The following is a 61,039-nucleotide window of genomic DNA, read 5'->3' as shown; positions in this document are numbered from 1 at the left end:
AGGATGAGTGGAAATACTTTCTCCTTTCACGGTTCAATATAAGAGCCGGACTGCAAAATCAATTCATCTGGCAGCGGCTCCTGGAGACGGCTGCTAACAAGTGTTCCTTCTATCCCATAAAAACATGAAATATCGCCTCGAAACATTTCAGTTTTTCAGATAATAGAAAACAATGTTCTTTTACTGTTTTCTTATTTGTTATTTTTCTTCACATATTATCAGAATCTTTAAAAATGCTTCACAGACGGCTCTTTTTGGGTCGCTGGGGAGAAGCATAACAGGATTTCAGTTATGCGTCAATAAATATTGACTGCAAAAATTAATTACACAAGCAAATATCTCTTCAGCTTCACCTTTGTATACAATTTGAGAAGCTGCTTCCTTGAAATTGTGTTAATCCTTTAGTAGGAATATTCGAGTTTTCTAAAATGTCATTGCTTCGGAGTCCAAATTGACCTTAAATAATGGTGTCATAAATGTTATCTATATAGAGCTTTTCCTGGTGCTCAAAGCGTTTTACAAGCAAGTAAAGAAGACAAATAACAACAAATGTAAAAAGTTCTAAACTAGGTGGAATAGGGGCGAGGAGTTAGTGGATTAGGAGTTGAACTCAAGAGTGAAAAGGTGAGTTTTGAGGGATTTAATGTTTAACATCCTTTGCATGCTAACGTTTGCTTAAAAGTACATCAACGACAAAGGAACAAGTGTTTTTTTTCAAGCAGCTGACTCACAGTTAGAGTTATTCTTCTTCTCTCTGTGTGTGTGTGTGTGTGTGTGTGTGTGTGTGTGTGTGTGTGTGTGTGTGTGTGTGTGTGTGTGTGTGTGTGTGTGTGTGTGTGTGTGTGTGTGTGTGTGTGTGTGTGTGTGTGTGTGTGTGTGTGTGTGTGTGTGTGTGTGTGTGTGTGTGTGTGTGTGTGTGTGTGTGTGTGTGTGTGTGTGTGTGTGTGTGTAGGAGTTTGTGGATGTCAGCCCTCAGGAGAGGAACTGGAAGGGCATCGCCATCTCTCTGCTGGTGATCGTGGCCGTGTGCTCGCTCATCACCATGTCCGTGGTCGTCCTCACGCCCGGTATGCTCGCTAATCTACTGCTACTCCCTTGTTTGTCATAAAGCTGTAAGAAATAGACCGGATCTGACTTTACGCTGTTTTCTCTTAGCTGAGCTCCCCGGAAACAACAAGTCCAGGCTGACTGCGGCGGATCTGTACAAACCAGAGTTCAGCGTCCACAACCCCGAGGCCACGTGGATCAGCGGTGAGTCCTCGGATATCACGAGAAAAACTAGAAACGGGCACACAGTGAGGGGGAGGTACACACAAAATGTAACATTTAATAATGCCTCATTTACACATTTGGTCGTAAAATTGCAAAAAACGCCCAACATGTATCCAGTATTCAGATTGGTCTCCAAAAGTAAATGTCTAGTTTGCATATTTAAACGTAACATTTAAGATACTACTACTCAAAACTAATCATCCTAATGGTAGTAATCTGCTGGGGAAGTTTATGTTGAGATATATTAGTTGCACAATTCACCAGTAGTGTCTAAATTCATTTCAATGTTCAGCACCTCAACCAGGCTACATTCACATCGAAAGGGACAGTTCCAGCCCCATGGACAGTTCCAGCCCCATGGACAGTTCCAGCCCATCTGGCTATATTTACTCATATATCTGGCGTGTAAGGAAGGCCAACAATTCTTAAAAGAGTTACAGAGTGACTTAAAGTGCAGCTAACATGCTAATTGATAGAATTTGAGAAGCCTGAAAACAATATACAGTATGGCATATGGTGACGCCTGCACTACATTCCCCAGAATCCCTTTCAACAGGCTCCTTAAAACAGCTGTAAACATTTAGCACCCAGCTATAAGATACAAAAATAGCAAAGACAGAGAAGATCCTTTTTTGTGGTTAAGAAAAAGTGAGATTCATGCTTCATTTTCCAATAACTTGCAGTGCATTCTGGGTATTTTTCACTTAGTGTGTTTTCGTTGCTTATGAAATTCCACTCTCACAAGTTGTAGAATGTGTTGATCCCACCCTCCAAAGGGTCATCGTCTTGCTTTGAATGAGGACTTTTATGAGAGCGTTCAATGTGAGAAGAAGTTGTTCATTGAGGCTTCACGGAGGAAAATACGTTTTTCATACCAGGGTGTTTTCCCGTTAAAGTGGCAGTTGAATCATCATGCAGGAAGTGTGCAGAGAGGCAGAGACGGAGGTGATGGAGCTCAGGAGGAGGAGAGGACAGCGCGACATTGTGAGGAGAGTGATGGTGATATAACAGAGGAGAGTGATGGAAACAGTGCCTTTGAGAAGGAAGTAAGAAGGTGACATTTGGGACGCATGATGAGACCGTTTTTGGTATTTATATCTTCTCAAAGTGACATTTTTGAGATATTTTTGCAGGTTTTGTCAGATTTGGATAGAGAGGGTTCTTTAAAGCTGCTAAATATTTAAATGAATACAGTTTGGAAACTTTTTCTCGGAACAGAATTAACTCCAATGGTCTGTCGTTTCAGAGCGAAGCAGCACTGACAATAATATGACTTTAATAAAAAGCTTATATTGTCCAGATACATTTCAAGATGGACATATTCTTCCTACCAGGGAAGCAAACACAAGATGTTTGGGGTAAAAGGTTCAGAGCATTGTGGGAGGTGCACGAGAAGAACATGAGAATCTCTCCACCTGAGCTTTCATTACATGATATTAAAACCATCCATTCACCAAGAATACAGTCTATGAAGAGAGCAGCTCGAAGTCTGCACGAGTGGAGGAATGATCTTATAGGAGATACAGCTTTGGGGAATCCATGATGCATTCAGGGTCACATGCACGTTTCATATGAATATTGGATGATTGCGTTTGTAATGCGTGAAAGTACACTTTGTTAATGGTTAAATTGAATAAACATGAAATAGACATTCAAATACAATAATAATGAAAAACTGAAATGCAAATAATTTAAACTGCACCCACATTTAAATATATGTACATTGCTATGCTATAAAGATTATATTTAAAGTAAACCTAAAATATATTAAAAAAAACATTTACAATAACTTAAATATAAATAATAAAAATAAGTTTGAAACATTTTACAAATCTGAACATATATATGTATATATGTTCATGTTCATGTTTATATGTTCAGATTTTTCTTTATTATTATTAGATTTATAGTTAAAATACAATTAATATTGGAAACTTGTATATAAATACAAATATGTAGTGAGGAGCTATTTGATCTCTTTGGATGACCTCAATCTTTGTTTTTTATATATTTCTCTTTTATTCTTCACTACACTTTTTATGTTACCCTTGAAAAATAGGCTTTCACCTGGTTAAATAAAGGCCACACACACACACACACACACACACACACACACACACACACACACACACACACACACACACACACACACACACACACACACACACACACACACACACACACACACACACACACACACACACACACACACACACACACACACACACACACACACACACACACACACACACACACACACACACACACACACACACACACACACACACACACACACACACACACACACACACACACACACACACACACACACACACCTAGTATTTTAGATAATAAGCAGAGTTGTGCAGCTCTGTTTATTGACCTTTCCAAAGCGTTTGACACCGTCGATCATCGCATTTTAAAGCAGAGGCTACTCAGTATTGGCATGTCCAGCCTTGCAGTGGGTGGTTTGTGAACTACCTCTCTGAAAGGTCCCAATGTGTTCATTTTGATGGGCTGTCTTCTGAATGGTTAAACATTTCTAATGGTGTGTTTTAGGACCACTTGTATTCTCCATATATATCAACAGTTTATGTGATAATGTGGATGAAGCTACTTTACATTTGTATGCGGATGATACTGTGATGTATTGTGCAGGTCCCTCCATTAAAGAGTTTGTTGTTAAATTACAGGCTGTTTTTAACACTATTCAGACTCAGCTCTCTGAATTAAAGCTTCTTTTAAATGTGGATAAAACCAAGGTAATGCTCTTTTCAAAAGCAAAAAAGATACCAGAGCCTGTTTTAGATATTGTAACTACGCAAGGAACACAACTTGAAGTTGTTGCCTGTTACAAATACCTTGGTATCTGGCTTGATGATTGTCTCACTTTTAAACTTCATGTCAATAACCTGCTAAAAAAGCTGAGGGTTAGACTAGGTTTCTTCTACAGAAACAAGTCCTGTTTCTCGCTTGAGGCCAGGAAAAGGCTAGTCACTGTGACCTTTTGACCTGTGCTGGACTATGGGGATCTGATCTATATGAATGCACCTGCCCATTGCCTGGTCAAGTTAGATGCTGCGTATCACAGTGCTCTGAGATTTGTTACTAACTGTAAAGCACTTACTCATCACTGTACCCTGTATGCAAGGGCTGGTTTGCTTTCACTAACTGTACGGAGGCTCAGTCACTGGTACATGTTCATCTATAAAGCCATGTTGGGTAAACTACCTTTTTATATCTGCTCTCTGATCTCTCGACGAATTGAAAGTACGTATTGCCTGAGATCTCATGATGTTGTTTTATTAAATGTGCCAAGTGCTAGGACTGTCTTAGGGAAGAAAGCTTTTAGATGTGCAGCTCCACTAAATTGGAACAGTCTGCAAACCTGTTTAAAACTGAGCTCTTTGGTTCCCCTGCATCATTTTAAAACTCGGCTGGGTGACATGCTGGTTGATACTCATGGTACCTGTCACTGTAAATAGAGTTGTGTAAACTATACCCTGTACATTATGTCGTATGTCATCCTTATTGTTGTTCCGTTGTTTTTATGTTACCCTTGAAAAATAGATCTTTTGATCTCAAGGGGCTTTCATCTGGTTAAATAAAGGCCACACACACACACACACACACACACACACACACACACACACACACACACACACACACACACACACACACACACACACACACACACACACACACACACACACACACACACACACACACACACACACACACACACACACACACACACACACACACACACACACACACACACACACACACACACACACACACACACACACACACACACACACACACACAGTCCTGCTGATCTGCAGTCTCAACACAGATGGCCTCGCAGTGTCTTGTTGAATCAGGAGCAGCTTGTAGTGACTCGGGGTCAAACACCCTCCCACAGTGGGACAGACCATAGTACAGAACATAATAATAATAAACCAATGTTCTCAATCAGTGCTGATTTATAATGCTGTGCAATGGTCACTTAGAAAAACCCCAAGCTTTAACCTCGATGCTCCTTTTGCACCGCTATACAGTCCCGTCCACTAAGATTCAATAAATAATTGAAATATCTGAAGCAAACCAGTACAGATACATTTATAAAAGAGCGCTGAATGAGCTGAACAAAGATATAAATGCAACACTTTTGTTTTTGCTCCCATTTTTCATGAGATGAACTCAAAGATCTAAAACATTTTCTATATACACAAAATAATCATTTCTCTCAAATATTGTTCACAAATCTGAAAAACTCTGTGATAGTGAGCACTTCTCCTTTGCCGAGATAATCCATCCCACAGGTGGTGCTGATTAGACAGCATGATTATTGCACATGTAAGGGAAACTTCTGCAGCAATGGAGAGTCAGGACTCGGAGAGACACGAGGAGAGTTGGAGCTTTGATGTCAAACACTGGTAGTTTATTACAAGTCAAACGGCCGGAGAATTCATATCACAAGTCACAACAGCAAAAGGTTCTGACTGCACGGGTGGGTTGTCATATCAACTCTGATCAGCCTATCTCTCGATAGACCTTTTAACTAGTTTACAGAGAGTTAATCAGCATATTGGGGGAGGCGTAAACATCTGTGGAGCTACAGGAGATTATCCCCCAACTAGAAATACTCAATCACTTGTCAGTTGTGTTTAGAAGCCAGCGTTCCCACAGCCGTAAACCATTTTGTGACCGAGAGTTGAACTGGTTTATCAAGATAGCTGGAGCCTCCCATTCCTTAAGAGAGATAACAGAGCCAGGGTTTGGTCGTAAAACGTAAATATCTTAGGAGTAAGGAAGAATTATTATTTGACACTTAGGAAGAAAGAAGAAATATTCTCTAACAGCGCAGGTGTGCCTTAGGCTGGCCACAATAAAAGGCCACTCTAAAATGTTCAGTTTTATCACACAGCACAATGCCACAGATGTCGCAAGTTTTGAGGGAGCGTGCAATTGGCATGCTGACAGCAGGAATGTCCACCAGAGCTGTTGCCCGTTAATTGAATATTCATTTCTCTACCATAAGCCGTCTCCAAAGACGTTTCAGAGAATTTGGCAGTACATCCAACCGGCCTCACAACCGCAGACCACGTGTAACCACACCAGCCCAGGACCTCCACATCCAGCATGTTCACCTCCAAGATGGTCTAAGACCAGCCACTCGGACAGCTGCTGCAACAATCGGTTTGCATAACCAAAGAATGTCTGCACAAACTGTCAGAAACCGTCTCAGGGAAGCTCATCTGCATGCTCGTCGTCCTCATCGGGGTCTTGACCTGACTCCGGTTCGTCGTCGAAACCGACTTGAGTGGGCAAATGCTGATTCGATGGCGTCTGGCACGTTGGAGAGGTGTTCTCTTCACGGATGAATCCCGGTTTTCACTGTTCAGGGCAGATGGCAGACAGCGTGTGTGGCGTCGTGTGGGTGAGCGGTTTTCTGATGTCAATGTTGTGAATCGAGTGGCCCATGGTGGTGGTGGGGTTATGGTATGGGCAGGCGTATGTTATGGACGACGAACACAGGTGCATTTTATTGATGGCATTGTGAATGCACAGAGATACCGTGACGAGATCCTGAGGCCCATTGTTGTGCCATTCATCCACGACCATCACCTCATGTTGCAGCATGATAATGCACGGCCCCATGTTGCAAGGATCTGTACACAATTCCTGGAGGCTGAAAACATCCCAGTTCTTGCATGGCCAGCATACTCACCGGACATGTCACCCATTGAGCATGTTTGGGATGCTCTGGATCGGCGTATACGACAGCGTGTTCCAGTTCCTGCCAATATCCAGCAACTTGGCACAGCCATTGAAGAGGAGTGGACCAACATTCCACAGGCCACAATCAACAACCTGATCAACTCTATGCGAAGGAGATGTGTTGCACTGCGTGAGGCAAATGGTGGTCACACCAGATACTGACTGGTTTTCGGACCCCCCCAATAAAGCAAAACTGCACGTTTCAGAGTGGCCTTTTATTGTGGCCAGCCTAAGGCACACCTGTGCAATAATCATGCTGTCTAATCAGCATCTTGATATGCCACACCTGTGAGGTGGGATGGATTATCTCGGCAAAGGAGAAGTGCTCACTATCACACATTTTTTCAGATTTGTGAACAATATTTGAGAGAAATGGTTATTTTGTGTATATAGAAAATGTTTTAGATCTTTGAGTTCATCTCATGAAAAATGTGCATTCATATTTTTGTTCAGTGTATTACAATTAAAATTGTACCTGTATCAAAAATAAATAGTCCTTTCATACTGTACTACGAATTCAAATCTTGTATCCAGGCCCGGTTCCAGAACAAAATGACTCAGGGTGCATCTGAGATTAGAGAGGGTGCAGGGGTAAAGTGCTATTTTTATAAGTGGGGAGTGGACCTAACACCCTCTAGGGGGGTCCTCACCTCCTCTAGGGGGGTCCGGGGGCTAGCTCGCCCAGGAAGATTTTTTTTTTTAAATATTGAAGTTAAAAGCATCAATCTGGTGCATTTTGAGAGCAAAATGAAGAGATCTATGGATACATCTCTCAACACCCAGATAAAACAGAACTGTAAACAGATTTACTTTTTCTTTATGGATATTTTACAAATCACTCCCCTTTTAAACTGTATTCTTGTTTTACTGTCATATAGTATTTCATAACTGTTTTTCATTTATTCTCATAAATGGTAACCAAAACGTTTGAGACCCACTGAGATAACTAGACTAAAGTTAACTATCTAAACAGAGTCCCTTACCTCACTGACCTGTAGTTATCTCTCTCAGTCTGACAGGACAGAGCTCTCTCTCTCATTGTTTGAGAAACAGCTTCTAATATCCGTTAGCGCAGCTAGCTAACCAGATGCTAACAACAACAATGCAAATAGTGAGTTTGGTAGAAATAAGTTATTTAAGATGATGCCATATTTATTGAAGATTTACATTATAAATATTCCCCAAAATTATTCAAAAGCATATTCTTCCAAACTCCAAAAGTAAAAAAGTATTTAATTTTTAGTGAGTGAGTTACTCCGATGAGTACCAGGAGACAGCGGTTGGTACTCTGGTACAGTTGTGGTGAAGGCATCTGACTTACTTGAACCAAAATGTCTACATGCATAGCAGAAGATGGCATCGTTTTTACATGAATATTCCAGCCAATCTCTGTTTTTAAACCATGAGCTGCAAAATGAGCGCCTTGCCCCACTGTACAGGCGAGTTGGGTACTTTTTTAAATATATCTGGGCAGGCTCTGTTTTGCAGAGGTCCTCTGGCACTTGCGGGCCGCCGAGGAGTGGTGTTTGGGGCAATGAAGACGGCTGCGGCTGCTCCGCCTCCGTGGGCGAGACGGGCAAAGCCGGCGAGTCGGGCGGGAGGACGTTAGTGTCCACGACAGTGGCCGCGGGTAACGTAATGTCCCCATGATCTGAACTGTTATTACCTGCAGTAGATGCAGTGTTACTGCTGGTGATAAGAGCTGGTTGTTTTAACCATTTTCTGATCCTAAGATATATCGGGCCGAGGTTATAGTTGTTGAAGCAGTTTATACAGAAACAGGTTACTTTAATCCGCATTTTGATCTCACCTCAAGAGATCAACATACACAAAGCATTCGAAACATAACCACTGTCATTCTTTTCTACTGTGTCCGTCCCCCAATATTATATAAATCCATCAGAAGCTGGGATTTAGAGCACTTTAAACCTTCGGGAACAGCCCACCATAACAACTTCTTATGACAGTGGAGAGAGACCAAAATATGTTAAAAAACTGCGTCCTTGTCTGCTGAGTCATCATATCCGTCCTCTCCTTCCGAGGCATACGCCAACAAGGGCATCTGAAAGGAAGGGGTAGGAGCAGCTTTTCCTTCAATGGTGGAACTGATCAATCTGATCAGAGAGAAGTAGACTCCTCTGCTTCCTCGTGATGTCCCGTGTCTTTGTCCCCCAGCCCGCTGACGGCGGCTTCTGGGCTGGCGATAGGAGTGATGTCCTCTGGTTTCTTCTCCTCTGGTCCGCTGATGGCGGCTTCCGGGTCATCTGCTGAACGAGGGCCAAGTCCGTCCTGATGTCGTCTAGGATCCTTCCAGGTGGTTTCCCCACCACACACTGGCTCCAGTGGTACCAGTTGTCCCCCTTTCCTTCTAGGCGGACGGCATGGGATGTCCTCTGGGTCACTCGGTAAGGGCCGGAGAACCTAGGGTTGAGCCACTTAGGCCTGATGACTTTCAGCCAGACGAACTCTGCTGTGTTGGCCTCGTGCTTCTCGGGTCCCCCTTTGGCATCAGCAACCTGTGTGGAGAAGTCTGATACCCACCCCTTAAATTGCTGGAAATATGGCTTTGAACTCATGACCTCTCCCTCCTTTACTACACTCAGGGCCCCTGGGCCTGGGAACTGGTGGCCATGGGTCAGCTCAAATGGGGAGAAACCTGTCCCTCGGTTGATAGAGCTCCTGATTGACATAAGGGCTAGGGGTAGAGCATCCAACCAGTTCATGCCCGTCTCCTCACATGCTTTGCTGAGTTTTTGTTTGATGTTCTGGTTAATTCTTTTTACCTTTCCCTGAGATGGGGGGTGATAGACGGCTCCGAAACTGTGTCTTAGTCCTAGGGACTGTTCTACTGTGCGTAGGTCATAGTTTTTAAAATGAAATTACTAAATTGAACAATAAACCCATTATACCCCTCCTGGAAATATTGTCCTCCAAACTATAGAGACCATGTTTCCCAAATAATATACTTTAGAGTATTCATCTTCACATACAAAGTTATTTCAAAGTCCTATGACTCATCATCAGGAAAACTTTCACCTGTCAAAAAGAATCACCAATGTTAAAAATCAAGCTACATAGTCATCAAGTCATGCAGGGATCATGCAGAGTCAGACAAAGTTCATGCGTCATGTCTCACAATAGTTCAACTAATATGGCATAGTCAGAAATCCACTGCCAAAAGCATTGTGTGCATCCCAAAATAAAATTACATTGTCGGTGGGTCAGTGTTACTGTAACAGTCAGAAATTGACAAATCAATTCACATTCATTCAGTCTTTGCAAAGTCTAAGTCAGTCTCGAGATCTCATGTCCTATAGTGCACTTTGATATTCTACCAGCTGGAGTTTTTACTAGTGACATCATTGTGTTGATGTCAAACAATGCAACAAAGTTTTTCCTGTGTTCGCAGCACAATTTTCTTCAGATATTAAACAAACAAATTATCAATACACATTATTAATGTACTGCCCCTAGGAAACACAAAGCCTTACAAATGTTCATGCAAGCATTCCTAAGTGAACCTGCGGATAACGGCCTTTTTAATTAATATTCCAAATTAAATCAACAATAATAACAATAATCAATTTGATCAATTTGTTTACGACATGCAAATCACTAACACATTTTTCCAATTTCAGCATCAGCCGTCTTTACTCTAAAATTACTTTTTTTAAATAGGAATATTTAGAAATGGAACAAATATTCAATCTTCAGAAATGTTCTTAACAAATGGAGAGTAATGCCATCTCTCCATCTAGTGAATAGCCAACATATTTAAAAAATATCAGATATACAAAAATAAGCCTAAATACTCCTTTACTATCAAAGTCTAAAGCTAGGCCTAAGGTGAACAGTTTTGGTAATGGCCAATTTAATCTAAAAACAAAACAAAACTGGACTCGTGCCTTTATTATTTGTTATATATAACTAACCCTCTCTAGGATATGAAATCCGTTAATCTTTAACCAGATACTATTTCCCTTTTTATTTTTTTTAGTTCATGATAACAATGGTATAACAACCACACATTTTACCCATAGCTAGTTTCTATGTCAAGATTATTCCATGTGACATAATAATCAGATGTCTTGTTTGCTAAACAAGGATATTAAACTTTAATCTTTTCAGTATTCCAAACCATCGTTTAAATCAGCCTCCTTGCCTAAACACTAAGCATATTGTTCTACACCACCCTCTGGAAAATCCTCTGGGATCAAGGAAACTGGGATGTCCTGAGGGGGAAGGAACCTCTGGATCAATGTGGTACAATCAGCAGACACACGTTGTCCTCTGCACAGTAGGAATCCCCAAAAACTGCAGTTCCTCTTCACACCACTGTTGCCTTGACAACGAGGCACAAGCAAAATGTCAAAACCTCCTCAGAGATGTGTTCTTTGCACAGTTCTTCTGTTTCTGTAGTGAGCAACAGTTCACCAACACACTGATTCAGAGTACAACCCAAAGGTGGCGCACAACTATCCAGTGCCGCTGTAATCACGGCCGTATCCACCATTGAGGTCACCGAGGTCCGGACCTCGGTAATCTTTTCCGAGCTGTGTATAACAAAACTTGTAAAATAATTGCACTAAACGGGATTCTTTGTAGTACTTCCATTTACTGACGATGGGGGCGCTGCATAACTACGTAGCCTCGATTAAAGCAAACAGAAGAAGACGACATGTATCAGAGGGTATCAACCGGTATCAACAAACCACCGCAGCCCGTACTTGAACCGGAGCAGCGAAGGAATGATGAGGTATCTAGAGATCTGAGTCCAGCGGGCTGCTTGTGTTTCTGTTCCTCAGGACATCATATGAGCAGCAGATCCTGTGTGAACGCTCTACGTTAGTCAGTGGATGTCCGACAACATGCACACTAACTTATATTGCAGCTATAGGCTATACTTTGGTTTATATTGCGTGAATAAATTAGCTAGAGATAAAGTTAATTACGTTCATCCAATGTCAGAAGGATTACCTTTTTAACAAACGTTGTAATGCTTTTCTTTCATTTCAATTTGAGTAAAACATTGAAGATATAACATTGTATTGTTTTCTTTTTACACTGACTCAGATATAATGAAAAGACTACGTCAGTCGAAGCTCAGCTTTGGTAAGAGAGAGAGAGAGAGAGAGAGAGAGAGAGAGAGAGAGAGAGAGAGAGAGAGAGAGAGAGAGAGAGAGAGAGAGAGAGAGAGAGAGAGAGAGAGAGAGAGAGAGAGAGAGAGAGAGAGAGAGAGAGAGAGAGAGAGAGAGAGAGAGACAGAGACAGAGACAGAGACAGAGACAGAGAGAGAGAGAGAGAGGTCAGGGAGGAACTGCAGGTACAGTCACACAAAAGAATGTAGGCTTCATAACCCCATCTATCTATCCATCCATATATCTATAACAATAGTCTTCATTTACAATATAGACAATAGGCATAATTGTAAAACAACATACATCTATTGCAGTTATGATGTCATAATAACATACAATTGTATAAAACACAATTTGCTTACATCTTTGTTCTCTTTTGAGAATCAAACAAAACAGATTTAAATAAAACAAAAAGTGCAAACAAACAAGTGAAATTAACTAAATGGCTGAATTGCTTTTGATTCACTGGCAGGAGCGACAAGTGAGGAGGAGCAAAAAGTGAATAACGAGGGAGAGATTGAAGAAAGAGAAAGAGTAGAGGACAGAGAGAGTAATGAACAGGAAGAAGACAGAGAGACTAAAGGAGATGGAAGAGAGGCTGCAGGTTATGGAAAGGAGAGAGACATGGAAAATGAGTTGTGATCATTTTAGCCTCTTCTGCATGTCCAGATCATTAATAGTAATCAACTGATTCTTATGCATTACGCTTTCAAAAATAATTGATGCTGACATTGTCAGCCCACTGACATAGTTTGAAATCAATATATTATCCAATGTGTGACCCCCCACAGGACTTAAAAAGCACCTAAGTAGATCATGAAAATCCCCCAAATCTCGGGGGGTATCCCCCGAAACCCCTTAGTATGTTTGGACCTCGGTATTTAGGAAATCCTGGATACGGCCCTGGCTGTAATCACAGCAAATCAGCTACTGGAGAAAAACTCAATTTAAATCTCTCCCCCAAAGGGTTACAAATAAAATGGCTGAGTGTCTATATGGTCAGGAATGCTGAAACATGTGAATGTTAAAACAAACCAATGGCAGTAGTCTACCCAGATTCTTTACTTCATTAAAAGCAGTAAAACTACATTGTAAAATCTCTTTTATCTAGTTGACGTCCTGCTTCTAAAATTCTAGTCAGGAAAATAAAATAAACTTCATCTTTAAAATCTTCTTCTTTACTTCAGTTCTAAGTCAAATGAGCAACACAAGGAAAACCCTCCTTAACCACTATAGATTCATCTTTTATCTACTTGCTTATTCTATTCTTTTTCAAATTGTTTATCTAAGTTGTTTTACAAGCATGGTTAGATTTGTAACAGAATACAAAACTAACTGTATTTAGCGCTATATTTTAAAAACAAGTAATCTGATTACAGTTAATGAATATATTTTTGAACACTTAAAGGAATTATTGCTGGAAAAGTTTCCTCACGAAATGTAATCTTCATTACTAAAGCTAAAACCTAAAGAAATCATTACGGAACAGTTTTCTGTCCTTACCACTTAATTGTTTCAATAAAAACAAAAAAGACATTGTGAAAACTCCCACTCTTGAGAACATCTCAACACTTTATTCCATCTGAGCACGAATGTGTATGACGGACACGCCCTATTAATCCAAAACGGTCTTTAATGGTATCAATTGTGAACTTTCTTAATATTGATTGTAAATGCAAAGTATGTTCTCTTTAGAACAAAGATAGGATAGTTGTTGCTGAAACTGGTTAATAGCAATTTTCTGTTAACATAGATAAGCATGTTACATTACATTACATTGCATTTAGCTGACGCTTGTATCCAAAGCGACTTACAATAAGTACATTCGACCAGGAAGACACAACCTTGAAGAAAACAGAATCATAAAGTACATCAGGTTTCATAGAGCCAAGTATTTCAAGTGCTACTCAACTGGCTATAGATAAGCCAGTCCTTTATTACTATATAAGTGCTCTGTTAGCAGTTCTTTGTTAGTAATTCTATCGCTCGAGGTGGAGTCGAAAGAGATGAGTTTAGTCTGCGCCGGAAGGTGTGTAAGCTTTCTGCTGTCCTGATGTCAATGGGGAGCTCATTCCACCATTTTGGAGCCAGGATAGCAAACCCACGTGTTTCTGCTGATGGGAACTTGGGTCCCCCTCGCAGTGCGGGTGCAGCGAGTCGTCTGGCTGATGCAGAGCGGAGTGCACGTGCTGGAGTGTACGGTTTAACCATGTCCTGGATGTAGGAAAGGCCAGATCCATTCGCAGCATGGTATGCTAGTACCAGTGTCTTGAAGTGGATTCTAGCAGTTACCGGAAGCCAGTGAAGGGAGCGGAGGAGCGGCGTGGTGTGGGAGAATTTAGGAAGGTTGAAGACCAGACGAGCCGCTGCATTCTGGATGAGCTGCAGAGGTCGGATGGCAGGTGCAGGTAGACCAGCCAGGAGGGAGTTGCAGTTGTCTAGGCGTGAGATGACGAGAGCCTGGACCAGAACCTGCGTCGCTTTCTGGGTCAGCTGGGGACGTATCTTCCTGATGTTGTAAAGCGTGTATGTTGTTCTTATATCTAGTAAATATATTCTTATTTCATGTTACTCATAAAACAATGACATTTTCCAGAATAGTAGTTAACTTTATATAACATTTACTCTCTCTAGACTCTTCAAACCATCTTACTTCTCCTGTCTCTCTCTATCCTCACTGCCCTGCAGCTGCCTGCTCCTGTCCACAAGCTTCTCTATTCAATCACACTTGACCTCTTTGTGTTATCCAACAGTGTGAGATGGCTTGAGCAAACATCGTGCAGCACCTCTGTCATGCTTAAACATTAACAGTTTCCTTCTGACTGACAAACTTATATAAACCTCTTTTTACTTTCCCTTAACGTTACTGTATGTAATATCATTTTTTCTCTTGAAATATAATTAAGTACAATTCTTAGTTAATGACAAATACCATGAAATTCACAATGCAATGCAATCGTAACAATCAGTTCTCAAAACTTCTCATAAAAACCACAATGTGACGTAACTGTATCCTACAAAAACTATGCTAAAAACAACAAATTATAGTTTCTTATTTATTTCAATATATCTACTACATCAAATCACACATTGATCTATTAATTTCCAATGTATTCACTCCAACTTCAGATCACTCGTTGATCTTCTACTCCTTATTTTTAAACTCAACGCTCAGCAGCCTTCTTCCAGGCATTAGACCAGGGGTGGGGAACCTTTTTCCTCTCAAGGGCCATTTCAATTTTTTCAACATCCTCCGAGGGCCGTACAAATTATTGACCTCGGCTTAAAAATACTAAAATCACAACCCATTTATTTCTTCTTTCTTTCATTCATGCTGTGCAAAGAAAAAGCAACCTCTTAATCCAGATATCTTACCATGACTCGCGCATGCATGCACGTGCACGGTGTGGCATGACCACCAAAACAGAAAGATATGGACACAAGATGTGTGCAAATGTATTTAGTTTCCTATCCATGTGAACATGATTTAAGTGGGGGGGGGACCTAACCTCCTCTAGGGGGGTCCGGGGGCATGCTACCCCGGGAAGATTTTTTCTTAAATATTGAAGTTAAAAGCATCAATCTGGTGCACTTTGAGAGCAACATCAAGAGATCTATGGAAACATCTCTCAACACCCAGATGAAACAGAACTGTAAACAGATTTACTTTTTATTTATGGATATTTTACAAATCACTCCCCTTTCAAAGTGTTTTCTTGTTTATTACAACTTTTTTTTACTGTCATATAGTATTTTATACCCGCTTATTTTGTTATAACTATAATGATCATATAAAGATGTGCCTTTACCTCACTGGTTGTAGAAAAGGCTTCTTATATTCGTTAGCATAGCTAGCTAACCAGATGCTAATAACAACAAAGGTATTGACTGCATGATCAGTGTGACAGATGAACAGATCGCCACTGGGTTTACAACTAAAGACACAGCCACGCAGAAACTGCAGCATCTGTACGGCTCCTTATCTGAAGTGCCGAGCCACGTTCCGGTGCTCTCCGTCAGAACTGCACCCCTGTCAGACGAGACATATACCACGTGATGACACGTTAGGCTCGTGTTGTGTTCAAGTACCCTGACCTTGGCCAGGAAAAACAGGCACTCACTTGTTTAATTATTTTGTTTATATATTTTTTTTTTTGCGTGTGTTTATAAATTACCTCGAGGGCCGTACCAAATGGTCTCGCGGGCCGTATACGGCCCGGGGGCCGGAGGTTCCCCACCCCTGCATTAGACGAAAGAACAAGCAGACGCACTCCGGGCTGCTGCTCGACAATTAGAGCAGAATGGGGAGAAGGGGGGAGATACTTTCACAGACAAAGACAGACACACCCCGGCTGGAGCTCTCAGTCTTTTTAGGAGAAGGGGGGCTTCTTTGAACAATTAACAACAAACTATGGTATACAAAACATGTAGCGCTTTATCACAGGCTCTACATCACGGCCTGACAAAATATGGACAACTCCACTTTTGTATTTAGTGAATTCACAGAGTCGCCAGGCAAGTTTTATCTTTTTAACTCCCTGAACTCAGATCGGGTTTATTAATCTCTTAATTACCGAACGGACCAGAACAGGCATGGCCTTCACCCTGTTTTATTCCACTGAGAATCAATCTCTCAGTCTGTCCCCATTGTTCTCGTAAGCTCCCTGGTACTGGAACGCCTAGTTCACGTTCAAATTCTCCTTCCATTATGACTTCGTATTTCTTTATCTGTTGATTTATGTTCACTAATTATATTTATTCACAGCTAGTTATATTCCCCGTACAGTCTTTCAGTTGTAGGGCGCCCTGGTTTTAGTTGTCAGAGATTATTCGAGGTGTCTTCCCTGGACCGTTCGTCCGCTGGCTGTCGGTGTTCCTTCTATGAGCCCACTCATCACGTCAGGGTCACCAAACTGTTGGAGCACCACCCGATGGCAGTGGTGGAAGGTTCACCTCTGCTCCGCGCCGTCCGTTGATGAGTAGGCTCCTACAAGGAAAGGACTCGAACACCGAGGAATGAGATAAGCAATAAGCTGAGTTTCAATTTGCAACTGCAACAGTACAAAATACAGAGTATTCCGGGCTGAATTCTACTACCGTGTGAGATACGTCTCACGACAGTCAGTCAGAAGACAGCCCCGACTGTAACCCCCTAAACGCACCAGGAGCGCCTGCGCTGCGTTACGGCCGCGCCGTGGCGTTCGCAAAGATCGCGGCCACTCTAGTCAATGGGTGCTATTCCACCAGACACGCCGCGCTGCGCCGTGGCTCGAAGCGTCCCAGAAGCTCCTCGCCGCAAGGAATTTCTAAAATATAGGATGAATCCTATTTTTTACGCAGCGCAGCGCGGCGCAGGCAGGAAGTGATGAAAATCACCTTGTTGTCTGCTTTGCTGGTTGAGGGGGTGCACCCAAAACCGGCTCCTTCTCCTCCCCCCCACCACCGTGTTTCAAGTAGGAGAATACATGCCAGCGTTCTCCTCCGGTTTACAGGCACTGTAAATTATAGATATATACAATAATTATGATGATGAATGCATATTTTTTTACCACTAAAATACAGCAACACATCTTTGATTCATGTCGTTTATAACTGGAATATTACAATTATTATTAACTGTGTATGTAGTCTACAACACAACAACATAGGAAATAACAACAATAAACCCGATTTAAACACACACAAACATAAACCATTTAACTACGTAGCCTACTTACTTGTAGAAGTACAAATGTCCAGGAAATATTCCAAAATCAACAACAACTGCGAGGCTGCACACACGACGCTCCACTTCCGCAACGTTTTGAAACGCGCCTGGTGTGTTAGGTCGCAGGAGGAGGTCGCAGCGTGGCGCAGCCACAGCGCAGCGCGGCGCAGGCGCTCCTGGTGCGTTTAGGGGGTAAGAATGTTACAGTATTTAAACACATAAGCGGGGAGGAGTTGTTGCGGTTGCTCCTCCCTAGCTATTTGTTATTGGCGATTTCACTTCTGGGCAAGCCCTAGGCAGCGAATCAGAGTGAGTCAGCCATTGCTGCCCGGGAATAGAGTCTTCCACTCCTGAACAGAGCGTGAGAAATTCGGAGACTGGCGCTGATAAGTCCAAGGCCGTTTTCATGGGCCGTTTTCATGGAGTCAACATTGGGTGAACATAACAATCTTTATTTTGCACCTGGCGCTACTCCCTCTTTTCCCCAAGCATACATTTTACACAGACTCCCTCCTTTTCCCAAGACTATTGGCTCCTAAGATATATCGGGCCGAGGTTATAGTTGTTGAAGCAGTTTATACAGAAACAGGTTATACAGGTTACTTTAAAACCCAGTTATTTTGCTACTTACTTATAAACATAAGTAAATTAATGTAAGACATGTTTGCTAGAAAGTAAGTTTATATGTAATTATTCTGCAGAAGTATTTATGCTGTTTTTAAATGATCAAATTCCACCTTAGTTTGCATTTAATTCAACAATTAAAATCACTTTTTATTGTCAAATCAAATGTTTGCCCTGAGTGATTCTACTTTAATATTCTGCCTGTAGCAACAAATGCAAGATAAACGTTTACATTTGTATCCACTTAAGGTGAGGGAAAGATTTGTATTTAATTCTTAAAAATTGAAAGGATGTGTTATTTATTATTATTATTATTTAAGCAAATCCACAATCTTTTCCTTGACCTTTTCACCAAAGTGCTTTTTTACATGTGGAACATAATTGGAAAATATATCAGAATTGTATAATCATGACTCTTAGGGAGACTGGGTTGCTTTTCAAACTCTTTTTTCTATTGACTTACAAGACAAAGCTGGTTATTTAAAATAAACCAGCAATAATTATAGTTATTTATGCACTCCCACAAGTGCACTGCGTTCCTTGGAGATGCAGGAAAGAAATGGCGGACTTGTGTCTGCGCAGTATATTCAAAGCTCTTTAAACATGTTCATCAACACAGCAGGAGAAACGTTACTTCCTCTCGAGTTCTTTGACCCCCCCCCCCCCCAACGATCTCCCTGCAGGCCAACACCTCCTCATTACAGTTTCCTCACATGTTACATAAGAAGGAGGTGTTACAGCACGAGTCTCGATATGTGACCGAGCACTTTACTGTGTCGACACGCAGAGAGCAATCACTCCTCCACATGTTCCTGCTCACTTACAGGTCCATCTCCATGTGTGTTAACTGGCGTCGTGACAGCGTGGCAGATTGTGTTTACATTGAAGAAGAGAGAAAGGATGAAAGAGAGAGAGAGAGAGAGAGAATAGCAGCTGTGGCTGGAGGAGATCAACAGAGAGATGATTTGTTGTCAACGTGACAGGCACAGAGTATATGTACTCATGTATTATACAATGTTGAATAACGGAGTATTTTCATTTGATTCTCCTTTATGCTTCTACTTCACCACATCTTGGAAGCCAGCCTTTACCAGTATCTGAAAGCTTTAGTTACTCCATGTTATTATCTTATACGACAAATGAATTAACATTGACAAAAAAATTATAGGTAAAGATGTCCAGTCGCAGTATGTGAAATTATTTAAATGAGCTCCACCTTTACCAGGAGAACACTGCATCAATAATAATAATTTCTTGAATGTGATTCTGAAATGTGTTGATTTAGGTATATTTGTATGCTTATACTTTGTACTTTTACCATAGTAAGATATACTTGCGCTCCAACACATTGTACTGGATAGGCTAAGGGGCGGGACATCTCTAAGCGGTTGACCAATCGCAAAAGAGCCAGCCAGCTAACCAATCAGAGCAGCTCTGGTTTCAGACAGAGGGTGAAAAGAGGTGCACAGGCAGTATGAGAAAAATAAAAGATACATGTGACGGTAGAGAGGCTCAAATATAAAACCAGAAATGGGCATAATAGGGCCGCTTTAACGATACATTCGCAGTACGTTTTCCTCCACTAAACTGTTGCTTCGGTCAATTCAGGGAAGTGGAGGATTCACTAGAACACCTTTCTAAAGACTTGAACAGAAACCCCCTGCATGCTGCGTCCTTCAGCTCCACAGAGAGATGATACTAATGACTCGGCCTGTGGCTTCTCATTATGGCTCTGCTCAGGTTAGGACGTTCTCTTTCACACACTCACACACAGCTGTATGTTTCAGTGTGCTCGTGGGGACCTTATTTAACTCCCTAAAGACTGGGACACACATTTGATCTCGACGGGCTTTCAGATCACGAGTTTCACCCAGTTCTGCTGTTCCCCACAGTGTTACGCCTCATTAGCGCCTTTCAGCTCAAAGGGCCTCGTTCACTGGATTGGTCCTTGGAAAAGTCAGATTCATGACTTTTTCCTAAACTGCAGGATTGTTGGCACCTTATCATAATAAATCACAGCGTCCTTGCAAATTAAAAAGGTGTTTCATGTATGCAGGGAAACGCAACGCCAATCCAAACAAGAGCATGAGAGTGCAGGGACACAGAAATGAAAAGAAACGAGAATTAAGTCAAGAATATCAAAAGGAAAAAGGGTTGAACGTCACACATTAAAAAACTTCAATAGCTCTGCAGGAAGAGAACGCCAAACAAGTTCACCAATGTGTGAAATAACACTAAATGCTAAATAATACATGTTCAGCTCGCGGCCTGCAGGCGTTTTCAGCAGATACAGCTCAGTGTGCAAATCAGATGTTCTGAAACACCATCACTCAGATCATGAATCATGAAGTGAGGGGCTGCATCCGTTAGCCGTTAGCTGAAGGCTGCATTACATCACCTGGGAGGGCCAGAATGACTTGTTTTGTGTGGCAATAATGATTGTGTTAACCCAACGGGGTCAGCTGTCCCATTACTTTCTGTATTTTACGAGGTTGATGAGAACGTTGGAAAATTACCTGCCGACATGTTGTGTGGTGTAAATCTGGGCTGTGACAACAAGTATGATTTAAAATGTACTGCCGGGCCTCCTGGAGGTGTTGTGGTTATATTTTAAACACATCTGATGGAAATTGCTCCTCCCCCCTACCTCTCCTCTCCTCTAACCTCACAGTCTCACGCCTTATTTAACAGCACAAGAGACACTTGCAGAGGAAAGGCTCGTCCTGGCACTTCAAAACTAAATAATATAAGAGATCATTAAGACATGAGATTGCAGCTCCTTGAGTTTAAAACCAGCGCTGAATCTTATGATGATTTTCCCAAACCTGTCAGGTAAGCAGAACAAAACAATCACAACACATCGGCACCGTAATCTGTTTCCTGAGTAACACCGCCAGTTCTGCAGAGGGACATTTAGAATAAACACAGAAGATCACATCCTGAGTATTGGTATTATTGCTAGAGGGTGAAGAACAACATGTTTGAACACTTTGTTTTAGTTTTTAGATTGGATGAGAAGATGACACCATGTTTGATTCAGTTTAGCTACAACCTGCAGCCAGTTAGCTTAGCTTAGCACAAAGACTGGTATCAGATGGAAACGGCTAGCCTGTCCAAAAGATAACAAAATCCACGACAAGCACCACTTAATCTCATTTCAGTCAGACAACTCACGTGTTTCTTTAACATGCTTATTAGAAGCAGCATATAGTTGAGTTTGGCGACTAGGCTCGGGCCTCATCACTCCACAGATATACATAGCACGATGAGTGATGATTAAATAACTAACCCCCCGAGCCTACAGGTGGAAGCTGGGGTGGAAGCTGGGGTGGTGGTGGGGCAGCGAGCAGCAGCGACGTGGAAGTAGCTGCAGCAATAGCAGCAGCAAGCAAAGCATGGAGAGAGATCTGGCAGGTTAAATAGAGCGGCTTATTAAGGAGACTCTGTTTGGTTGGTTGTAGAGTGGCAAGGGGGTGTTATGTATGAATGCAGCATAAGTGCTCGAGTTGACTGCCTGAACTAGCTCGCAGGCTTCGCCCCATTTATGAAGTTATTTCAAGTCAAAACCCCACTCTAGTCGGTAACTTCACGCTAAGAAATCGAAATCCAGTCTGAAAAAATAGTGTTTCTCATTGGTGTGATGTGGAGCGCTTTACATATTTAGATCAGAACATTAGTGAATTTAATTTTACATTCCTTTTTTAGTCAATATTAAACTGCATTGTCAATTATCTTAAGTGGAAACCGTTTGTTCTAGTTCAAAAACACGTGATAAAAGTGAATTGAAACTATTAAAAAACACAACAAAACTAAGCATGATTGTTACGTCATATAAGTTACAGATGTACATTTTAAAAATCTATTTTTCACTTTTGGTTAAACGCCGGACACAAAGTACACTTTTTCTTGGTTAAAGTCAGTTTTACCCATCCATCCTTCCGGTTCAGAAACATGTATTATTGGTATTCTGGCACTGAATTGACAATGGATTTTTACACGTCTTACACTTAAGATCAAAACAACGTTTCTATTTTTGTTGAATTATGGCAATCAAAATATACATGCTTTTAATGTACTACCATGAAGGCAAACGTCAACAGAATATATCTCAGTGTGTATAGTCTGCAGTGGTGCAGAAACGCAGTACTTTATATACAGTGGGGCAAAAAAGTATTTAGTCAGCCACCAATTGTGCAAGTTCTCCCACTTAAAAAGATGAGAGAGGCCTGTAATTTTCATCCTAGGTACACTTCAACTATGAGAGACAGAATGAGAACAAAAATAATCCAGAAAATCACATTGTCTGATTTTTAAAGAATTTATTTGCAAATTATGGTGGAAAATAAGTATTTGGTCAATAACAAAAGTTCATCTCAATACTTTGTTATATACCTTTTGTTGGCAATGACAGAGGTCAAACGTTTTCTGTAAGTCTTCACCAGGTTTTCACACACTGTTGCTGGTACTTTGGCCCATTCCTCCATGCAGATCTCCTCTAGAGCAGTGATGTTTTGGGGCTGTCGCTGGGCAACACGGACTTTCAACTCCCTCCAAAGATTTTCTATGGGGTTGAGATCTGGAGACTGGCTAGGCCACTCCAGGACCTTAAAATGCTTCTTACGAAGCCACTCCTTCGTTGCCCGGGTGGTGTGTTTGGGATCATTGTCATGCTGAAAGACCCAGCCACGTTTCATCTTCAATGCCCTTGCTGATGGAAGGAGGTTGTCACTCAAAATCTCACGATACATGGCCCCATTCATTCTTTCCTTTACACGGATCAGTCGTCCTGGTCCCTTTGCAGAAAAACAGCCCCAAAGCATGATGTTTCCACCCCCATGTTTCACAGTAGGTGTTCTTTGGATGCAACTCAGCATTCTTTCTCCTCCAAACACGTCTAGTTGAGTTTTTACCAAAAAGTTCTATTTTGGTTTCATCTGACCACATGACATTCTCCCAATCCTCTTCTGGATCATCTAAATGCTCTCTAGCAGACTTCAGACGGGCCTGGACATGTACTGGCTTAAGCAGGGGGACACGTCTGGCACTGCAGGATTTGAGTCCCTGGCGGCGTAGTGTGTTACTGATGGTAGCCTTTGTTACTTTGGTCCCAGCTCTCTGCAGGTCATTGACTCGGTCCCCCCGTGTGGTTCTGGGATCTTTGCTCACCGGTCTTGTGATCATTTTGACCCCATGGGGTGAGATCTTGCGTGGAGCCCCAGATCGAGGGAGATTATCAGTGGTCTTGTATGTCTTCCATTTTCTAATAATTGCTCCCACAGTTGATTTCTTCACAACGAGCTGCTTACCTATTGCAGATGCAGTCTTCCCAGCCTGGTGCAGGTCTACCATTGTGTTTCTGGTGTCCTTTGACAGCTCTTTGGTCTTGGCCAGAGTGGAGTTTGGAGTGTGACTGTTTGAGGTTGTGGACAGGTGTCTTTTATACTGATAACGAGTTCAAACAGGTGCCATGAATACAGTTAACAAGTGGAGGACAGAGGAGGCTCTTAAAGAAGAAGTTACAGGTCTGTGAGAGCCAGACATCTTGTTTGTAGGAGACCAAATACTTATTTTACCGAGGAATTCATTAAAAATCCTACAATGTGATTTCCTGGATTCTTTCCCCCCATTCTGTCTCATAGTTGAAGTGTACCTAGGATGACAATTACAGGCCTCTCATCTTTTTAAGTGGGAGAACTTGCACAATTGGTGGCTGACTAAATACCTTTTTTGCCCCACTGTACATACAGTACAGCTCTGTGTGCTTAATGCTGATTTTCTTGCTATTTTTACATGCTGTGTATTCATCGGGTCAATGTGGCTGTGTATTATTCCTGGGGCCATTGTGTTGTTTTCTTAACGTATCTGTAATGTAAAGCCCAGTTTGTTTACATCACATTAAGCCATGGATGACGGGAACATCCAGGTACTTACATAAGAGATGAAGAGTGTGTGTGTGTGTGTGTGTGTGTGTGTGTGTGTGTGTGTGTGTGTGTGTGTGTGTGTGTGTGTGTGTGTGTGTGTGTGTGTGTGTGTGTGTGTGTGTGTGTGTGTGTGTGTGTGTGTGTGTGTGTGTGTGTGTGTGTGTGTGTGTGTGTGTGTGTGTGTGTGTGTGTGTGTGTGGTGGTATGTACAACTTGTGGAGATAAGAAGGAAAACAGGAAGAGAAAAAGGGCCTTCTTCATTATACTATTACTGATTGCAAGGGGAAAACAATTAAGCCAAATAAATGTACACAACACAACTCTTTCTAAAACACATTTTCATTATATGTAATTGGGCGTTGGTCGGGTGGTCTTCACAAGAAAGACGTGATATCTTTTGGTATCTTTTCATCTAAAAACACCTTAATGGAAAATTAGCATAATGCCTTGTTTTTCAAGATAAGGTTTTACCAGAAACGCTTTACACCTCTTGTTTCCAGGAAGTAGGTATACATTCTGCTTTTAATATCTTGTAGTCTTCTCTCAAAAAGAGACATGTTATTCATTGGTATCTTTATGAAGTCCTTACTAGAAAGCCATACAACTTTATATTCATAATGTAATTCCTTTTATCCGACAAGCTATACTGACTGGCACTTATTTCCAGGAACTAGGTTGAAAAATCTGCTTTTAATTTTAGTGCACTCGAACATAGCACCTCCTTAAAAATCCCCCACTTGTTCCTTCCGGGCATTTTAAAAATGGATTTGAAAGCGTATTATGCTCATATTTCACTTCCCTTTCTGCAGAAGAAGAAAGAGAATCACAGACTACAAGGGGGATCAGAGTCTGGTGGAAGCCTGCCTATCATCCACTGGGAATGTCACACACACACACACGAATCGGTCCATCTTCTTTATCCCATCTCTTTCTGCAATTCATGACTTTATATGAGTGAATCCAGACTCTTTCAGATACTGAACATGCTCTTCAAACTGATCCTGAAGCAGCTGTGCCCCTCCCCCTCCCCTCTTTGAACTCATTGTGAGTGAATTTGCAGCTGATTGCAGGGGAGGAAGTCACTCAGTGACGCATGAGAACAGCCAGCTCTCATGCTTGAATTTTCATGAGGTGTAAAAAGCTACATGTGTATCACATTGGCAAAAGAAACATGATTGGTTCATGTGCACAATGCTTCCATTTCACAGCTGTAGCCAGAAACGCTAAGCACATGTCCAAACAATTCATAACATGCTTCCTACCTGTCCTTCATTTGAGGGCCTTCCCTTCTCATCTTCTTTCAGGGGATTTATTGGTGGTAAATTGGTAGAAGAAAACCCCCAAAATGTAACCAGTTGCTTTTAAGAGTTTCTTTAAAAGACTGTATTCTTTCGGAGTGAAATGACCCGGAAGTCCCTCAGTGGCAGCCATGATAGGAAAGGAGCTTTGAAACTTCCTTTATAACCTCCTTTAGCTTAGGAAACACTGGACCTTCCTTTACTAAAGGAAAGGAGAAAATGCTGCCCCACAATGCCTTGCGGCCGCCCCGTTTACCGTGACACACCATTCACAGAAACAACCGATGTTGACCGAGAAATTAGTATCATGAAAGTTATGGTGCTTATTAAGCATTTTACAACTTATGTGGTAACTTGCCAACGTGCTTTGTTTAGAACGTAACACTATAATAATCTAAATGAGAAATATGAGCATTACTTTTTACTGAAATGATCAAATAAAGTCAACATTTCACAGTGTTTATTGAGCTGTGTGGGGGTTCTTAAACGTTACACATGTTTGAATGGTGATATACACAGTGATAGGTTAAGGACTAACACGTTTATAATAAATACATGTGTATGTATTTTAAGATCTTGGCATACAATCATACGTATTGGGATCATGTGGATTAATACGTGTGGTCCGGAGGGAGACAAGCTTCATTTTCACTTTACTTTTTAATTTAAGTTCCAACCTAATGAGGAATATATGTTTGACTGTTGTCCACGTTCATAAAGTATAAAAAAACACCATCAAAGCACGGTGCAAAGTATCTCGATGCGCTTACAGTAGTCCACCGTTATTATTAAAAATCCATGTAGCCTTCTCAAAGCACCGCAGTCTCTTTTCCTAAGTCCTTTTGAATTCTCCTAAGCACTATTCCTTAACCCTGTGACGTATCACACAGAGGTCAAGGAATAGTGGATAGGAAAAGACGATAGGAGCTGATTATTTGGACAATTCGACTGCAACCTGTGTGTGTAGTCCAAAGTGGTGTTTGTATGTGAGTGGCCTCCCTGCAGGGCTTTATATAATCTCTGTGGACCAGTCCATAGTCAATTGCAGGGGAGAAACAACATCCCCCTCCCTAAAAGATGTGGTTTAGATTAAGTTTCTCCCAAGGACACCCCTCTGGCTTTTAGAAGATGGTTCCTTCCAATTAGCCAGATGTGTTTCTCCAGCCAGGAGCTGCCATTTTGTTTTTTTAATATTTATCTTCAAGCCATGGATACATCTGATATAATAAAAACATTGTATGTAGTGTGGTACACCCCCGCAATGTACAATTATTTGTGTGTCTACTTTTATTTATTTAGCTCAACAGTCAAATTATTGTTTGGAAGAGCTCAACAGATGATTGTATTTCTTAATATATAGATTACATATCTAAGAAATGGGTCTTTGATAAATGCTTTATAAACTCAACAGTTAGGTTACAGATGTCATTTTGAACTGTTAACAAAGTTATTTTTGTTAAAGGTGTTTATGTTGATAGAAAGTGTGACTTTATAGCTATATGTGTTTATATTGAATATGTTTGAGTAACAGCTATATACACATTGAGTGTAAATTATATATATGTGCAGATTTGACATTTGCTTATGACACTATAGTACTCAGTGTTTACCTTGTGCAGGGGACGAGTGTTTAAAGGAGACATCTGTAAATAGGAGGAGATAAAAGTAGTTTTTTGAAGATGATATTGCACTTTAGTACCATAGATGCACTGAGGTATGAACTGCCACTCAAACAAAGAAATGTGATGTTTGTAAGAATGTGTGTATTTAGAATTTGAATAAGAAGGAATCCACCTGAATCCTGTCTCCGTTATTGCTGTGCTTTCTTCTACAGATATCTCTACTGTTGCTGTGGTACCCAAGCTTTTAAGACCCATAACATTAGCATTTGGTCAGCAACTGATTTTTACAGGAACCTCCCAGTGACATGTGTAATCATTCTAAGTGTGTGTGTTTTCTCTCTCAGATTCAGAGGTGGTGTACAGGAACCGCGACGGCCACGTTATCAAGTTTAACTTCGCCTCCAACGAGACGGACTTCATCCTGGCCAACAGCACGTTTGTTAGTGCTTTTCTTTAACCCTTCTCCTTATTTTGTTCTTTTGAAATATGAATTAAGATGGGACGTTTTAGCAGTTTTAGCTGATTCATGCCTATGGGTTGTATTACATAGAAGATCATTTACTCACTGCCATCTCAACTATAGGTCAACATGAAATAGAGCAGATGCATAAATCATTATAAAACAATTATAAACCTTGACTGAAGCCTAGATACGTACAAGAAGCCACAGATTAACCCATTTATGTATGTAAAAACTGGGATATTCTGCACCTTTTTTGTGCTGGATTATCGGTATATTAGGCATATGCATCAAAAATGATGAAAATAAAGTACTTTCAAAAACCGTTTTTTTTTTCAAATCCTCCCAAAAAAAAATCATGTGGCCCTAACCCTCTTCCGTATTTTAGAAACAGCTCTGACTAAAATCTCCATCAGAGACTCAACAGAGACAATCTGTGTAGGAATAAAGTACATTTGGGACTATAGGCCTCCGGTACATTGCTGCTCGCTCGCTAGTCTTTGAGGCAGAAGGAAACATGTCAGAGCAGACTCTCGATATGACAGTATCCTGCAGGGAGTGTGTGTAGCATGTCGGCAAATCTGCTCCCCTCACCTCATCTCACCTCTACCATCATCAGGAAGAGAGAGATAATATTCTAGATTAGTGTTTATGCTATCAAATTACTGAATAGATAGTCTGATTATCTTCCTGCAAACCAAAATCCTGCTTTAAATGTGTAATGAATGTAAAGGAATGTTTATTAAATGCAGAATACATTTAACTGTTTGCTAATTGCATCGTTATAATCGGTGTTTTAGTGTTCTCCTTTTGGCCTCTAGGTACGTTTTTTCTTTTTTAACTGAATTGTTGAACCTTGTGCATATAATGGTTGCATAAGGGGATTTAATAAGGATTTTGGGCGCTGTTGTTAGCTAGCAAATGCAATCAAAGAGCAAAGGTGGCCTCGATGTTTTAAGAGTTGACTCCTTAAACGGAAAACTGTCTGAAAATAGCAGAATTTTCAGGTATATATCAGTATGTAGTGTCTCTACTTTAAAGAGTCCTCTCCTGCTGATGTTCCGGTGTATATCAGTATGTAGTGTCTCTACTTTAAAGAGTCCTCTCCTGCTGATGTTCCGGTGTATATCAGTATGTAGTGTCTCTACTTTAAAGAGTCCTCTCCTGCTGATGTTCCGGTGTATATCAGTATGTAGTGTCTCTACTTTAAAGAGTCCTCTCCTGCTGATGTTCCGGTGTATATCAGTATGTAGTGTCTCTACTTTAAAGAGTCCTCTCCTGCTGATGTTCCGGTGTATATCAGTATGTAGTGTCTCTACTTTAAAGAGTCCTCTCCTGCTGATGTTCCGGTGTATATCAGTATGTAGTGTCTCTACTTTAAAGAGTCCTCTCCTGCTGATGTTCCGGTGTATATCAGTATGTAGTGTCTCTACTTTAAAGAGTCCTCTCCTGCTGATGTTCAGGTGTATATCAGTATGTAGCGTCTCTACTTTAAAGAGTCCTCTCCTGCTGATGTTCAGGTGTATATCAGTATGTAGCGTCTCTACTTTAAAGAGTCCTCTCCTGCTGATGTTCAGGTGTATATCAGTATGTAGTGTCTCTACTTTAAAGAGTCCTCTCCTGCTGATGTTCCGGTGTATATCAGTATGTAGTGTCTCTACTTTAAAGAGTCCTCTCCTGCTGATGTTCAGGTGTATATCAATATGTAGCGTCTCTACTTTAAAGACTCCTCTCCTGCTGATGTTCAGGTGTATATCAGTATGTAGTGTCTCTACTTTAAAGAGTCCTCTCCTGCTGATGTTCAGGTGGATATCAGTATGTAGTGTCTCTACTTTAAAGAGTCATGTCTTCATGCTTTAATGTTCAAAAAGCTCTTTATTGTTCTCATACTGCCTGTGCACCTCTTTTCACCCTCTGTCTGCTCTGATTGGTTAGCTGGCCTCAGAGATGTCCCGCCCCCTTAGCCTATCACGTGCAATATGTTGGAGCGCTAGCCAATAGAAGCGTGAGTGTTACAGAGTGATGTAGGAAATGCCTAAAAGCATAAAAAGGCCACTTTAAGGACTTTAAACACAACAAACTCCAAAACACACACTCAGTATCTGACTCCAAGATACCAAATAACCATTTTTAAATTAGTTGTGGCTTCTAGGGTCAAACTGCAAAACATATTTTAAATGCCGTCCATAAAAAGTCTCCCATCGTCTCAGAAATGTCGGAACCTGCTGCGGCTCCCTTGTGGTTGTATGGCCTTTTACTTGCTACATTAGTTTGTGCATGCGGTTTATTTGGTCATAGGTATGCGGATGAGTGCTGGAAATAACAAGGATGTTGTTAGCTTACACACAAAAAGAAATCTAGCCTGTCCAAATTAAATCATGTTCCGTAGAGAGATGCTTTTATAATTCCTTACGGTTGGCAAGTATGGCTTTTAAATATTGCTTTCCACTTGCTTTTGTGTAACTATGTCAACATATATCCTTGAGGGTTAAGAACGTGTGAAAAGAAAGTGTGTTTAGACTTTGAATTGTTCAGCTCACTATTTCTCTTTTCACTCAGACGGCCTTCAAGGCGGTGAAGTACTCGCTCTCCGCAGATCTGATGTACGCGCTCTTCGCTTACGATGTCAAACAGGTGGGATACAAAAGAAAAAGCACTGTTTTTAAATTAAAATCTTTAAATGAAGCATCACAAAAGCCTTGTTTTGTTTGTCCTCACGAGCTGTCAACATCACCAGCCTGCCAGGCTGTTATTTACATGTTTTATGTGCAAATGCTCTCCGTTATTTGCATGCAGAAACAAACCCACACCTGTTCCGTCTTTGTGTCTTCAAGTGTGTGATGTGCTGGTTCATAATTATGCTCATTTGTTCATTGAAGAGCACTTTGATGTTCTGCTTTCTTAAAAAGGAAAATGGAATTGCCTTGAATTGAAAAGATTGGCTTTTTTGGATAGTTGAAAGTTGGAGGCCACATCCACTGCTGGTGAATTATTCACACATACACAAAACAAGTTCTGCACGATACAGGTGTGGATCTATTTGTTGTTTGGTTCTTTTATCCTTTGTGTGCTTTTGTTCATGTCCCCTTTTTTAACAGCTCTTCATGGTCAGAGCCTCTCATCCAGACAGCAGCATCGTGTTAAACTAGCGCACATCTGTCCTGCAGTGTATTACATCACATGGATGCATTTTATATATACAACAACACCTCTTCTGTACATTATTACCAACATTTATTCTACATTTTGGCCCCAATAGTTCATTTAATATCAGTGCAGATCACATATGTCTGAATATGTGAGATATGTATATTATAGGTGGGGTATGTAATTTTGGAGAAACCAGCTCGAGTGAGCTAAATTTGAAAGTACGCAGCCGAAAAAAATGTGCCTCTTCCTTCAGACTTCCTCACAGAGCCCCTCCTCCAACACGCACGCGCACATGACCAATGAGGGCAGAGATAAGTTAGTGCACAGATGGAAGGCTGACAGGCAGGTAGGCCATCCAGTTACTTTAGCCGGCTCAGATGATTGGTCGTGCTTTTTACAGCGCACGGCTTCCACAGGTGACATTTTTGTATGGATTTATTGTCAAAGCCTTTAATGTATCCATTGCTATCGGGATGTTCAGAGCATTCCATGGAACATAACAAGTGTTTCTGAAGTGAATGAGCTACCTTACCATTAAGACATGTTTCTATTTGATGTATAGGACTCAAACATGCTGTCTGGGAAGAGCTGGAGAAAGCTGATGCATAATATATATGAAACGTACTGTCAGAAAAAAGTGGCTCTATAGTCAATATATCAAGACCTCTTTTTCTTAACTTCATGGAAGTGTAACTCGCATTTCTGAAGCACACATGGCTTTATTTGAGAAACCTGAAACGGCTTGAAAAAGGATGCACGAGTTATACCTTTTGACTCTAAAAATGACTGACAACGTTTTGTAGTGTCGCTCCATAAATGATGTTTTTGACGAGTTCTTTTCTAGTTATTTCCCTGCTGTTGTCAGTTTGGAGCGGCTCCAGCTACCTTGTTTCCTAAAGTGGATGTTGAGGAGGAAAGTCTTACGAGAAACTGATAAATGATTGATGGACAGAGTTTGTCTTTTGTTATATTTATATAATAATATCCCCTTTTACACTTCCCTTTGCCCTCCTGAAATGTAAATCCTTAACACATGTCTCTGTTAAACACACACAAGAGTAAAATACAATTTAACAGAGCAAAAGGAAATCAGACTATGTGTTTGAAATGATTATATGATCATTTGGCACGACAGATGTCTATGTTGTGTTGACTTAACACATGACTGGAGTTGAACTCTCGTTTCCAGACATACAGATATTCCTACACGGCGTCTTACATCGTGTACAACATCTACACCAGGTGAGCAAATGCTTCTCTTTACCTCCATGCATGCACACGGTGGCACTCATAACGTCTCCTATGGGTTTGTAACCCTGTTTTTAATGGTGTGTCTCGCAGGGAGGTGTGGGAGCTGAATCCTCCGGAGGTGCCCAACGCGGTGCTCCAACACGCAGCCTGGGGGAAACAAGGGCGGCAGCTGGTAAGCTTTCAGCCATCAATTCTTTCTATTGCTTTCCACGTTGTCCTCCTCGCCGTGTTCTTTCATCTGAAACCATCCTGACTCGAGGGACTTCGTCTCTGTTTACCTCACAGTCTGCTCTCCTCTGCGTAGTTCCAGCTGTGACCGTTTTTACATAACTCTCACACGCGAGTGGCGGAGACTTATTAGCCACGTAGAGACAGATGTTCTTGCATATTAACTCAGGTGTTCCTGGGATAACACAATCCATTTATTACATTATTGTTTATTAATAGCATTACTCACTTTGACAAGCAGTTAGTGTGCAGCAGGTCAAATACAACACACATGTTGGCATTAGATTGGTTGTTAACACTTATAATAAATTAATACAAATAAGAATTGTTGCATTCAATTCATCTTTCAAATCGAGCTTTGGAGTTTCTCTGCTTAACATCCAGTGGTCTCGAACGTTCATTGACTCTTTTCTTTTCTATTCATTCTTGCTTGAGTTGCCGTTCCTATCATTTGCTTGTTTATTTACGGTCATCGAGCATTTGATACATTTGATTTTAGCTGCGCTTAAATTATCGTTCCCAATGTTCTGATAATGACAACCAGACTTCACTCTGACCATAGTGCTATGGTTGTGCTGGTAGTGACGTGTTGTGTGCTTGATGGAACATGGAGAGTGCCTTCAATACATTGATATTGTTACATACAGAAGAAGAATAATGAACATTAAAAGTAACTTTGAGTTCCACTCCAGGTAAAGTTTCCCAACTCCACATGGTTGCCGTGGGACTGGTGGGTGTTCAGAACAGAGCTGTGGGAAGCAAATAGCTTCACACAGCTAGGAGAGGTGGACTCAGGGGATCCTGGGGGTGTGCCGGGCTGATCCTGTTTGTTTTGCAAATATGAAAACACCGATGGGAGAGAACGAGCAAACATGCACGTGGAGAAAAAGCAAGAGAAGCAAATCTCATCAGAGAGGGGACAGAGACAACAGAAAGTACTAGAACAAGCTTCATCATGCGTGACTGCTCAACAAAGACCTTCTTTATCCGTGCAGATCTTCATCTTTGAGAACAACATCTACTACCAGTCCGATGTGAGGAGTACCTCTCTGAGGGTCACCTCCTCTGGGCAGGAGGGGGTGGTCTACAACGGGCTGGCCGACTGGCTCTACGAAGGTGTGTGTGTGTGTGTGTGTGTGTGTGTGTGTGTGTGTGTGTGTGTGTGTGTGTGTGTGTGTGTGTGTGTGTGTGTGTGTGTGTGTGTGTGTGTGTGTGTGTGTGTGTGTGTGTGTGTGTGTGTGTGTGTGTGTGTGTGTGTGTGTGTGTGTGTGTGTGTGTGTGTGTGTGTGTGTGTGTGTGTGTGTGTGTGTGTGTGTGTGTGTGTGTGTTTTTGCTTTGAGGAAGACTCGATATGTAAAGAATGTAACAATGGAAGGCATAATGTGGCATGTTGGATGTTCCACCAGTTCTATTCCTAAATAAATAAGTGTTTGATTTTCTGCTAATGTTTAAGCAACATTCAGTTTAACTGTGAGATACTGGCTGGCTGTTCTTGTCACAGCAAACGTCTCAGTTATCGATAACAATGTAGCTGTCAGTGATTCAAATGAATTCATCTCAAAAACTTGTACTCAAAATGTACTGATTTACTTCATGTCCGCTCCTTTGTTCGTAGCATAGACGGTGTATAAAGGTTCGTACTTCCCCACATGTTATTCTGCTCGGTAACATGTCAATACATTTGTTTGACGATTAGAATTATTTTTTACATACAAAACAATTATAGTATAGTATATGTTAAACCTTATAACATTTGAATATACTTACACTACTAGTAACATATCCTGTAGTATGCGAGGTATTTAAAACTGGCTCCACGATGAGGAACCATGACATTTAAACATTCTTGCCGTATTTCTTTGTGATAAAAAAAACGAGATTACAATATTATTCTATAAAAGATAGCAATATAAGAAGCCATTCTGCAAGCTTTACCTTTTGCTTTACCTGTGCTTCTTTGTGACGACCTTTACCACTTGTACATGTATGTTTTATGATATCTACTTCTGGTGTCTTCTGGCTCCAGCTTGGATGTTTGTTTTGTGACTTAGCGGTAGAGGATGAGTTTTCTTTGCCTCCTCACTTCAGCTGTTTGAAATGTTTCAAAGATTTGTTCTTGCTTTAAAATGAATCCATCAGAGCAGACTAGACACACTCTGCAGAATGGCAATCAACAACAAGCCTCGACGATCCTTTAAGCCGCAGTGCACACACATGCAGTAGTGAGGGGAGGGTCTGGATACACACACAGAGGGGGGGCATTATAGTTTCTGTTTGGAGCTGATCTGAGAGCTGTGTTTCCTCTTTTTTAATTACTTTAGAGTGTAAACACAGCTGACGATTGGACAGTGAAGGAAAGAGTCATATTTATCCCCCCCCATATTATTGTTGTTACAATGTGCCCATTTTTACATTAATACATTTTGTATTGCACTGCTTTCTTGTGTTTATATACATATTATTATTTTATTTTTTATTGCAATGTTGACCTTATTTTTACCACTTATTTTTAGATAATATATATAATATTTTTTATTTTATTATTATTGCTCACTTTAACATATGTTTATATATTCATTAGATTTTAATCCAAAATGGACCGACTGTCATATAAAGTCAAGTAGTTATTAGTATTAGTTCTTCTGAAACAGAACTACAGGTGCAGAAAAACAGCACCATTTAAATCATTTTTAAAATTATATTTTGTCTTTAGCACCTCTGGCAATATTGAGTCAGAAAGGGAAGTAAAAAGGACACATTTTGAGAATAAAGGTTGTTAAGTGTGTGTGTGTCTCCTCAGAGGAGATCCTGCACTCTCACCTGGCCCACTGGTGGTCTCCTGATGGGGAGAGACTCGCTTTCCTCTCCATCAACGACACGCTGGTTCCCAACATGGTTCTGCCCCAGTTTACCGGCAGCACCTACCCTAAAGGTCTACAATATCCATATCCTATGGTGAGCATGCATTGTGGGTAATAAAGTCAGTTCAACATATCATTAAATCACTTTGTTTACAACATATCTCTGTTTAACACCTGCAGGCGGGCCAGAAGAACCCAGAGGTCAAACTGTTGGTGGTCAACTTGTACGGAGCGACACACACTCAAGAACTGCAGCCTCCTGATCAGCTCAAACTCAGGTACCTCACACACACACACACACACACACACACACACACACACACACACACCAACACGTTCTCACTCCCATCCCGTCATATATTGACGGACGGTCAGGGCCCCTCCCCGTCGCTATATTACGTACAGGGTACCCCTTGACCGTCAGGCTTCTACGGGCAGGGCGTCCCATAGACCTTCATAGACCACGTGATCAACAACGATGGCCGACCTTCGTGTTATTCTCGGTGGAAAATGCCTATTTTAAGGTTCATTTGGCCATTAAAATGCGTTTTGATCTCATTTTATGCGAGTAATGAGTTTTTATTTCTGATTATTTGTGCAGTACATGTACATGATGTTTAGTTTGCTAGTTATGACGAAGATTACTTCATGAATGTGTACACATTCATGGTTGCTAAGGTGGTTGCTATGGACGCTGCAACAGCTCCCAGACCACGTGATCAACAACAATGGCTGACCTTCGTGTTATTCTCGGTGGAAAATGCCTATTTTAAGGTTCATTTGGCCATTAAAATGCGTTTTGATGTCCTTTCTGATTATTTGTGCAGTACATGTACATGATGTTTAGTTTGCTAGTTATGACGAAGATTACTTCATGAATGCTAACGTTTTTTTGGTGGAAATGTGTTTTTTCACAGCAAAGTCACCCTCTGTACTTGGACTTATTGGGAGAATCTAAAGGCAAGAACATCCCAAATATTCATTTAGGTCTTTATTGTAGACCTTTAGTGTTGCCGTCTGTGAGGAAAATACACGGGGCTCAGAGCCTCGTATTTTTTAAATCTTTTTTTCCTTCTAATTTGTTATTCTTTTCAAAATAACACACTGTTATTTACTCACCAATAACACACAATTATCCTTGCTTTTATTTATTGGTTTAATTCCATAATCTCGGTCTTTTTTGGCGTTCGTCAGGAACTGAATTTCAAAATAAAAATAACCGGAAACAGACGTAGGCCTATAAGGGACAGTTCGAGCATCATTGCGATTGTCAACATTTCTGAGTTTAGGATGGCCGAAGACACTACACTACCCATAATCCCCAGCTATCGTTTAGGACTACAGTCCCCGTAAGGTTACCAGAGCGTCAAACAGCTGTGTGAAATGGAACGAAACCACGCCAGACTATCCAAAACTGGAATCGAACACCCCTCCAGAACTACACATGCTGGCTATTGAGTTTCGCAAAATGTTCTATGGGACGTCTCTACTGAACGTTTTCGTTTTTCCCACAATTAGAAGTTGCCAGTATTAAACACATTGGTAAAACATATAATTAATAAATGGGTGAACATCGCTTGTGTCCATAATGCGCAGCATTAATATATACCCACATGACAGCTCATTGCTACTTTGTAATTCTACTCCACTACAATTCAGAGGTTAACCTGGTATTTTTACTCCACTGCATTTATTTGAGTTACTTTGCAGATTCTGATTAATGATGTGAAATATAAACAACCCTTAAATCAGACTTTAGTTACACCTGAGTAAAATTCAGATAAGGTGATTGTCAAGTGCCAACAATCAGGAGAGATATTTGATAGTTGGTGCTTGAGAAGACTAAACATGTATCTGCAATTGACATGAATGAAAACGAGTAATAAAGTATATTCATTACTCGTTATTCTCTACTAATAGTTAATTAAAGACTGTATATTATGGCTATTTTGCACATCCCTTTCAAGATTTTCAAAGGTTTATTGACATATCATACACAACTACGGTGTAGTTATGCTAATGAATGAAAAACTTGGGTCACAGGTTCCTCAACAGTGCATTACAAGACATCTATCAATATGTGTGTACCTCCACCATTAAACTGTCATATTCTGCACATTTCTTATTCTATCTACATACATAAGAGTATAATTAATATGTATAATATCAGTTAAAATAAGTGCTTCAACATAGTTAACATTGCAGGAAAGCAATATATTAGACGTTAAGTACTTTGTCAGACTTAATATTTATCTGTAGATAGATACCCCCAAAGTTGTTTTCTTATTTAAAAGAAGATATTAATATGTTATTTAATGTTTAAATAAAGATTAATTCGTTTTTCTGTTTTGCACCTCCTCCTATTAATATCTGTGTACATCCTGCACTAAACTGTTTTATTGAAGAGATCACTTATAGTATCTTCTTGATTTTTTATATTCTATATTTCTATCACAGACCTTCTACTTTCCCCCTATGAAAGTATATGTACTCTTAATATTTTTTTAATCAAATATAACACATAAAAACAATAATTCAATAACGTGCTTTAACCACTAGGCACACAAGGTACACACAGACACTTGTATGTACAACATCTGAAGATGTGTAGTTTTATTCATGCTTTCACATAATTTTACATCATATTGCTATACTATTTCAGACTCAGTATTTACATTCTTACATTCAAAATTCAATCCAATTCAAATCAGTAATATCTTTAAAAACTACAAGTCCTTTTCTATCAGCTGTGCACCGTTATGGTGTAAATATAACCTATCTATGAATTAGATCAAATGTAAAAGTCAGCCGAATTAGTGTCGATACTGCAAGGAGACGTATTGTGTGAAGAGAAATTGAAGATGTTTTTTAATTGTTGATATATTTATGATCCACGTCAAGTATTCAGTTTCGGCGGCATTTCTTCAGTTTTTCCAAAGGTCTTCTCATCAGGGCTCTCTAAATAAAGAACCGTACCGTGTATTACAATGCCGTTATGTGATGACTTTCAAAGAGAAAAGCAAGAGCACTCGGAATTAAGTATTATTTTACTCTTTTAAAATGTTTTCCGGATTTCATATAATATAAACATCAAATCCCAGCATGCATTGCGGCTAAAACATCCAATCAGCGTAGCTGAGGATCTTGGGTAATCGCTCGAAATGCCTACGTCTGTTTCCGGTTATTTTTATTTTGAAATTCAGTTCCTGACGAACGCCAAAAAAGACCGAGATTATGGAATTAAACCAATAAATAAAAGCAAGGATAATTGTGTGTTATTGGTGAGTAAATAAAAGTGTGTTATTTTGAAAAGAATAACAAATTAGAAGGAAAAAAAGATTTAAAAAATACGAGGCTCTGAGCCCCATGTATTTTCCTCACAGACGGCAACACTAAAGGTCTACAATAAAGACCTAAATTAATATTTGGGATGTTCTTGCCTTTAGATTCTCCCAATAAGTCCAAGTACAGAGGGTGACTTTGCTGTGAAAAAACACATTTCCACCAAAAAAACGTTAGCATTCATGAAGTAATCTTCCTCATAACTAGCAAACTAAACATCATGTACATGTACTGCACAAATAATTAGAAATAAAAACTCATTACTCGCATAAAATGACATCAAACGCATTTTAATGGCCAAATAAACCTTAAAATAGGCATTTTCCACCGAGAATAACACGAAGGTCGGCCATCGTTGTTGATCACGTGGTCTATGAAGGTCTATGGGACGCCCTTCCCGTAGAAGCCTGACGGTCAAGGGGTCCGCTGTCCGCAATGAAGGTCTATGGGACGCCCTGCCCGTAGAAGCCTGACGGGCAAGGGGTACCCTGTACGTAATATAGCGACGGGGAGGGGCCCTGACCGTCCGTCAATATGTGACGGGATGGGAGTGAGAACGTGTTGCGCGCGCACGCGCACACACACACACACACACACACACACACAAAGTCTGACTCCTCTCTTGGCCCCTCTGCAGTGATTTCTACGTCACCATGGTGAAGTGGATCAGTAATACTTACCTGGCAGTTCGGTGGGTCAACCGCTCCCAGAATGTATCACTGCTCACGGTATGCGACGCCACCATCGGAGTCTGCGTCCAGGTGGGTGATGTATTTCAGAGCATGGGGTCAAAGATGATGACAGATGACCTGTAATAATAAAAAATAAAGTACTTTTACCAGATTTCAATTCTGAAGTACTTGTAGTTTAGCATTAGGCTACTTTACATTTACAAGATAAACATTGTATTTTAACCAACTATAGTTACTCCTTAACTAATGAGAATTGTAAAACTATAATGATATGTATTGTCATATCAGTCCTTGTCAGTGGCGGCGCCAGAGATTTTCTCTAGGGGGTGCTGTGGGGTAGCTTGACGTTTCATAGAGGGTGCTCAAACATTAAGGGTTTCCCATTAATGCACCAGCGCTACAGTTAAATGTTCTACTGCAACACTCCCCACATGCACACACAGTGTACCCGCGACTGTTACAATGAAGGCTCGGTAATCAGCTCACGGCATATAGGTGTAAGCAGGGGTAAAGTGCTATTTTTACAAGTGGGGAGTGGACCTCACGTCCTCTAGTGGTGAAGATTTCTTTTTAAATATTGAAGTTAAAAGCATCAATCTGGTGCACTTTGAGAGCCAAAATGAAGAGATCTATGGATATACAGTATCTCTCAACATACATATGAAACAGAACTGTAAACAGATTTTCTATTTCTTTATAGATATTTTACAAATCACTCCCCTTTTAAAACAAAGCGTTTGAGATCCACTGAGATAACTAGACTAAAGTTAACTATCTAAACACAGAGTCCTTTACTTCACCTGAGCTGAGGTCAGGGTTCTTGCACCTTTTCCAAAGTCAAATTCAAGCACTTTTCAAGCATTTTCAAGGTGCATTTTCCAGCTTTTCAAGCATCTTACAGCTGTTGTAAATTACATATTTATATACACATACTCAAATGATTATTTCCCTACCTCACATTAAATCAGATGTTCTTTATGCTATAAACAACCAAATGTGTGTTTCGTGATAGCATTCTACACGAGGATGAAAAATTAAAGAAAAGAAAACTAAGTTTAATATTTCAAAATTAGTGACCTGTACGTAGACTGGGCCTCCCATATAACCTGGCTGAGCCGATATACAACAATCAGCCAAATAACTTTTCAATACATTATTGATTAATTGTTGAGGTACTTTTAGGTTGGTAGTGACGCAAGTCAGAGGTACATGGTGTACTTCTACTCCACTGCAGTTCAGAGGTACATGGTGTACTTCTACTTCTCTACAGTTCAGAGGTACATGGTGTACTTCTACTCCTCTACAGTTCAGAGGTACATGGTGTACTTCTACTGCACAACAGTTCAGAGGTACATGATGTACTTCTACTCCACTACAGTTCAGAGGTACATGGTGTACTTCTACTGCACTACATGTATTTAACACATTTAGTTACTTCACAGATGTGGATGAATGATGTGAAATATAACCAAGTGTTAAATCAGACTTGAGTTCCACCTGGAGTAAATCCACCAGCTACCCTGCAGTCTACAAAGCCATTCAGACTAGCTGCACCTTCACCAGCTTTGAGAACACTTTAATGATCAATCATTAGAAAACATATCATATATATTATTCTGAAATGGACCAATCTGCACAACGACTACTTTTACTGTCTTTCACTATATTTTGATGAGAATACTTTTCTATTTTCACTTGAGGAACATTTTGAATGCAGGACTTTTACTGTAACAGAGTATTCCTACACTCTGGTACTTCTACTTTTACTAAGTACAAGATCTGAGTACTTCTACTTTTACTAAGTACAAGATCTGAGTACTTCTACTTTTACTCAAGTACAAGATCTGAGTACTTCTACTTTTACTCAAGTACAAGATCTGAGTACTTCTACTTTTACTCAAGAACAAGATCTGAGTACTTCTACAGAAGTACAAGACCTGAGTACTTCTACTTTTACTCAAGTACACGATCTGAGTACTTCTACTTTTACTCAAGTACAAGATCTGAGTACTTCTACTTTTACTCAAGAACAAGATCTGAGTACTTCTACTTTTACACAAGTACAAGACCTGAGTACTTCTACTTTTACTCAAGTACACGATCTGAGTACTTCTACTTTTACTCAAGTACAAGATCTGAGTACTTCTACTTTTACTAAGTACAAGATCTGAGTACTTATAATTTCACTACAAGATCTGAGTACTTCTACTTTTACTCAAGTACAAGATCTGAGTACTTCTACTTTTACTCAAACAATATCTGAGTACTTGTACTTTTACTCAAGTACAACATCTGAGTACTTATTCCACCTCTGGTAGCGTATTAGCCTGAATTGTAGCCACAAAATCACGCAGAGCTGCATAAAAATAGACTCACAATGGTAACAAGTGGAAAATAATATTTACAAATGTGTACAATGATTTGTAGGTAATTCTGACTACTCAAGACACCTGACTTATACATCTTCAAAGGAAGACTGTGTTCATTCTACAATTACATGGGATTAAAACAAAATGTAGTTTTACTTGTATAATACTTCAATTTTATATAAAAGACAGTTTATTTTCATCTGTTTTCAAATAAACAAAGTATTGGCTTTCAGAATATTAAACTTGTTTCGGCAAATTCAGATGATAAATACAACTTTGAAGCTTCGGCATAATTACAAGCGGAGAACGGACTAATTTAACGTCACAGCAAGCATAACAACAGCCGGTGTTTCTTGTGAGTGTTTCCCCGGTACACAAACGCAAAAATACACAAACACACTCGCGAGCTTCCCCCAGACCAGTAATACAAACGAAAATGTGTCTTCGGGTCAATGTGACTGACTTCGATAGAGCAAGTCACATTTGGTTTAGGCACGAAACATACTACCAGTAGAAATACATTGCTTTCAAAATCGCTCTGTGTCGAATCAATAGATTATATTTCATGACTATAACACAAAATGCCGTGAGTGCTTCATCCTCTGAACACCACAGGGTGGCGACTGTAACGCTCCTCTGAAATGATTGTCCCCTGCAATTATTATTATCCCTCAATCGAGTTTGCTATTCAGCTAGCTAACGTTAGCTTAAACAAATGTAACATGCAACGTTAGCCTAATCTAAAATGCTCTTCTACGGCGTACCTTTCATGTGGCTCGTCAGCGCAGACTCTCGCATCGTTATTTGTTGCAAACTTTGCAGGAGGCTACTCGTGGGCTTGACCCTACTCTTAGCCATGGCTTGTATTGGTCTTCTGCTAGCCAACCTCCTGGCACACAGTCACCTATCTCTCATCAGAATGCCCAGGTCACACGTAACACAAACACCTGCAGGTCGCGCGCACAGCGCGGGAAGGCCGCAGCGGAGCTGTTTTATGTAGAAGCGAAGCAATTCTTTTCTTTTAATCTAAAAAGCGAACTATTCAGTCAGACAGCAATTTATTGTAAAAGTAAAGCATTTACATTTTCAAGCACTTTATCTCAATTTCAAGCACCATTCCCAAAATTCAAGCACTTTCCCAACCTTGAAAACAGCACGTCAAATTTCAAGCATTTTCAAGGATTTCAAGCACCCGTACGAACCCTGTGAGGTTATCTGAGACTCTCAGTCTGACAGGAGAGAGTTCTCCCTCCACCTTGTTGTTGAAAAAGCTCCTTATATCCGTTAGCTTGGCTAGCTAGCACCAGATGCTAACCACAACGATATCCGGTAGATATCCACCGGTGCGCTCTCTCTCTCTCTCGCTCGCTTGCACACGCACACAAAATGGCTCGTGCCACACACACAGAGCAGAGCTTGAATGAAACAGACCCAGAAGTAAGCTACTTGTACTCACGAGGCCTATTATGTGCAGAATCCCTCTCGCTTTCAGGTGGTTTTGATTGAGTGTCCACACGTGGACGTTTAAGGACTAAAAAACGATCCATTTGTCACTTTGCTGTTAGCAAATCATTTGGGGCTCCAGCTAACAGGAAGTCACTCAAGTGTCACAAAGTAATTTAGCCTATGGGTAGGTCAACAATCAAATGGGTGCTGGCCATTGGCCTAATCATATCACCTGTGTTGGCTTTATGTTTTTGGTCAAACATTTATTTGTTTCACATTTGCATTGATGTAATCAATAATTTTTCTGATTTAATTTAATTAAAAAAAAGAATAATTTTCGGGGAAAAAAAACATATTTCTTGGGGGTGCTTAGGGGGTGCTTTGGCAATCCTGGGGGGTGCTTCAGCACCCCCTAGCTCCCCCCTGGCGCCGCCCCTGGTCCTTGTTATAGTGTAAATTAAATCACTCAATAAAATGGCTAGAACACTGTATATGAATGCATTAGTACTAGTAATTATCCATGCGACAATATATAACAACAATATATCTCTTACTGAGCAAGAAAGGGTAAGATATTTTACAGAAAAGTGTTGCTACTTTTAAAGTAAAGCTGAATGTTACTCAAACATTGAGCTATTGCATAAGAGACCATATTTCCCTCTGATAATGATTGTCTTTTATAAATCAGATTAATTGCATTCCTTCAAGAATAAAGAATTGAGTTTGAATCGTTTTACAGCGCTCAAGATCACGTCCTTATTTCATATAATCCTTTTTGAAGCTGTCTTTCCTTCGTCTTCTGTTTAATTCAGAGACACGAGGACTCTTCAGGGACATGGCTGTCCTTTCAGGTAAGCCTCAATACTGACATGACTCATAACAACAATAATGTACCGACTTGATATCCTCTCTGCAATATAAAGGTCCATTATTAAGGGGGGGGGGGCTGTTTAAAGTGTGTCACCTCTGTGTGCAGGGACAGCAGCCGCTGTTCTCCAAGGACAGGAGCCGCTTCGTCCTCTCTCTGCCTGTGAAGCAAGGAGGGCAGGGAGACTTCAACCACATCACCATGTTCACTAAGAAGGTGACGACTAAACGGACTTCCATCCCCCGGAAGATGCTCCTTTCTCCTGTTTCCTAACCCTTTCACCCATTTCTGATTCCAGCTACGAAGTGACAAGGACGAAGTTCGGCACCTAACGTCGGGAGCCTGGGAGGTGACCGACATCGTAGCTTACGACGAAAACAACCAGATAATGTAAGACTGGCTCCGAGCATTTAGTTTAAAAAACATTTGCGTCAAATGTGTGTGTATGTTGCTCTATAGGCTGCAAATGAGTTATATTCTAATATCATTATTTAAACAAAGGCTTTTTCAACAGTTACCCGGTAAGACATGTACCAGCTGAGTCTGTTATGCGGCATCTGCGCGCTTTCCCCAAATACACTACGCCTTTTTGTTGATTAACACGTGAATTGCATAACAAGCTTTTTGCATAACTGTATCTGCCGTACGCACAGCGACTACTGATCTCTAGCCTTGTCCTGCTTTCGCTCTGCAGATACTTCCTGAGCACGGAGCCCTCTGCACAGCAAAGACATTTGTACAGGTATCAAACCCTCAATACATCCACCATACTGTGTGTTCTTAAGACCCTCCAATGCACCTTATTGTGTCTTAAAGCGTGTCCGCCCTCGGCCTGTTCCCTCGCCGCTGCGTCACCTGTGGACTGAAGGACGAGTGTTCCTTCTTTGACGCTGAGGTCAGCCCCGATGCACAGCACGCCATCCTGCGCTGCAAAGGTCAGAAAGAAAATCTGATTCCTTAACTTTTTATAACCTCTGCACCAGAAAACTATAAAATGGTGACTTCTTTATTGTAAAAGCCCTCGGCATACTTAAGGGGGAAGGGGGGGTGTCCGGTGCCTTGCTCAAGGGCACCACGGCAGGGCAGGAGGTGAACTGGGACCTCTCCAAGTAGCAGTCCACACTCCATATGTTAGATCTGCTCAGCGACTATTTATCTGTAGATGCAGTTTTTTGTTCCATTCCAAAATGAAATGAAATGAAATGAGATATTTAGATGAACATAAGAAGTAGGACTACGCATTACAAATATCAAATAATATATATAAACATATAATTTCTATTTAAAAAAGTCCAATAAAAGATACATTTACAATATGAAATTGAACTCCATTCCAAGTTAATGTGATTGATGTTTCCTTTTATAGACACATAATACTTCCTGAAGATGAATGTTACTTTGATATTTTAATAAAGGAAATCCCTCAGTATAAAGTGTGCCCTTTTTGCTGCATTTCGTCTTGCTACTTTACATAATGGCATAATTATGGGCGATGTGAGGAAAGCCCCACATACGTCTTCTTTCTTTCTATCAGTCTTTATTTCGAACAGATTAAAAAATAACAAATAACAAATGTGAAAAACAGAATACCGTATTGTTATAATACAGTATTTATCCACATTCATGGGAATAATTTGTATATTCAACAAAAAAAATGTCTTCATATTAATAATAATAATAAATCATATGTGTCCGAAAGGGAGGAAGCAAATGCTTATTAATTCCCACCCCTTACTTGATCAATGATTGTCCTTTAAATCATTATGCAAGTTATTCCTACATACATTTACATTTATACAAACATATACAATCATTTCTCATCTTCAATCACCTTTCTTCATTCTCATAGTTTTCCAAAAAAGTGTTTCTGTACATCCTTTTAAACTGAAGTATGCTTGTGCTTTGTTTGAACTCCTGCTCCAAAGCATTCCATAAAATCACCCCACAGATTGTTAAACTCGTACTTCTCAGAGTTCTTCTGACCTTGAGTTGTTTCAAATGTAGATTTCCTCTCAAAGTATACCCACCCTCTCTGTCTACGAACAATGTTTTTAATTTCCTAGGAAGTCTGAAATGTGCCTCGAAGTGCATGAAAGTAGCCTGAAGAAGGCACCGACGTGTCAGCGTGTCATGCACATCCAAAGCTAATGTTTTACTCCACCCTCTGCAGGACCCGGAGTTCCAGCTGTGCTGCTCCTGAGCTTCATCGATGTGAACTGTGAGTCGTCTTCACTCCCCTCACACGAAACCATTTTGTGTTGATGTGATGGAAATGCTAAATAGTCCGCAGCGATGAAACATCAGCAGCTGCTGGATCCAAACGGCGCCACTTTATTCACCACCAGTCATGTCTTGCATACTCTTTGATTTCAAACGGTGAATTAGGAGATACCACTCACCGTTTAACTGAGACTTAAACCCTGAATTGACTGAGATTATAAATTCATTTGCACAAGACTTCATGATTTGGGAAGCAATTATTAAGTACATTTGTAAATGTAGGAGTTTAACACTACTTGCCTTAAGCCTGAAAAGCTGATAAATAAATGTTTTAGAAAGAACTGATATTCTGATAAAGGGCGTAGTGAATACATTAAATAATAGCAATTACTGACCGATATTAGGTTTTTTATGCAAGTATATTCGGTTGAAAAAAGAATATCTGTTGCCAGACGTAAAGAACAGAGCTGATCCATACCCTAGATAAATGCTTGACTGCAAGGTGAAGCAGCCGCCTCTTATATATATGATAACTGTTCTGTTGTTACATGTAGAATAGAAAACATGTTGTGAAATCAAAATGGAGCCTTGCCCTTTGCGGCAGCCTCTGGATGAAGTGCTGCATATTTCATGTGAACTTCTGACTTCATGCATAGGCTTGTTTGATATTAAGAAATACACACGGTTTCTTGTTTGTAATTCACAGCCTATTTCATCTTGGAGAACAACCTCCCTCTGCGCTCCGCTCTGCAGAGCAAGAAGAAGATCCGGAATGAAACACACACCATAACTAATGACAACTTTGGTACAAATGGTGACTAGTTCATTATATGAAGGTTTTCCCTTCCCGTCGTCCTCTGCTTCACCTCTCCTCGAGTTAATGTGTGTGTCGTCCTCAGCGCTGCCTCTGAAGCTCATCTATCCTCCCGACTTCTCCGAATCCTTCCTCTACGGCCTTCTGCTCATTGTGTAAGCCCATTCCACTTTATCACATTTACATCTTTACACCATCCACTTCACCGGGGCTTCAGAGGACGGCTGAAAGGGAAGCTCTTCCCTCCACCTGCATACTTAAAGTACATTATCAAATCAACAGCAGCTATAACTGAAAACTAAATGCGTTCCAGATGAGAACATTCCTCCTATAATCCTTTTTTCATTCTTTAATAAAAATCAATCTCGTAATACAACAAGGTAAATACTCTACAATCAATACCGTACTTTAGTACCCAAGTATTATTGACTAAATGCACTTATCTTAGTGTTGGGGAAGGTAACATGTTAAAGGTGTTATAGTTAATGTAACTATTTAAATAATTAATGCAACATAACATTTTCTAGTTTTAAACTGAGCAGTTGGCGTGCAGCTGAATGTTCCGTCAGGTTTGTTGCCAGCACTCCGTTCCCACGTAGCATTATGGAAATAATAATACTGACAATCAAATGAAAGTATGGACAAAAAACGACCAATTGATGCATGAAAAATACGGCCAATGGCGCATTTTATTTTCAATTGTTTGTACATGTTTAATATACACTTTAAATGTCATACAAGTAACAATGATTGTTCATACTTCCATCGTTATAATTAAATAAATATTTTAATACATTTTCTGTATTTGTGAACCAACTGCTAAAGGGCAGAGGATTTTCTTGGATGAAGCGGGGGATAATTTCATTATTATTTATTACTTGTTTCTTTATGTTATATACTTGTCACACACTAGGTCAACCATCTGCAGTAGTCTTTGTAACCCCAAAGGCTCTCAGTAAAGGAAAAGTGTGTAATAGTACATCTCATCACAACATGCCGTCTGTGGGAATCCTCACGTTCAAAGTAAATAAGTGACGGTTGTCTCCGTGTGTCTCCGTGTGTCTCCTCTCAGCGGCAGCTCTCCGGGGGGGCAGGGGGTGACGGATGAGTTCAGGCTGGACTGGTACCTGGGGCTGGTGGGGTCAGAGCAGGTCATTGTAGCACGACTGGACGGCAGGGGGTCAGGGTTCAGAGGTCAAAGGTAACTACATGTCCAACATGGTTCTGGGAGTGAGTCGTTTCTCTGTCTTCACCTTTATCTCCGTCTCTTCCCAGGGTTTTGCAGCAGGTCCACCAGAGGCTCGGCACGGTGGACAAAGACGACCAGATAGCCGCTCTGCAGTATGTATTTTGTATAAAAATAATCATTTTAATTGTAGTGAGAGTTTTTCTTTGAGCCTGAATGCTCCTCAGCATTTCAAAGACACCTTTGCCAGCGGTCTGTGAGCAAGTAATCCTGAATAGGAGACTTGAAAACGTAGAAAGAAAGGCATCATTGTTGGATAATTGAACGTTTGCCAGTTTCCCTTTAAAGTATTGCTAAGTATCTTATTTTTCCCAGAGCGAACAAAAGGCATATTTGATGCTTTGCACAATGTCTTTAATTTGACAAGAAATTGCATCAATTTTGATATTTGTTCACTCACAGCAAAATGGCTTCTTAAAAGTGACTTTGCTTTCATGTCTTCAATGACAGAAAACGGTCTGTTCTTTCGCCAGACGAAACAACTTTTGAATACGAAAACAAGGTGTCTCGTTATGATACCGTACTTTCTGAAGAGGAGACGCGTTTAAGTTCGAAATGCACGTAAAATATGGTGTTTTTAAGTTATAAAAACACAAGTTGGGGCTTTTTTCCTCATTTCTTTTCCTCCCTCTCACATGTGGATCTGACCTTTGACCTCCTTGCTGTTAATAATAATAATAATGCATTTGTTTTATATAGGCGTCTTTCAAGGCTCTCAAGGTCGCCGTACAAACACATAAAAACAAGATACTCTGTTGCCCACTTGATGTTCTGTGAATCGAAGCGGTCGTCTGAGTGTTGTTGCAAACGCTTCCTCTGTGTGCCTCAGGTACCTGGTGAAGCTGCCGTTCATTGATCCCACTCGAGTGGGGGTCTTCGGAGAGGTTTGTCCGTGTTATCAATCCAAACATTCACCCTCAAGGATAAATAAAGAAAGCGCGACGGATCAGGGCCTTTGTAGGGCAAAGAAAATAAGGATGGAGCTGAGGGTAACACACTAAGGGGAAACTGAGATTAAAGTACATTTACGAGAAGAAAGTCACAAATGTACCAAAACAACATTAGGAATATTCTGAGATAATAAAGTCATACATTTGCGCATGCACCAAGTCTTTTATGACGTCATTGTCTTTCTTTGTTCTACTTAGTAAGCCCCCCACTGTATTTCTTTTTTTACTTAAAGTCATAAAGTTAAATATATATTGTTAGGAAGGACTGATTTTCTCTCATCTCTCAGGGCAACTCTTTTTGCTTAATATAGAGAAATATGTTAAACATATACTTGAACAATGTACTGATTTGCAGAGGCCTGAATGGTGAAGTAAAGCCGAGAGAAAATTCTTGAAAAGTGTAAAAAAATCTGAGCATACTTGTTTATATATTCAAGCATCTAATAGAGAATATCCCTATGTATCTTCTTGACCACCAGGATTACGGGGGCTACCTGGCGCTGATGGTGCTGAAGTCCACAGAGAACCTGATCCAGTGTGCAGCAGTGCAGGCGCCCATCACTGACTGGTCTTTGTACGGTGAGCAGAAGAACAAACCTCAAAAGAAATGCTGTATCTTCTCTTCTTTAATTCACACAGCAGGGACAAGGAAGTATGTATTACTTCTGCTGCTGCGGCGCCGCTGCCGAGGTCTTTATCCCGCCGTCTGTAATGTGGCTTTAATTATCCGTACGCGGCGCTTTCGGGAATTCAGGCTTATTGAATTTTTAAGGATGAAAAGCTTTCCTCGTGTCTGGTAGAGGCGAGTGAGTATAAAGCCGTTTTCATTTTGAAAACACACATTTGAAACTCATGTAACGTGTACAAAAAGTCCTTTAAAGGCAGGCTCAGAGAGAAGAATCATTGTTATGAGTTGTGAAGCTCTGAGGAGATAAACTCCAGCTTTGTTTTTATTGAATAATTCTCCACATCTTTATTAAAACAACCTCCTTTCTTTTCCAGCTTCGACGGTTTCCGAGAGATACCTCGGCTCACCTTGGACTGAGGAGAACAAATACCAAGTGAGTATCAGCGTTAGCGTTAAAACATAAATATGTTATACACGTAAATAACAATTTCAAAACATGACAATATATTGGAAAAGAATGCTGTTTTTCAACGCTTTTAGTCACTTTTACTGGGAAATGTAATCTATTTATCACATTATGCAATGTCTCAGCTAATGATAGGTCGATTCATTTTGCCGACACCACGCAATGTCAAGCATCCTGTTTTTCATTACAAATAAGCACCGAGTCATTATTAGTGTAAGAATAGGATGTCTTCATATTACTTAATCATCGAGAGACCACTAAGGTTTATCTTGCAACTTTTATAGGGTCCCCGACGTTGGAGCACATTAGAAAAAACCTGCTTTGTTGTTGTTTTGCAACGTATTTATTCGAACATCAATTGTTCACCCAGCCGTCGCTGAAAGGCTGCTGGTGTGCAGCGTCGACATTAGAATAGACAAGCACTTAAATATCCTTCAGAAGCAAAATGACTTCTCTTCCACAACATGTCCTTTCTTCATGGCAAGGTGCAGGTCACACTGCTTTGTGGGTTTCAAAAGAAAGAGGGAAATGTGGCCACCAGCACTTCAGGCAGCTCTCCAAAGATGTGGGGAAAACACACAAACATGGGAAACAGGAACGAGCCAGAGGTGTAGGCTAAATAGAAAACAGTTGTCCTCTGTGTGAAGGTTGTAGTCAAAGTGTTTCTCCTCCAAAGTGGGTTGCCTTTAACTGGGCCGGCTATTTCTGTGACTCGCAGCGGGGGGGGGGGGGGGGGGGGGGTTGGGTCTGCTTTTAAAATGACATCCAAAGAACAAGAAATGTGGCGCGAGGTGATCACACAATGATCAGCGGGACACCATCGCCTGTCCTCAGAGACAGACGGGTTATTAAATGTCTGGTTTTTGATGCGAGTCTGGAACATTTCCCCCGTTTGAATCCCAGCTGGGGAGGGCAAGATGAGGTCGTGATGTATTTTAATATAACAGGCACCAGCCCAATACTAAAGCTTCCATGGTGGCTCGACTCCCGGGGAGACTTGGCTGACGCACTTTACTGTGTTTAAAGATACGGTGGTGTGGTAATGATGAATCGGTAGGTTATGTGGAATAGTTCATTCCATTCATTGACCAGGTTTTGTGCATCGTCAAAGTGAAGTCCATACGATTTTCCATTCCATAACAAATATTATTTGCGGTAAAAAACGATGTGATTGACATGTCTGCCTCCACGAGACCATCAGCTGAGACTCTCTGAACTCGGGCCCAGGAGTTCAACACTTTTAATCCCCATCTGATCAGATTTATCTTTTGGGGAGTTGAAAACCAAACAACAGGATTAGGATCACTTTGATATCCGATCAGATCAGGAAATCCAATCCAAGCTTTAATCTGGATCAAATCTTCAAAACGGGTTCAAACCGACCACACAGGATTGGGATCAGTTTGATCCCAATCAACTGGATTATCCTGATCCCACCAGAGGGGCGGGTTTCCAGTGGATCACCAGAGCAAAATGTACTGTACCATTTATTTTAAAATATGTTTCAATTTAAATAAGATGTCAAAGTTTGTTAACTGAAATAATACACCATTTTTAGCCTTCATGGGAAATACATTATATTTTTTCCATTTTTGCTCACGTTTGTGGCGGCCTATTTTGTTTTCCACCAAATGTTGATGACATAAATGTTTATGCTCATAATCACAACAAAGATTGTCAATCACAAATGTAATTTAGATTAAAGTAAAAATATCTAAAAAAAAGTCCATCATCTGTCATCACCTTTCAAATAAAAAAATATAATTACTAGACATTATAGAAGTCTCTGCAATGTGGTCTCTTGTCTTCCTTGTATTATTTTGCATGTCCACTAGATGGCGCTCGGTAGGATTAAAGCACTGATATTCAGGATCTCGTCATCTTGAAAAGTCGTAATCTGGATCAGGGTGATCCTATCCTGCATTGCTTTGAACTCCAGGGACAACATTTGGCCGACTTGTCTGATCTGGATCACACAAAATGGGATTTCAAAATCTGATGGGATCTGATTGGTTTGACTAAAGGTTTTGAACTCCTGGGCCCAGGTGCCCCTCTGACCTTACTCTTATCCAACTGTTGGTTTGCATGAGTGGTCTTCAGCGTCTTTTCTCCTTTGGCTCAAGTTCTTGAGGATCTTTTTTACCTTGAGCGACCAGGTATCTGCAACGTTGAGTCTCCTCCAGTCTGAGAAATACAGGATTAGTTGGTCAGTAGGATCAGTCGAGTCCTTGGTAGTCACAGCATTCCTCTTCCCTGAAACTGAAGGAAACCCTGCTTCATGCTCCAAAGTTTCCATTCATGGACCATCCCAGCACAGTCCTGGCGGCATACGGGCCATTCCCGCAGCTCTCGAGGACCTCCCATGCTTCCATTGGCTTGGGAGCATGTGTTCCTGTTAACAGGTCCACATTTGCCTCAATGGGTGGATTGTTCCTTTGAAAAGTGTGGCCATTTAGCCAAGCCTTCCTGGGTCACTACGTCATCCATGGTCACTGGCATTTTCTATTGTGTGAGAGAGGTAGGTTCGTAGTTGTTACTGTGGTGACAACGATACGTTCCTTTGCTCTTTCCCTGGGTTGTGTTATGAATGTAGTGAGAGTCCTTTGTCCTCTCTTTCCACTCCTTGCTCCAAGGCCTTATCAAACGCTCTGTATTTAAAGCATCTCCTTCAAATGTAGCAATCTCTCTTGGCGGCAGAGATGAGAAATGTTGTTGCTGGACCAGAGCATCTAATGTTGCCTGTTCATGAGCGTCAACAATGTCTCCAGGTGGATTGTGACCATAGTCTGTTGCAATCGTCCATCATTTGACTGAGCGGACGAAGCACTCGTGCCTTCAAACAGTGATGATTGCAGATAGGTTGTTTTGGCCGTACATCCAGATGTTGTAGATTGTGCCGTGGTAATGATGATTGTTCCAAGTGGTTTTGTTGTTGAGGTAGCATGCTTGTACTCTCTTGCCATTGGGTTTAAAGGAATGACAGGTTCCACTTGAGGTGGCAGCAGAAACATTGCTCCACTCAGAGGAGTAGCAACATTTGACACACTGTCATTTGGATGTATGTCATCCTCAGCTTCAACATTTGTTGCTTCACATTTTTTTAAGGAAACCCACATTTTTGTTTCAGTGACACACTCAACATCACGCAACATTTTTGCTTTGAACCATATTTCATGTTTTTCTTTTTCTTCACATGGTAATAAACCCACCAACGATTCATGTAAACATGTCGCTTCATCACACAGCATCAATTTACCAACAGCATGTTGTACCTCTGATTATGTATCACCCTTAAGTAACAAACCTTGCACTGACTTTCGTATGACGCTTGCATTATTTAGCTTATTTCTTTATTTAATTTTGCAACCTATCTATTTTATCTAGTTGCGCTTTTGTAGTCAGCTTAACAACCCGTTTCTGAGTTTCTTTTTCAACACCACTGGTCACTAGTGGGTTTATTGGCAGCGTGCAAACCTGCCCCATGTGACGCTATTTGCGACAGACGCAGCGTCACACACATCCATGATAATAGTCTGTTCCATCAGTCAATATAAAGTCACTTGTATGTGCACTTCTGCTACACATGCACTTGTTTTTGTGTGCACACTCGTTATATGTCCATTAAACATTGTAGCGCTGCACATACCTGTCGTCTATATGACGCGTCCGGCACTGTGCGGCGGTCCGCGGCGATGCTCCAATTCCGGTGTTTTTAGCATTAGCACATTAGCTCCTGCGTCGGGTCCAATAGATGACTGCAGACGAACTCCTGATGGTCACACAGCAGGTGGCTCTCCTCATCCCCCTGCGGTCTGCAGACGCCCTCCAACGTAGCCATACAATGATCCATTCCATAACAAACGTTCTTTTCGGCACTCGCGGAATGCGGTCAAAAACCATTTGCCCTTCCGGGGTCAGACACACCTGATCAGGTGACAAAACAAACCTTATAGTCCGGCAGTCAAAGGGCTATTTTTACCCTAACCCCAAATTCTCTGATAAAGTTTTTTTCTCTGATGATTATTCATATATAGGGTCTATATACAGATATCTAGGGTGGTGTGGAGTTCTCATCCTTGGGCAATTTGAATTATTCACGATTTTGTGCAGGTACCCTTATTCGCGATATTTGTGAATCTCTGAATTAGGGGGTAGGGCTACTCTTTGACGTCTAGTGTAATGTAACATTCACATATTACAGCATATGATATACCATAGTAAAAAGGAATTACATACCTTTCCAACGGTGTATTATACATGTCTTTGTGATGAATAATAACGTCACATGACACTGGAATGTATGTCTTGCAAGGATGATCTACGGACATTTTTATAATAGTTTCCTAAAAATAAGGGGAAATATCGATTATCGATTATTATATGTGCGGCATGCATCTCTTGATGAGCTACGTAGGATGCATTGGGTCCCTTATGGCGGACAGTGGTATAGTGGAGGTACTGAGTTCATCATTCGGTGGTGTGCTGAAGATGCTGATAGGAAAGAAGTTCCCTGAGAACGTAAGAGCATTGAGAATGTTGGTGGAGGAACTCCTCAAACCAGTCTTTGAGAAACATGAGTTGGAGAGGATGGATGACCTAATGAAGATCTTGGAGGATGCAGCTTCAAAAAACAGAACGACTAAGCTGTGGGTCGATTGTTTGATCAAGCCGGTCTAAACAATTATGCAATATATTCGGGCGGAAAGGGAAGCAGACTGGCCACTTCATCTGGCTACAGTCAAGGAGATGATGCCTATGCAGCTGCTCACTTCAATTATGCCCGATATGGTTTATATTATCTCCGAGCAATGGAAGAAATGCCCGAGGAAGAACGCGAACACTTCATGAAAGGTCAGCATACGATGCATCACAGATCAGGTTTGTTCAACGGGATATGGAGCGACATGGCCATTGAAACAACGTCCATGAGATATGGACATGGTCAGAATGGCATCATTGGGATCACACTACGGCCAGAAACTCTGAAAACATGGGCCTACAGCATGCATGCGTGTAACAAAGTTGTCGGGAATCTGGATTCGATGAGGGACCATGAGCAACAGAAATGTCCATCACAGACCCATCACAAAGAAGAGATGAAAGCGAGAATGAAATCAGACGGAGAGGACAGAAAACATCTTCGAGAGAAGTTAGAACTTTGCATTGATCCACTCAACAATGATCAACACCCAGAGGGACTAGTAAACATTGTAACAGGAAAGGTAGTTGACCATCCCTCTGTGAATGTTGACAAAGCCGTGGAGCTGGGAACAAAGCAAATGGAAACATTCGAAGCAGGTTGGCCAGCGAGCTTCCATGCGCCAATTCAGAAATGTGTCACGACGATGGCAGCGTTTCGCAAGCATATCAAAGTTGGTGATATGAAACTATTTGACACAGAGATGATCTATGCCAGAGCTATGGCTTTGCAGTCCAGCCATCGAAAATTCGATACGAACAATCTGATGTCACACGAACTGTCCCCAAAACCAACATCAATATTTGATGACAGCGGGCACATGAAGGAGGCCAAAACTAAGTCAACCCTGAAAAACGCTCTGAAAGTTGAAGTGTCATCGAGGCATGCTGATGTTACTGCTTCATTCCTGGATGGATGTGCAGTTACGTGGGTAGTAAGCTGGCCTACCGGTGGTGGTACTGTGCAAGACTTCCTCGACAACTTTCGTCGACACATCCAGGTTCATCTACAGACGAGTGACGTGTACCTAATCTTCGATAGGTTTGTATATACTATATAACTTTGTAAAACTACACGTAGTCTAACACTAATTAGTAACATATGCCAGGTTTGTATATTCTATATAACATAAAACAAAACTAGAACTAATCACGCTGTGTCTGTATATACTATATAACATTATGGGATGTGGAATATAACATTTTGTTCATAGGTACAACGAGGGTAGCATTAAGGAGTCTACTAGAAGTGACCGGGACAAGGGAGCCAGTAGAGTGTACATACTTCGCCCAACAGCCCGACTGCCACCGCAGAAGGTGTTGCTTACTGTTAGCAGCAACAAGAAACAACTGATTGATTTGATAGTGGATGACCTTGTAGCCCATAAAGATGTGTTGACAGCATCATTGGTTGTCATTGGGAATGATCCAGTTCCAGTTCAAATCAGTCGAGGTGTGGTCACCAGAAGAGAGGACATGTCCATAACACATGAAGAGGCTGACACAATGATAATTCGACAGATTGCATATGTCGGAGCTTCAGAAGTCCTTGTTGTTGCCGACGACAGACGTCTTTGTTCTGCTATGCCACTTTGTGTTCGAGGGTGACATCACTGGCCATGTCATGATGGTTTCTCCGGTGAAAGGAAGGTATTTCATTGACATTAACGCAAGCGTTGAAAAGAACCGTGATGTGATGGGCAACTTATTAGCTGCTCACGGCGTGACCGGCTGTGATACCGTCGCAACGTATTATGGCATCGGGAAGGGAGTGGCACTGAAGGTCCTGAGGTCCAATGTCCACTCACTGTCCAATGTTGGCGACATCAACTGTTCTGTTAAAGATGCCGTTCAACAATCGACATGATTTCTACTTTCCTGCTATGGTCACCCCGAATGCGAGTCAATGACGGAAGCCAGACAAAAGATATGGTCAACGAAAGTGTCCCGCAGCATTGGTGGTGCTCCAAAACTCCAAACTCTTCCTCCAACAAACGAGACATTCAGAGAAAATGTGGCACCTCCAAGTAGCGATATGGAGACAAGCCATTCAGCCTAACCCTCCACTTATGGACCCTCTGAATTATGGCTGGTCCAAGGATGAAGGTAGCTCTTCTCTGTATCCAACAATTGCAGCAGAAAATGTTGGCTTCGCCCCAGAAGAGCTGCTGAAAGTGATCAAATGCTCGTGTGACAGTGCCGTACCTTGTAAAACTAAGCGATGTGGCTGTTACCTTGCCGGAATGGCATGTACATCATTCTGTAAATGTTAAGGTGGACATGGTTGTTTTAATCAAAAGACCAGGGAATGTCTCCAAGCAGAGACGGAGGATGAAAACATGTGAAACGAACACTGACAATAGCAGACTATATATGCACATACGTACAGTATATAACATCTATGTGCTAGTTAAGCTAAAATGACTGTTGTAATTTTCTTTATTTTGCCTTCAGCAATAAAATTGTCTTTGTTATCAATACTGGTCATAACATTAGTAAAGTAGAGTGCAATAATATGTGTGCATGTGCTTGCTTGCTTGTGAGAACAACAACAATAACCCTCATATATCTTAATACCAGATTAAGCAAAACTAATTGGTAAATTGTTTGTATGAGGAGAAAACTTTAATTTGCAGAGTTGCCCTGAATGCCTTACACGTGATTTACAAGCGATAATACAAATATGCTGACTCGGCAACATTGAAATAAAATACAGAAACGACCATTGTAACGCATCATTTTAATAATGAGGCATTCAGTTATTATAATACACATCAATACACCATAATAACAGACCTCCAGTGATGCCGCACATATAATAATCGATATTTCCCCTTATTTTTAGGAAACTATTATAAAAATGTCCGTAGATCGTCCTTGCAAGACATACATTCCAGTGTCATGTGACGTTATTATTCATCACAAAGACATGTATAATACACCGTTGGAAAGGTATGTTATTCCTTTTTACTATGGTATATCATATGCTGTAATATGTGAATGTTACATTACACTAGACGTCAAAGAGTAGCCCTACCCCCTAATTCAGCGATTCACGAATATCGCGAATAAGGGTACCTGCACAAAATCGTGAAAAATTCAAATTGCCCAAGGGTGAGAACTCCACACCACCCTAGATATCTTTATATAGACCCTATATATGAATAATCAGCAGAGAAAAAAACTTTATCAGAGAATTTGGGGTCAAGCTCCTCACTGCCGGACTATTACATACCCGTGCCGTAGGGAATGGACAGCGAGACCCTATGGCACGCACAGGGAATAACACCCAATTGTGACAACCTGAAACCAAACATGACACTCCATCAAAATGTCCAGACTCCAAATGTGAACACCAAACATACATTTTCATTTCTAGTGCCTTCAAAACTGACCTTTACTAGGCCCATTCTGCACTAAGTGTGTGAAATGTTAGTGGTTTCACGACAGGAAGTACTTTGTTAAAGTGCAAAATGTTGTACTCTACTTCAATATTTCTATCTGAAGCTACTTTGTACTTCTACTCCTTTTTGTATTGTAGGTAAAAGAAGACAAAGTACAGTCAGTGGAAGGGGGTACAATTTCGAGATTAAAGTTGTACATTTACAAAAATAAACTACTTCATTATTTACATATGATGCCACTTTATTATTGCACTCTTTTATATTGCAGGTAAAAAGAATAACAAGGATATATCTGAGTCCCCTGTGCATATTACTGCTTTGCAATCAAATATGGTTCCATGTTTAATTACCCGAACTACTTGCTTGCGTTTCACTTCATGTAAAAACATGAGTTTGTGTTTTGAGCATCTGTGACGGAAATAAATCAACAAATAAAACCGTTTTTGATATTCAAATGACTTCATGTCCGCACGATAGGTACGAGGATACAGACAGTTGCCACTTAGCGTAGCATAAACACCCAGAACTTAGTAAATACAGAACGCACGGATGATGATTGTGTCTTCCAGGCTTCTAACGTCCTGACCAGCATGAAAAGTCTGCAGGGAGCGACTCTGTTTCTGGCTCATGGCACTGCTGACGGTACGCCTCTATATTTTCTACCTATAATGAAAAAGATATGTTATTATCAAGGTCAGGTATCTCTATATTTTCTACCTATAATGAAAAAGATATGTTATTGTCAAGGAAACTGTGTGTGTTATGAGATGCAGTCTGCTGGCTGAGGCCCTGATGATTGTATATCCAGCAGTGTATATGACCCCTGTGACCTTCACTTTACACACTTGTTTTTCTCCACAGCAAACGTTCACTTTCAGCACTCTGCGGAACTCATCAAACACTTAATAAAGATCGGGGCCAACTATACCATGCAGGTAAACTTCAACTGTGGCTGGAGAAGTACATAGAGAGGATGCTTCAAAGACCAACTTAAGGATGCTTAGTCATTCAAGTCTGCTTCAATGCCTTTATGTAGTTATAAAGGTGTGTTCTGAATCCTGAATAAAGCTGCAACTCAAAATTCTACAAATTGATCAACATAAAAAAAAAATCCCCCCACCGTTTAGACCATTTTCTATATTAATTTCCATGAAAAAATTGAAGAAAAATACATTTAAAGATATAATACGGACTCTTAAGAAGCTGGGATGGACATGTTTCACTTTTCTATGATATTTTAAAGAGTAAACAAGAAAATAATTGGCAGTTAGTTGCAGTCCTAATCCTCTGTTCCAAAAACGACAACCCCTAAGCATGCTTTTGTTTCATTTTCAATGACCTCGTTTGTTTACTTATTCATCTGTCATCCTTTTTTGTTGTTACCCGGGACAGATTTACCCAGACGAGGGACACTTCCTGTCGAGGCGCAGCCAGATTCAGCTGACTCACGCCCTGATTGGTTACTTCAGAGGCTGTCTGCTCGACGCATCATTACTCAGCCAACTGAAGAGCGATGACTGAGAGGGAACATGGTGTGTGTGTGTGTGTGTGTGTGTGTGTGTGTGTGTGTGTGTGTGTGTGTGTGTGCGTGCGTGCGTGCGTGTGTGTGTGTGTGTGTGTGTGTGTGTGTGTGTGTGTGTGTGTGTGTGTGTGTGTGTGTGTGTGTGTGTGTGTGTGTGTGTGTGTGTGTGTGTGGTGTGTGCGTGTGTGCGTGCGTGTTTTTATACTTGTGGCTTGATGGACCAAACACGCTTCTTCTCAACATATCAGATATAGTTTCTGTCGCTCATCACCTCAGTGGAACAAAGCTCCTACAGTCACGTTACGTTTCAAAACGTAAAGTTATCTTTGTTTTATTGCACCTTTTTCAAAGTCAACAAACTCTTATGGTGATTTGGAGGACCAGTTGATAAAACAATGCCGATGCACTCTCTAGACCCTGAAAAGCTTCTTTTAAAGTCTTGGAAAGTTAGAACAAATGTGGCTTCAGATCTCAAGTATTTCTGTTCATGAATATTTATGAATAAATACGCAAAAGGCTGGACGAATACATCAGTATTAATGTACAGTGTTACACTTTTAAAAACGTGTTAGTATTATCTGAGATTTGTATTTTATTGAATTATCAACAGCTTTTCTTTGGTTAGCCTGAAATAGGGACTTCTTTATTGTCCCATAACACAAAATGTTCATTTTCCATTAGCTTAAGGATATTGTTGACGAATGTTCTGACGTTTTAATGTTTACCATACATTTACTTTACAAAGAAATGTCATCTTTTCTGCAAACATCATATTTAATTTGCTATGGTTTTATATTTCTACTGCTCCAAATGGGTTTAACGACCTTATGTTGCTTTAAATCCTTGGCTGACTAAATATTATTTTTGTTTTCTATACTTAATCTGAAACTGATGTTCTAATTTATGAATTAAAATCTCGCTGGATGAATTACAAGTGCAATTGCTCTCCACTTGTGCATTTCCGGCTGCTTATCCTTTACGTATTGCAACAAAAGGCTCCTTAAGTAATACGGCACCACAAAGCCATAACAAGAGAGACACAGATCAGTGAGGAACGT

General features: G+C 40.7%; 1 protein-coding gene across 2 annotated transcripts; it reads left to right on the top strand.

Moving 5' to 3' along the window:
* The first annotated feature begins 956 nt into the window (after positions 1–956).
* Positions 957–60,153, top strand: LOC117456916 (inactive dipeptidyl peptidase 10-like). Of its 2 annotated transcripts, none has more exons than XM_034096791.2 (26): positions 957–1,067; positions 1,156–1,251; positions 27,711–27,805; positions 30,386–30,460; positions 32,166–32,218; positions 32,318–32,399; positions 33,451–33,571; positions 35,256–35,410; positions 35,497–35,594; positions 39,296–39,419; positions 43,978–44,016; positions 44,142–44,249; positions 44,332–44,423; positions 44,728–44,775; positions 44,850–44,968; positions 46,204–46,251; positions 46,960–47,058; positions 47,153–47,222; positions 48,140–48,268; positions 48,343–48,408; positions 49,143–49,197; positions 49,743–49,842; positions 50,266–50,324; positions 59,029–59,101; positions 59,321–59,394; positions 59,852–60,153. In XM_034096791.2, exons 1-26 carry the CDS (start codon positions 1,043–1,045, stop codon positions 59,978–59,980), a joined length of 2,232 nt encoding a protein of 743 aa, XP_033952682.1. In that variant the 5' UTR covers positions 957–1,042; the 3' UTR covers positions 59,981–60,153. The 2 variants fall into 2 exon arrangements, with proteins under 2 accessions (XP_033952682.1, XP_033952676.1); XM_034096785.2 differs by having other exon boundaries at positions 46,960–47,067.
* Positions 60,154–61,039: the final 886 nt, after the last annotated feature.

Source organism: Pseudochaenichthys georgianus, chromosome 2 (assembly GCF_902827115.2).
Source record: "Pseudochaenichthys georgianus chromosome 2, fPseGeo1.2, whole genome shotgun sequence".
Classification (NCBI taxonomy): domain Eukaryota; kingdom Metazoa; phylum Chordata; class Actinopteri; order Perciformes; family Channichthyidae; genus Pseudochaenichthys; species Pseudochaenichthys georgianus.
The sequence above is the reverse complement of the archived record's forward strand: the minus strand, read 5'-3'. Positions and strand labels throughout refer to the sequence as shown.

Coding starts and splice junctions, on each gene's coding strand:
- LOC117456916 (XM_034096785.2), top strand. CDS start 1,043: ATGTCCGTGGTCGTCCTCACGCCCG. Junction 32,219..32,317: donor GTGTACAACATCTACACCAG/GTGAGCAAATGC, acceptor TGTGTCTCGCAG/GGAGGTGTGGGAGCTGAATC. Junction 48,409..49,142: donor GACCAGATAGCCGCTCTGCA/GTATGTATTTTG, acceptor TGTGTGCCTCAG/GTACCTGGTGAAGCTGCCGT.